Source organism: Rattus norvegicus, chromosome 20 (genome assembly GCF_021556685.1).
Source record: "Rattus norvegicus strain SHRSP/BbbUtx chromosome 20, alternate assembly SHRSP_T2T, whole genome shotgun sequence".
NCBI lineage: Eukaryota > Metazoa > Chordata > Mammalia > Rodentia > Muridae > Rattus > Rattus norvegicus.
Genome location: NC_141553.1, coordinates 26,299,280 through 26,357,059, shown reverse-complemented (window position 1 = coordinate 26,357,059; position 57,780 = coordinate 26,299,280). Strand labels below are relative to the sequence as shown.

At 45.5% G+C, this 57,780-nt stretch overlaps 1 protein-coding gene and 1 pseudogene across 4 annotated transcripts; one reads left to right on the top strand and one right to left on the bottom strand.

Moving 5' to 3' along the window:
* Positions 1 to 1,330: 1,330 nt before the first annotated feature.
* Positions 1,331 to 49,230, top strand: Pbld1 (phenazine biosynthesis-like protein domain containing 1). 4 transcript variants are annotated; one of them, XM_087596804.1, is made up of 11 exons: positions 1,331 to 1,511; positions 13,501 to 13,600; positions 13,918 to 14,016; positions 24,576 to 24,683; positions 24,802 to 24,833; positions 26,248 to 26,300; positions 26,504 to 26,539; positions 26,939 to 27,051; positions 27,178 to 27,243; positions 30,052 to 30,114; positions 31,029 to 31,875. In XM_087596804.1, the coding sequence occupies exons 1-11, from the start codon at positions 1,428 to 1,430 to the stop codon at positions 31,139 to 31,141; spliced, it is 867 nt and encodes a 288-aa protein (XP_087452930.1). In that variant the 5' UTR covers positions 1,331 to 1,427; the 3' UTR covers positions 31,142 to 31,875. The 4 variants fall into 4 exon arrangements, with proteins under 4 accessions (XP_087452930.1, NP_612539.2, XP_087452929.1 ...); XM_087596803.1 differs by lacking the exons at positions 1,331 to 1,511; positions 13,501 to 13,600; positions 13,918 to 14,016; ... (6 more) ...; positions 30,052 to 30,114; positions 31,029 to 31,875 and adding exons at positions 33,817 to 33,933; positions 34,039 to 34,092; positions 34,828 to 34,936; ... (6 more) ...; positions 46,923 to 46,985; positions 48,000 to 48,474; XM_087596802.1 differs by lacking the exons at positions 1,331 to 1,511; positions 13,501 to 13,600; positions 13,918 to 14,016; ... (6 more) ...; positions 30,052 to 30,114; positions 31,029 to 31,875 and adding exons at positions 33,817 to 33,933; positions 34,039 to 34,092; positions 34,828 to 34,968; ... (6 more) ...; positions 46,923 to 46,985; positions 48,000 to 48,474.
* Taf9-ps (TAF9 RNA polymerase II, TATA box binding protein (TBP)-associated factor pseudogene) lies at positions 23,083 to 23,997 on the bottom strand (annotated as a pseudogene).
* Positions 49,231 to 57,780: the final 8,550 nt, after the last annotated feature.

Genomic DNA, 57,780 nt, shown 5'->3' with positions numbered 1-57,780 from the left:
AAATACGTTCAGCTCAGCAAAAAAGGATGGGCATCCTATTCTCTTAGCTCTGTTCCTGTTAACCAGAAAGCAAAACTTTCTCCAGGATCTTTCTAGCCTTCCTTCCCTAGTTGAGACTTGTCACCATGTAGCTGTAGGAAATCTTGAAAACTGACCATCTGACAAAGGGAATGAAACTGTCCTGACAGACAGGGACCCTGGGCATCCCTGAGCCAAAACAGAATCCAAGTCCTTTAAAGAAGAGAAGCTGACACTGGGTCTGCTGTGGGTGGAGGGCCTGCGACATCTTATTGAATAGTGAAAGACAGCTTGTTAGATAGACCCTCTGAGACATTCAAAGCCAGAGCTGGATACTGTAGTATACTGTTAGGCAGTATACTTGAGCCCTCGGGTCTCAGGCCAGAGTGTGCAGCCTGGCGAGGAAACCTGGCCCCCACAACTCCTAGATAGAAATCGGGAACTTCGGAGCTATAAATTTGGGGCTGGAGAGATGGCTCAGTGGTTAAGAGCACTGACTGCTCTTCCAGAGGTCCTGAGTTCAATTCCCAGCAACCACATGGTGGCTCACAACCAGACTATAATCTATAGTCTGGTGCCCTCTTCTGGCCTGTAGTTGTATACATGCAGGCAGAAAGCTGTATGATGTATACATAATAAATAAATAAATTAAAAAAAAAAGGAGTTGTAAATTTTTGTTTAGCTTGATAGAGTCCCTGGTTTCTGGGGGAGGTTTGTTATTGTTGTTGTTGTGTTTTTGTTCTATTTTTGGGGGAGATGGGGAAGGGGTTCAATACAGGGTTTCTCCGTGTAATCCTGGCTGTCTTGGAAGTCACTTTGTAGACCAGCCTGGGCCTCAAACTCACTGCCTCTGCCTCCCCAGTGCTGGGATTAAAGGTGTGCACCACACATCTGACTGAGTCCCTAGTTTTAATCCTCAACACACACACACACACACACACACACACACAAACACGCACGCACGCACGCACACACACACACACACACACACACACACACACACACACACACACACGCACACCATGTTTGGCCTTGAGAGACTGGAAGACATGCACCTCTCAGATGTCTCATGAATTTCGCTAAAGTTACTGCCTCAGCTAGTTTCAGCTACTCTAGGAAAGAAGGCGATTATGTTGGGGAGTTCTGTTGGGGTTGAGAGGTGAATAGACTAAGGTTAAAAATGTTTCATTCAGCTAGTATTTTAAAACAAATTAAATGCAAAGGCTTTGAAAAGTAGGGGTGCACACATCTTTAGGTGCAAAGTATGTTGGAGTAATTGTTTGACTTTTTATCTGGGAACTATTAACGATGTCTCTACATGGAGTAAAACATTAACTTTTTTTCAACAACAGGAAGTGAAGCGGGCTCCCAGCAAGGCAGGCAGCTCCCAGACAGAGCCAGTGAGGAAGATGAAGCTCCCGATTTTCATAGCAGATGCGTTCACAGTGACAGCTTTCCACGGTAATCCTGCCGCAGTCTGCCTGCTGGAGAGCGTGAGTACACAGTTCTCAGGGGCCATGCCTGGAATTCCAGATGTGTGGAGAGCCCATGCCATCTGTAAAAAAGGGGACCCTGTCCTGGTGTTTGCCACTTCAACTTGTGTTCTGTGTCATGTTGCTGATGGCCATGTCTTCAGGTTATGAAGGGAACGACTGGACCTAAACAGAGTCAGACCCACAGAGACTCCCAGGCGGGGGACCTGGTAGCAGCTGGGAGTGGGGGCTCGTGCCTGTAACTCTGGTGTTCCAAAGGAACACTCAGAGGATATGAGTCTGAGGCCAGCCTGGGCTGTGTAGCAGGTTCTAGGCCAACCTGGGCTATATAGAGAACAATCTCAGAAAAAATGGAAAGTAATACATAATCAAATATTTTATCAAAGAATGACTGGTGCTCCCTTTCAGAATTAGGCTTTTCCTTAATTAGCATCAAAAACTGAACACAAACTGCAGAAGTTCTGTGGGTCCGCATCACTTGGCATGACCTGGGCTTTTCATCAGGAGAAGGTGAGACAGTCTCCATTGTGTTACTCTGACTGGCTATGACTCCCCATGGAGACAAGGCTCCCCTCAGATTCCTCCTGTCTCATCATTCTGAGTCTGGGATTGCAGGGTTCATCATCATGCCTGGCTTCAGCCTTATCCATACCTCGGAAATGTAGATATTCTCTTCAGTGTCCAGCAGGCAAGAGTGCTTACTGATAAGCCCAAGGACCTGAGTTCAGCCCCCAAGTCTTACTTGGTGCATGGAAGAAGCTGACTTTTGCAAACTGTCCTTCAGCTCCCCAAGTGCACCAGGGGGCCAGTGAGATGGCTCAGTGAGTAAAGGGGTCTGCTGCCAAGCTTGATGACCTGATTAGATCTCCAGGTTCCACCTGATGGAAGAAAAGAACAGAGTGCCTACAAGTATCCTCTGAGCAAGGGCACAACACACACGCACGCGCGCGTACACACACACACACAGAGAGAGAGAGAGAGAGAGAGAGAGAGAGAGAGAGAGAGAGAGAAAGTAACTGGCACCAAATAAAAAATAGGATGCAGCTACAGCAGCAGGATCATGAATCTGAGGCCAGCCTGGGCTACATAGCAGGTTCTAGGCCAACCTGGACTGTTAATGAGAAATGTCTCAAAAATAAAATCAATATTGCCCTTTTACACAGACAGTTAGCATAAAGTAGTTGATCCCTGGGGTTAAAGGGATCAACCCTGCAGCCAGCATCTGCCTTCCACTAGATGAGGAGGGTAAAGGAATTACTAGGCTTTATCTAGTCATACGAGAGCTTGGAAAGATTAGTGGAAAAATAATTAGCAACCAGATTCCAGTTCCAAATTTGGAATCTTCTTTACAAGATCTGGCAAGCATAACTTCCTGTTATGAATTGTGGAATTGACTGTAACTGTCTGTAACAAATCTTACTGTATCTGTCCCAGGTCGCCATGTCATTCACGGACACATGCACCCACACATATACATATGTTTGAGACAGTCTATATATACCTATGTAATCTTGGAGTTGTGATTTAAATATTCAGTATTCACCAGATAATAATTGTGTTGTTACATAACTTCGATTATCTCCAGAAAATCAATAAACAAAGGAGTTGAAGGATCTGTCCTATCTTGGTTTTTTTTGTTTGTTTTTGTTTTTAACGTTTTTTAAAAAACACTTATGTATTATGTATACATCATTCAGCTTTCTGCCTGCATGTATGCCTGCAGGCCAGAAGAGGGCACCAGGCCTCATTACAGATGGTTGTGAGCCACCATGTGGTTGCTGGGAATTGAAGTCAGGACCCCTGGAAGAGCAGTCAGTGCTCTTAACCACTGAGCCATCTCTCCAGCCCAATGTTTTTGGTTTTTGAGACAGAGTATATCCCTGACTGTTCTGATACTCTGTAGACCAGGCTGACCTCAAACCCACCTGCCTCTGCCTCCTGAGCACTGGAATTATTTGTTTTATGTCTATGGGTGTTTTATCTGCATGTACATCTGCACACCAGAAAAGGGGATCAGATTCCACAGGACTACAGTTATAGATGGTTGTGAGCCTCCGTGTGGTTGCTGGGAATTGAACTTGGGGCCTTTGGAAAAACAGTCAGTGCTCTTAACTCCTGAGCCATCTCTGCAACCTTCTCTATCTATCTTTATCTACTTGCCCATTAAAATATGTTTTATGTTATTTATAATTTTTCTTTTTTGTTGTCTTGCTTGTTTGCAACAGTCTCACTATGTAGATCAGGCTGGTCTTGAACTCACAGAGCTCCTCTTGCCTTTGTCTCTTCGAGCTAGGATAGTCTAAGATTCCTCTAAGTAGGAGTGGAAGGGGGCTATGAAGGTGGAACAACCACGACTAGCCAAGGATTCAGCATTCCAAAGTGCACAGTGCAGAGTACAGCCTCAGTACTGCACCCTGGGCTTTCCTCTAGCTATTCACATCGCAATCCGGCTATGGCTTGGCAAAGGAACTGTTGTTGTAAAAATATATAAATAATAAGTACTGTTGGTCTTTTACCCCGCTAGGTCTGTGCCGCGGTGCCCCAAGATACCTGCTAGATATCCTGGCGGAAACACATCCCGGCCGCACACTTTCCCACACTCAAACCCTCACATAGAGGAACACACAACACAATAATCTTAGATCCAATTGATAAGATATAATTGCCCACCTAAACATACAAAGCCCAGTACTATCCATCCCTTAGGAATATTGATAACAACCTGTAAATACACAGAGCAGAAGCTTAACATCACCTGCCATCTTGTCCTGCCACGGCTTCTCAGCCCCTCTCCCCCGCCCTGTCTCTTCCTCTCTCCCCTAGTCTCCTCCTCTTCCTTCAAACTTCTCTCCCGCCCATCCTTCCTTCTCCTCCAATGACAGGCCTCCTTCTACCCTGTACCTGCCCCTCACCTGTACTTTACAAATTCAATGGCGAGGTGGTTCTGGTGAAGTCACCTGAGTCCTGAGTATGACTAGGCAGCTGTCCTTGGGGCAGTGGAATTAGCATCAAAACACAGTAACTTCAGGGGAAACCACAACAAGGAACTTTGATCTTTCTTCATTGCTGACCACAGAGACTAAAAGACCTTCAGGCAGCAGGGACCTTGAGGACTAGAGAGTGGAGTGATGCTGGGTTTGGTTTGCTTGCTTTTGTTTTGTGCTGTGGCTTGAACCCACAAGAGTAGAGTAGGCAAGGACTCTACTACGGGAGTATATCCTTAGACAATATCGGATTCCATCAAAGGAAAAGGCCCTGAGATGTTAAGTGAATTTTGGTTGTGCATTTTTGTCTTTTTTTTTTTAACTTATTTAAAATTTGATCAAATCAAAACATTGTATGGTGCCCATAGATACGTATAATCTGTATGTTTTATTATAATATCAGTCAATAAACTTAATTGAAAATGATTTGACTGAGATGAGACTATCTGAAGAACTTGGTGTACAGGCTTAGGCTAGACTTTGTACCTTGAGCTTTTTAAATACTTGATAACTGGCTGTTGTAGGGTTTGAGACTGTGTCTCACTGGTGTGCTAGAAGCCCTGGATTTTGATCTCTAGCTCCACATGTTGGGTTTTGCCTCACAAACCACACGAACACTAATCTCAGTCAGACAGGGAGAGTTTTTGAGCATACACCCCAGGACTGGTGCACCAGGGCCATGGTCCAGATTTGGGAACTGAACCATGACCCGGAATTAAGATCCTAGAGGGTTTTAAAGCCCAAAATCCACAAACATCTGTGCCAAGTTAGTTCTCCAATCAGGAATTCAGAATAGGGATTTCCTCAGGAACATGTCTTTGTCACACATGTATGCTATTTCATTGGTTGATGTATTCAGCTGTGGCAGGGGACTTGACTTGTCTAGTATTCATGTCCTAACTCATCTACCAGGATGGAACCTCTCTAACATTCCTGTCTTAACTTGCCAACCAGGAGATCCATTTCCTACGTACATGTCTCTTTCTGCCAAGGAGGATGTCAGTTCCCAGGGAGGTCTTGGGATTTAAACTTTATTCGACCACTACTTAAAATGGAAGTCTTATTTCAAATAGTTTTTTATATTGGTGCAGATGTGTCTTTATGTTGGGGTTCATCTCAGAGCAGTTTATAAACGCCAATACTATAAAAGCTTATACACAGGTATAGGAAGTGCTGCTGGGTAACTGTTTTGGGCCCAAGCTTATTTGGGTAATTATACAAAACAATTCTACTGACTTATATCATGACTGGTTCCCAAGGGCACGGAACATAACAGAATATGTAATCAATCTCAGCATTAGACGGTTTCCTAAGAACAGCAGAAACATGTAAGAAATTTTCCTTATAATGGCAGGCTAGGCGGGTAACAGTTACCCAGACCGTAACATTTTACCTAGGCCTTAACATTCCACCTAGGTATTTACATTTTACCTAAACATTCCGTAAATCAGGAGTGGTAGGGCTGAGAACTGGAATTAAAGGATCTGTTCTCTCTCTCTGTCTCTCTCTCTTCTCTCTCTGTCTCTCTGTCTCTGTCTCTGTCTGTCTCTGTCTCTCTCTCTGTCTCTCTGTCTCTCTGTCTCTCTCTCTGTGTCTGTCTCTCTCTCTCTCTCTCTGCTCCCCCCAATCTCTCCCTCCCTCCCTGTAATCAGGAGTTAAAAGTCACTCCAGCTACGTAGCAAGTTTCAAGCCATCCTGGGATACATGGGACCATGTCTCAAAAACAAAACAAAATGAAAACAACAAAGTTGTGTAAAGAAAAGGAACAAGGGGTTGGGGATTTAGCTCAGTGGTAGAGCGCTTGCCTAGCAAGCACAAGGCCCTGGGTTCAATCCCCAGCTCCAAAAAAAAAGAAAAGGAACAATTCTGAACAATAAAGACCCAAGAGCTTTTATCATTTTCTTTTTTATTTTCCAGACCTCTGTCTCTTGAAAAATTTGACAAAATGTAATATTATATATGCGAGATAAAGGCAAAGACAGGTTGTGGGTTAAATAAAAGATGGAACAGATAGTGCAAAAAAAACTTTAAAATAGATATTCAGAGCTGGGCATGATGGCATGTCTTTAATCTCAGCTCTTGGGAGGCAGAGGCAGGTGGATCTCTGAGTTTGAGGCTAGCCTGGTCTACAATAAAGGAGTTCCAGGACAGCCAGAGCTATATAACAAGGTCTTGTCTCAAACATCTACAGCAACAAACTGATGATGACCTCAGATACCGCCTGGAAAACAGAAACAAAAAGGAATTACAAATACTAATGTAACAATGGCAAGAAACCAGTGAGACCCGGGACCAAGATCTGGTGACTCAGAGGATTCGCTGCCTGTCTCAAAAACAGAGAGAGAGAGAGAGAGAGAGAGAGAGAGAGAGAGAGAGAGAGAGAGAGAGAGAGAGAGAGAGAGAAGAAAAGGAGGAGACATTGGCATGGGATTCTGCTTCCCGTGTACCCCAGCTAACTTCTAGCACTGGGTCTTCAGCACAGAACACTGACTGTGGAGGACTAAGCCAGACAATGCTGCTCACGGATCACATTACTTTGAACAAACACCCCAGGAGTGGGGGCTTCGTTATTGTCCTTATCTTCCAGATCAAAGATTTGAAAGATCCACCTGCCTCTGCCTCCCAAGAGCTGAGATTAAAGACATGGGCCATCATGCCCAGCTCTGAATATCTATTCAGATCTAATGTGATTTCCTGGGGTCTCTCTCTCCTAAGCGGCTGATTCTCCCCACTCACAGCGGCACACCACATCTCCCAGAGGGCCAGATTCATCTTGGTTTTAATTCAGTCAGCAATGGCTCCAAGCTCCTAACCCACTTGACTTGTTCTAACATACGGTGCCCAGCATGTGGGAGGCACCAGGTAGGCTCATGAAGAACACTATGAAAAAGTTATAATCAACTGAACTGTGGCAAACCTTTCTCCTAAGAATTTTTGCTAGGAGCTGGAGAGATGGCTCAGCAGGTAAGACTGCTCTTGTAGAATACTCAGGTTCATTTGTCAGCAGCCTGTGGTGGCTCACAGTCATCTGTAGCTACAGATCTAGGGGATCCAGTGCCTTTCTGAACTCAGCAGGCACTAGGCAGGTGTGCATGTGATGTGTAGGCAAACGTGCAGGCAAAAAACTCAGATAGGTAAATAATAATAACTCTTAAAAATACATATAAAAAACTCCCAGAATTCTTGAGAGATGGCTCAGTGGTTAAGAGCACTTGCTGCTTTTCTAGAGGACCTGGGTTCAATTCCTAGCACCCTCATGGAAGCTCACAGGTAACTTCAGCTCCAGGGGTTCCAATACCTCTGGGCTCCTTGGGTACCTAAACTTATGTATACACACCCACATGTAGACACACGCAACTTTACATATCTAATAATAATAATAATGATAGTAATAATAAAGGAAGAATAATAGAATTCTTGTGTAGTAGTAAATAATAAGAAATGAATTCACCAACCCATGCTACTGCTGGTTCCTGCAGGCCATGGCATCTGCGGGGTATTTTCATCTCAATCAGCAAAACGTCTCCACTCGACTCGTTAAGTTCCCAATTTCCATCCCACGCTGCCGCCGGCTTCTCTCTGGGCCCTGCAGTGATCTTGACATCTATCCAGTCCCATACAGAGATCACCTGTCTCTTGGCTCTCTTGTTGCACACTCTGCTCACATTCCCAGCATCGCCCCCTGTGGTTATAGTCAAAACATCCAGTAGCCCATTAAAACCAAAACTCAATAAGCTTATAATTTATCAATCAGAATTATATCTTAAACTCTCACTCCACAAAACATGCACCAATAAACTCAGCCAATCGATATTGATATAAACTGCCCACCTAGATAAGACAAATTGTCCTATAAAAATCCATCCCTTATAAAATATTCATAACTACCTGTGGCTCTTTAAGGCCACACAGATCTGGGTCTTCCTTCTCTGCCTCCATCTTGGTTCTTCTTCCCCTTTCTCCTCTCTCTCTCTCTGTCTCTCTCTCCTCTCTCCAAAACTCTGTGCCTGCCTTACTTTTTCACTGCCCAATCACAGGCCTTGCCTTATCCCATGCCTGCCCTCACCTGCATATAGACAACAATCTACATTCTTGTTAACCAACAGTCACTAATTCTGTGGGTTTACCTTGGAGTGAATTGGACAGGACATAAAAAGTGAGTATGAAGACTGGGGCTGTGGCTTGGTAGGGTAGATCTTGCCCAGGATGTGTGAAGCCTAAAATAAAACAGTGAGCATAAACTTTGGGTTATATGGTAGCGTTTGTTTGTTTGTTTGTTTGTTTGTTTGTTTGTTTGTTTCTAATTGGAGGTTGGGCCTCACCCACGCTAGGCAAGTACTCTACCACTGAGCTACACCCCGGCCTCCATCAGAAGCGTTAGGACGGTGCCTCCTTTATGAGTTCCATCTCAGGGAAGGGTCCCAATGCCTTCCTGTTTTTAGCACTTCCTGTACCAGATGCTCTGGCTTCTCTGAAGGGTAATACAGTAGAAGGACAGTGACCCAGAAGACAAGTTGTCATATGTAGGCTGCCATGACTCTGTGTTGCCACAAGATGGGAGTATAAAATAAAACTTTATTCTGGTTTTCCGACTCAATAATCCTATGGGTTCTAAGAAGTCAGCTAGCGTCTTCTTGTCTCACACTGCCGGATGTTGGCACTCTGAGCAGCAAACATCACTCTGCTTTTGGTATTGGGAATTTGATCTCCTTGAGGATGCCAAGGAGGAATGGTTGTTGAAGCCAGAGGGCTGCCGGGCACTGGGGTGCATGTCTGTGATCCATCCCGGAACTTTGGAGGTGGTTGAAGAAGGACCAGAAGTTCAGGGTCGTTTTAGCTACCTAGCTCAGCCAGCCGAGGCTACCTGAGACCATGTCTCAAACAAAACAAAACAGACAGCTGGGTCTGGTTATTTGGAGGGTGGGTTGTACACACCAAACTTGTGTTCTGCTACTAAGTCACACCCTCTGATCAGGGTTGAACTTCTCTGCAAAAGAAGCTTGAAGTATAAGATGGAAAGATAAATACTCTAATGAAAAGTGAGTGTGAGTGTGTGTGGTGTGTGTGTGTGAGTGTGTGTGTGTGGTGTGTGAGTGTGTGAGTGTGTGGTGTGTGAGTGTGTGTGGTGTGTGTGTGAGTGTGGTGTGTGTGTGAGTGTGTGTGGTGTGTGAGTGTGTGTGTGGTGTGTGTGTGAGTGTGTGTGTGGTGTGTGTGTGAGTGTGTGTGTGGTGTGTATGTGGTGTGTGTGTGAGTGTGTGTGTGTGTGTGTGTGTGTGTGTGTGTCTTCTTTTCTTGAGAGTTCATGCTATAAGTCAACCTCGGGGACTCTACCCATATGTGCTATACTATATTCCCTGATTTTAGGAGAACCAAAGTGAGGCTGTGTCCTGCTTAAGACACTTACCAATGCAAGACTCTGTGTACACTCTCCTGTCTACTTCACCCAAACCTGACCTATGTCCAGACCCAGCATAAGACCTTATCGATAAAGTTATATGTCCAAAGATTTATTTTTCTTTCATGGGTATGAACGGTTGCCTGCACGTATGTGTGTATACCATGTACATTCCTGATGCCCGCAGGGGCTAGAAGAGGGCATTGGATCCCCTGCAACTGGACTTACAGACGGTTGTGAATTTGTTTTGTTTTTTTTGTTGTTGTTTGTTTTTTTGGTTTTTTTGTTTTGTTTTGTTTTGTTTAGCTTTTTCCAGACAGGATTTTTCTGTGTAACAGTGCCCTGGCTATCATCGACTCACTTTGTAGATTAGGCTAGTTTCAAATTCACAGAGATCTGCTTGCTTCTGCCTTCCAAGTGCTGGAGTCAAAGGCATACACTACCATGCCTGGCTGGTTGTGAGCATCTTTAAACCTATAGTACTTCTTGTTAAAAATCTTCATATCCCAGGGCTACAGATGAAGCTCAAGGCAGAAGACACACACACAGAACACGGGTAACACCTGAATTCAGCCTCCAGCATCCCCAACCCCCAAACAAAGCAACCCTGCCTGCCCCAATGGTTTGCTCAGTGACATGGCTTGCTATAGCTTCCTGTGGGTGTCTTGGCTGCCTTGCACACAGGGACATGGCTTATACTACAGGACTTCTCATACTTTAATGCACACACCAGGATTCCCCTGGCATCTTTCTGAGAGGACAATCTGAGCGGGTCAGGGGAAGGGCTTAAGACTATCAGACTCGGGAGCTGGAGAGATGACTCAGAGGTTTAGAGCACTGACTGCTCTTCCAATGGTCCTGAGTTCAATTCCCAGCAACCACATGGTGGTTCACAAGCCTCTATAATGGGATATGATGCCCTCTTCTGGTGTGTCTGAAGACACCAACATTGTACTCATACATTAAATAAATAAATAAATAAATAAATAAATAAATAAACAAATAAATAAATCTAAAAAAAAAAAAGACTATCAGACTCTTTCAGCAATGGTTCCCACTCAGCACTCCCTTAGAAGTCTTATGATGGCCCTTGTTTCTCTGCTTGCTGGCACCTTTCCTTTCTGCAAAGTGTTAATAGGATGATAAAGAGTTTGTGATGGCCAGGTAGTATAATGTTTGGTTAAAGCCTTGGTTTTGAGCCACTCAAAATAAAAAGCTAATAATCTGTCTATCCACCATCTATCATCTATCTATCTATCTATCTATCTATCTATCTATCTATCTATCTATCTATCATCTATCCATCTACCTATATACCTTAGCTATCTATCTATTTATCTATCTATCTATCCATCCATCCATCTATCTATCTATCTATCTATCTATCTATCTATCTATCATCTATTATCTGTCTATCTATCCATCATCTTTCTATCATCTATCTACTACCTATTTATCTACTATCAATCATTTATCCACCATCTATGAATCATTTATCAATCATCTATCTACTACTATCACTATCATCTATCTCGTCTATCTATTTGTCTATCTATCAACCAATCAATTGTTTTGTTTTGGAGACAAGGTCTCATGTAGCCCAGGCTAGCCTTAAATTTGCTATATGGTTGAGAATGACTGTGAACTCGGGATCCCCCTGCCTTCATCTTCCAAGAACTAGGATATAGGATGTATTGATGTGGCTGTGTTTTAAAAAATATATTTTTGTTAGAATGAAGGAAATTGGGCTGAGGATGTGTCTCAGCACAAAATCCTGAGTTGGATTTCAGTGCCATGTACACAGAGTGCACTCCCTTTACCTGCAGTCCCTGCATTCAAGGATCAGAGGCAAGATGAAGAATGAGTTTCAGAACAGTGCTTCTGAGGCCCTATCATCTCCAAGGATTTACAGGCAGTTAGTGGGAGGGAGAGACATTTTCTTAGTGGTATAGGTGTTGAATTGCTCATTGAATGCTGTAAGTAACCTTAATTCATGTTCCTGTAAGCAACTCTAGTGGAACTCATAGGATAATAAGAAACCACAGAAATCTAAAACACACACACACACACACACACACACACACACATACACACACACACACACACAGAGAGAGAGAGAGAGAGAGAGAGAGAGAGAGAGAGAGAGAGAGAGCTTAATTCTTTACCATGTAGCTTGAATTTCCTTTCAAGCCTCATCTTAGAGTTTCTATTGCTGTGAAGAGACACCATGACCATAACAACCTTTATAAGGACAACATTTAATTGGGGTTGGCTGACAGGTTCAGAAGATCGGTCCGTTAATCATCATGGCAGGACATGGTAGCATGACATGTTGTTGGAGAAGGAATTAAGAGTTCTGCATCTTGATCCAAAGGCAGCAGAGGAGACTGAGTGTCACACTAGTCATAGCTTGAGCGTAGGAGACCTCAAAGCCCGCCCCCACAGTGACACACTGTGGGATGATGTCACAGGTGAGGCAGGTACAAGATAGAATGAGGCCTGTCATTGGATGAGAAGGAAGGATGGGGAGAAAAGTTTGAAGGAAGAGGAGGAGACGGGAATGGAAGAGGGGGAGAGAGAGTAGCCAAGGGACAACATGGAGGCTGTTAAGATTCCACGCTGTGCCTTTACAGGTTGACAGGTTGTTATGAATGTTGTTAAGGGATGGATATGTACTGGGCTTTGTATGTTTAGGTGGGCAATTATGTCTTATCAATTGGATCAAAGGTTATTGTGTTATGTGGTCTTTCATGGGTAGATTTAAGTGTAACGGATTGTGGGGCGGCTGGTCTGGGCCACCACGGAGTTGGGATGTGTGTTTCTGGCAGGGAAACCTGCCTTGGGAACCGATAGGTAGAGAGATTGCTAACAGGCTCAGAGAGAGGTCTTCGGCAGTGTGATATGGGATGGAGCAAAGAGGGTGAGAGCCTTTGCTGACTGAGATGAAGATATCTAGCAGGTATCTTGGGGCTACGGAAGTGCCAGATCAAGTGGAGGATAAAAGACAGCATTTTTTTTTTTTTAATTTCTTTTTTTCGGAGCTGGGGACCAAACCCAGGGCCTTGCGCTTCCTAGGCGAGCGCTCTACCACTGAGCCAAATCCCCAACCCCAAGACAGCATTTTTTTATTTTTTATATTTTTATAACAACAACACACTTCCTCCAACAAGGCCACACCTCCTAATAGTGCCACTCCCCTATAGGCCTATGGGGACCAGTTACATTCAAATTACCACAAACATAACCTGTCCCCGTCTCTCTCTGTCCCTCCCTCCCTCTTCCCCTCTCTGTCTCTCTCTCTCTCTGTCTCTGTCTCTCTGTCTCTCTGTCTCTGTCTCTGTCTCTGTCTCTCTCTCTCTCTCTCTCTTTCTCTCTCTCTCTCAACACATGGTCTCACTGCATAGGCTTAGCTGTTCTGGAACTCACTCTGTAGACCAGGCTGCTGGTCTCCAACTCAGATCTGCCTGCCTCTGCCTCTCAAGTGCTGGATGAAAGATGTGCACCACTATACCAAGTCTAAGTATTTGACTTTTGATGTCAAATAAGCTGCTGTGTTAAGTCAGATCTGTGTTCCAGACACTCAATGGCATTTTTTTCTTTTTTATTTAAGACATTGGATGAAGATGCTCATCAGCATATTGCGAGGGAAATGAACCTCTCCGAAACAGCTTTCGTCCGAAAACTGCAACCAACTGACAACTTCACACAAAGTAAATACACATTTAAAGTTTTTATTACATTTATTTGTGTGTGTGTGTGTGTGTGTGTGTGTGTGTGTGTGTGTGTACCTATGCACATGCTGCAGCGTGTGTGTAAGGTTGAAGGACAGCTTCATGTGGATCCTGGGGATCAAACTCCTTGGGATCTTCCCAGGAGAGCAGAATGTTTCTTTACCTCAGGCTCACCCCTGTAGGGAAGGATTTTCCTGTTAGCGACACCAATGATTTAGAGAAGAGGATGCTCAAGTGTTTCTAACCTGACTCTGTGGGTTTGATCTTCCTTTTCTTTGACCTTTCCTCCTCCTAAGGTTCCCGATTCGGACTGAGGTGGTTTACCCCAGAGGCTGAGTTTCCCTTGTGTGGCCACGCCACCCTGGCTTCTGCAGCTGTGTTGTTTCACAAAAGAAGTAAGGTGGACTTTGCTTATTTATGTATTTATTGTTGTTTGTTTGGTGATAGGGTCTCAGATAGCTGAGGCTGGCATCGAGTTTCTTGTGTAGATGACAGTGAAATTCTGGTTCTTACTGTCTCCACCTTCCAAGTATTACAATTATAGCAGGTACCACCGTGGCTTAGTCCTGTGAGTTTCTTTAAAACCTTAATTAATTTGCATGTGGCAGAGGGATTTGCATGGTCACAATGGATTTGGTGTATAGTGTAATGTCTGAAAAATGGAGGTGTGATATTCTCCACATAGTCTTCTGCTGATCTTGTGGGGGTCCAGGAGTCACCCAACAAACCATACCAACTCTGATCTCAGCCAGCCAGGGGTAATTTATTGAGCATTCACCCCAGGACTGATTGACCAAGGCTGTAAAACTGACTTAGTGGATTGTGACCTCGAGCCAGGATCCTACAGAGCTTTTAAATATCTGTGCCAAGATATTTCACCAATCAGGATTTAGGGATTGGGGATTTCCATAGGAATGTGTCTTTATTGAACATTTATCCTGTCCTCGTTGGTTGGGGTATTCAGCTATGTCCCAACTTGTCAACCAGAATGTCAGTTGCCCATGTATATGTCCTTTCTGCCAACTAGGATGTCAATTCTCAGGGAGGTCTTTACTTGACTCCTACTCTGAATGGAAGTCATATTCCTAATGGCTTCTTATATTGTAGGTATCTCTCTTATGTTGGGGTCCAGCCCACGGCTGTTTATCACACACGGGTGCAGGAAGTGCTGGCAGGTGGTTGGTTCAGGTCCAAGTGTATTGTGACTAACTATACAAACTGACTTCAATTGCGATCAACTTCCAAGAACACCAAAACACAGAGCATAACAGACTATGGAATCAACTCAGGCATGACAAAGTTTTTTAGTAGTTACAGCACATTGTTGTGGTAAAAATAAAAAAAAAAATGGTTTCTTTTATCCTGTGCTCGTGCCAGCACTGTATGTAGGGCCACATGGCATCTGTGGGATATTTTCATTTCAGTCAGCAAAATGTCTCACTCACTAAGCTCCATCTCACACTGCCAACAGCTACTCTCTGAGCCTGGCAGCAATCTCTCTACCCATCTAGTTCCCAAGGCAGGTCACTGCCATGGCAGCTTCATAAAGAGGCCACCTATCCCACGGCTCTTTTTACTGTGGACACAATTAGGTCACCCATAAAAGAACACCACATAATATCCTTTGATCCAATTGATAAGATATAATTTGCTCATCTAGACAGCACAAAATCTTGTATATACCCATCCATTAAAAATAGTCATAACGGGGTGGGGATTTAGCTCAGTGGTAGAGCGCTTGCTTAGCAAGTGCAAGGCCCTGGGTTCGGTCCCCAGCTCCGAAAAAAAGAAAGAAAAAAAAAAATAGTCATAACAACCTGTATCTATGTGCAGAGAATAACATTAACATCTGTCACCATGTTCTCCCAGTTCCGGCTCCTTCTCGCCTTTCTCCTTCACTTCTAAAACCTCTGTCCTGCCTCTCTTATTTCTTGTCCAATGGCAGGTCTCTTTTGTCTTGTCTGCCTTCATCTGCATAATGACATCAACCTACAGCACATGAGAAAGTTTCCTTGTAACATTAGTAACAGCTTAAAATGTCTTGTTATACAGGCATCAGGTACATAGGCCTTAACAGAGTTTTTTCTTTTGAGATTGGGTCTCATGTTCCAGGCTGATTTGAACTCCTTTGTGCTCTTAGTGCCAAGCCCAAGTCTGGGTGTCACAGGCTTTCATTAACACAAACCTTTGCTGCAGAGCTGGGGAATCAAACTCCCAGCTCCATGCATGTTAGGCAAGCACTCTACCAACTGAGCCACACCCCCTGCCTTTTCTCTACCTAACTCTGGCCTGGGACTTGGTACTTGGGCCTGGCGGAACTTACACTTTTCAGTCTTCCGACCTCTGTCTCCTGGTGCTGCTGTTATAGCTTTGAGCCACCACACCCAGCTCCTTAAACAGCAACTAAAAACAATTACTTTTTGTTGTTATTGTCAAAGGCTGGACTGACCCCAGGCTTCCCCTGAGGCTCTGATACATGGAGCTTCTGATTAAAGGAACACAGCTCCTTCTCTGAATCCTGGAATATGGTTGGCAGAGCTGTGACTTTAGATCCCAATGACCCAACTCTTCCCACAGTATGAGCTGCAGTTGTCAAATCCCCAGGCTACTGTGTGCTCTGTCGGGGTTGTTCTGGAGATAACTATGTTCACCTTGTGCAACACTGCCTGTCTAGCTCCCTGATGACTTCATCCCATTGTATGATAGTTTCCGCTGGCTTTGAGCCATCCCTCCCCTTGAACTAGTATATAAAGTTATGTACTTCTTGATTAAGCTTGCTTGGCATAGAACATAGCTTATGCAAGACCTCCCGAGCCCATCTGTCTTATTGTCTTTATCTCTGATCCCCTGGACTTTCCTTCTTTCACCTGTAAATTTTCCATTTATTTTTATGTGTGTAAGTGGTTTTGCCTGCACGTTTATCTGTGTACCATGTATGGGACATGTCTATAGAGAACAGAAAAGGGTTTTAGAGTCCTCAAGCAATTTTTATTGTATTTTAATTAATTAATCACTTTTTGTGTATTCACAAACAAATGTCACAGTGTACATGCGGAGCTCAGAGCATAACTTTTAGGAATCTGTTCTTTTCTTCCATTTTGTGGACTGAGGTATTGAACCCCAGATTATTTGTCTTGGCAGTGGGTGTCCTTCCCACCCAGCCAGGTAGCTAAAACTCAAAGAGTAATTTTAAAAGTCAAACATTTCAGGGGCTGGAGAAATGGCTTAGTGGTTAAGAGCACCAGCTGCTCTTCCAGAGGACCTGAGTTCCCAGCAACCACAGTGGCTCACATACCCTCTGGAACTCCACTCCCAGGGAATCTATGGCCTCTGAGGGCATTGTGCACACGTGGCGCACAGACATACATGCAGGCAAAACAATCGCACAAATTAATTTTTTTTGTTTTCTTGAAAGATAAAATCAAACATTGCAATACAAATCCAAAGAGATTCTGATTTGATACTTATTTGCTGAAAATGGCCATTGAAAAACATGAAACACCTTTGCTCTCTATAAGTAAACCTATGTTTCTGTAAGAGGAACACATCGTATGTGCAGTAGAAATGGTGCAGTTTATAATATGCCACAGTCTCAGATCTAACCTACATATTTCATTGGTCTGAGAAGTAAAGGCATGGGGAATGCAAAGTGTGCTTGTCTCGAGTTTGCTGCGACGACATGCCACAACATGGGTGAGCACAGCCAGAAACACTTTCTATTCATTACACATAAGATTTTGAATTAATTTTTTGATTGCTGGGTGTTCAGAAGCCTTGTACAATTGACACATTGTTTGCAACATCTCCATTCGTAAGCGAAGGTGTCTGAAGGTACCTTTAAGAGAATGGGGGACAAGAGATGTGAAGAAGGACGCCAAGACAAGAGTCTGATCAAGGCGACAATTTTATTTTTCCCCAAGGCTAAATTTATACCATAACATGGGTAACAGGAAGGGGGGAAGTAAGAAACATTTACACAGGCCAACAACACAATATTCGTGTGGTCAGGGAATCGGCCCTGATGTTGACAAGATGTCAGAAAGGTCACGGGTTTGTCATATCTATTAGTCAGCAGGTTGACTGTATCATATTATTATTTTTCTTGACCACCAGATTTGTATTAGTCTTCTGCAGCTGGCTGGGGATTTTCCATGAACCCAGTCATACTTAATTCTAACCATAATAATAACATCAACAATGGAGGCCTTCAAGGGCATCGCTTCCAACATCTCCCCCTTCCTTATAGTCAAATGAAAAGGTGGCCAAATGGCCATGCTGTCCTGGAATGAGCCCCTCAGGAACTGTGTCTGTCTTAGGTTGGAGTGATATTTGTCACATGGCCAAGAGAATCTTGTGGCCAGGGTCCGTCATGGGATAAGGCAGCAGCTAATGGTGGCCCTCGTGTCTTAGGCCCTTTATTCGTGAATATATCACTCTCTTACCCGTCATTGACTGTCCAGCTCAGCACGCATGGTGACAATTCATTGATTTTTTTCAGCAAAGGCATCAGGACAGCAGGCAGAAAAGAATGTTGGCCTCATTTGGCTGAAGGACAAAAATGTCCTTGCCTGGGCTGGGAGGAGATATGTAGGTGAGCTTGGCCATCATCAAAGCATCCTCCATAGCTAGCCTATGATAATATACCTGAATAGGTTTTGTTGCTCTATTATCTGCCTGTTGTTTAACAAAGCTGGTTAAACAATTAAATGTCCAAAGGCCAAAAGATATAACCAAAAGAAAGCCTACTACGGGGCCCAACAGAGAAGGAAGCAGGGTGGAGAACCAATTTTGATAATCAGCTCTCAGCTTTTTCTCTTCCTCATTTTCTCTTTTCCAAGCCTTCTGTGATCTGTTTCAAGCTTTCTTTAACCATATTCTAAGACACAGGAAGTATCTAAACACTGCCTTTCTAATAAGCGAACCCCAACTCAGTACTGTACAGTATCAATAGCTGAAAATTAAATAATATGTTGCAACATAGAAGGAAAAATAACATGTTGATTGACATTGTTGAAATTCCCAAAATAATTCCAATAGACAATTCAATTTGGTTTCATGTAACAATCATAAGTGCGTTATCCAAAAAGCCAAACCCAACAGAAGTTATCACACTGTAGAAGAACACATATCTCAGTTGTCGTGGAGTGGGTGGCAGAGCTTCCAGTTCTTCATGTGAGACAGCAATGAACTCGAAGCGGTGCAGTTCTTGGAGCAAGCAGCTCCTCTCAGTGGAGTGCAGGCTGTAGATGAAGTTGCATGTGTGCCCTGTGCCGTGTTCAGTGCCTCCCTGGGCTCCTTCTTTGGATGAGTGCCCAGAAGCCAAGGAGTAGGAATGCACAGGGTCTTTTAACAATTTTATGTAAATATAATCCCTGTATCAGCTCCTGGTTGGAACATTCTAAGATCCTACTTGTCCAATCCTGGTTTCAAACCACGGAGGTAAATTTAATATTTAGGGGGATGCACCATCCCCTTGTTTTAGAATTAGAACCTTCACAACGGGAATCTGAGACATGTACATTAGTAGGACAGGAGGTATTATAAGTCAAACAACACAGTGTATTAGGTGATAAAATTCTTAAGAACAGGAGAAAGGGGCTGGGCAAGAAATCTAGGGGGTGGCCTGGTGAGAGCTGCTGGAACAACCAGATCAGGTGACAAGTAGCATTCAGTCACACAGCTAAATGAGGAAGCTTTCTTGGGATGAAAAGGCCATTGCAAAAAAAAGTGCAAGCTTTGTGCCTGTGAAACAGAAAGGCGAGCAGAGGGGCAGCTGGTCTGTTACTGGCTGACACTCTGGACTTAGATTCTCCTTAAGGAGTACCTCCCTTCAGTGTCAGCTCAGTGGCTCTGCCTCTCAAGAGACCCAGCCTCCAAACGTCACTAGGCTTCCAGTAAGAACTAATAACAAAAGGATGGAGAGATGGTTAGGACCTGGGTGCTAGATGCCAAGCAGCTGACAAAAGAATTATATGTCTCGTCCACTTAAGGGGGGAAGTTTCTTCCAGGCTGTCAGACATGCCTGGCGACCTTGAGCCAAAAGACCAGGAGAAAATAGCATCTGAATATCAAAGGAGGCTTGCCCAGGGGTGTGTGATCCGACTGAAGCCTCTGGTATCAGAGAGTAGGCTATAGTCAGAGATGATTGACTATAAGGACTCTTTCCGCTGCCATTCCTGAGGCAGGGGTCACAATTGGGTTGGGTTTCCTGCCTCTTACATCCATGAAGAGATTGCTAACACCGGAGTACTGACCTTTAATAGAACTACAGCCTTCCCAGGACTGCAGTAGCAGCCCTTCACCAACTTGTCTCACTCGGTTAGAGGCCATGGAGAAGAAAACATTGATCCTGACCTTGGTCACAGCCTCCAGTAGGTGTAAGCTGAAGAGCCCGTGCCAAGACTTCCTCCTCTTATCATCCTGGAGTAAAGCCTGTTCTGTCTGGCAAAACAAAGTTACTCACAGTCTGCTGCAGACTCTCTCTGAAACTACTTTAGGGGCTCCCCTGCCCCCCAACCTGGGACATTTTGACCACAGGGGCAGGAACTGACTGCTGCGGGGATAGATTCAGAGGCACTCTCTAGGTCAATGATGACTAACGGGGAAGGTGACTTAATGTTGGAGACGGACTCCTCTCTTGGAATATCTGGGCCAGCAGATAAGGCAGGCTCCCTTAAAGAACTTCTCTTAATGAACGCTCTCCTTCTGTGAGCAAGGGTCGAAGGTCTGGCCACTGGAGGCAGCAACTGGAATTGTTTTTCCCCCTCAGGGCAAGGGGATCAAAGGGAGGGGCACCTCTCCTTGGGGAGGAGGCTCCAAAGAGAAAGACAAAACTCCCAGGCAGAAAACAATTTCTCTCAACCAAATTATTTCCAAGTTAAGCACCAAGAGGACCAAGTAAAATTCCTTGACAAACAAAACGAACAGTTCCATGACTTCAAACACAGTCCTCAGTCCATGATTTCAAACACAGTCGTCAGTCCAAGTCCAAAAACGAAACAAAAGCCAAAAAGACACTCAACAATCCCACAGAAAACAAGCTAGACAAACAAGACCAAGACAAAGCATCCTATAACCAATTTCCACAGATGCCTGGTACCTTCAGTACCTGGCCCAAACTGCAGCTTAACCTTACTGCTTCCGGGATGAGGTGGACCATCTGATCCCACCTCCCAACGGGATTCCAGAGTATCCTCTAGATTCCTTTCTCTTCCTAGAGCATCCTTTAGGGCCTGTAGCCTGTGACAACTAGCATGTCTGCCTGTCACAGCCATAATAAGCCCCTCATAGGACCCACGGCAACCACCAAGGGGACTCTAATCCCTCTCCAGGGGGGACTCAAACCCTTCAGACAGCAGATGCAGACAACACAAGACAACATGAAACAAAGATGAGACAACATGACACAGAGTCAAAACAGAAAGTAACACAGAACACAAAACACAGATTTGCTCGAGCTTACCTCCAGATCTCTCTGACAATTGTGGTCTGGGGGGAGTGCAATTCCCAACTGATGCGCCAAAATGTTGCAAGACCCCATAGTGGCCTTACCTCAGGAGCACCACCCACAGAGCACAGATTGACAAAGTGGCCGCTGCAATAGCATGAGGGTATAAGGTTTTTAATTCACGTACGTGGGGTTGCGCATCCATGCAGGGAGAGGCAACCTCAAACCCCAAAAGCACACAACTTATATTCATTACAGAGGGCAGACTTCAGCAACAAGGTTAGCCAATCCATTAAACAATCAATTGTTCCCTCCTGGGGGAACTATGGACAAATATTTCCTACAAAATCTAAGATTTTTTTTTAATTTAAAAAAATTTTTTTAACCCTATTCTTCCCGTCCTGAGTGACTCTCTGAATTCTATCACAAAAGGTGACTGTAGAATGCTTGTCCCATCACTCACCACTGAGATCTGCATCGTCCGGGGAGAAACACACACCAAGCCTCTGAACCAAGATCGGGCAGTCCATGGTTGCCAGAAGCCGAGGAACAAAGGCTCTGAGGGGGAGCAAAGGCTTCGACAAACAAGGAAGACAGGCCTGCCTATTCACGGGGGATGACGTTCTCCTCCAGGAGACCTCCAAACAGCCTAACGCTGGGCGCCATTTGTAAGCGAAGGTGTCTGAGGGTACCTGGAAGAGAATGGGGGACAAGAGACACAAAGAAGGATGCCAAGACAAGAGTCTGATCAAGGCGACAATTTTATTTTTCCCCAAGGCTAAATTTATCCCATAACATGGGTAACAGGAGCGGGGGAGTAAGAAACATTTACGCAGGCCAACAACACAATATTCGTGTGGTCAGGGAATCGGTTGATGTTGACAAGATGTCAGAAAGGTCACAGGTTTGTCATATCTATTAGTCAGCAGGTTGACTGTATCATATTATTATTTTTCTTGACCATCAGATTTATATTAGTCTTCTGCAGCTGGCTGGGGATTTTCCATGAACCCAGTCATACTTAATTCTAACCATAATAATAACATCAACAATGGAGGGCTTCAAGGGCATTGATCCCAACAAGTTATGTTGCCCCATATGAAGTTGTGACTCATGGTTGAGGAAAGTGGATGCTAGACAGACGAGCTGAAGGATAAGATGACTAGTGCAAGGAGCTAGAGTGGGAAGAGGAGGGGCTAGAGCAGGAGGGGGCGGAGCTAGGGCGGGAGGAGACCCAGCAGTGTCTTCTACAGACTCAAGTGCCCTTAAGTTCTTGAGGGAGCCTGTGCCTAGCAGGAGACAAACTTGTGAGTTAGCCAAGCCCTTTCAACCATGTAATCTGGTGTACTCATTTCCTCCCTGTTGCTGCAAGAGAGTATCTGACAGAGGCAAGTTAAGAGAGCAGAGCCTTGTTTTGGCTCATGGCTCAGGGGATACGGTCCATCGTGGTGGCCATGGTGGCCTGGTCCGTGATTTTAAGAGTTTCTTTGCACTAGCAACACTGAACTTAGAGAGGAAGCACTAACCTTGGCCCAGATGTTGGCCAAGTTATAATCCTCAAAGGCCTGTGGCCCTTTGTGAGGGTAGGGTGTTAGAATGTAGCCACTACTCAGACCACAGTATGGTACAGAAGTGCTTTCACTCCCAAGATACTGACAGGCACCCTGTTAGACATTGAGCATCCCTAAGTAGCAGACTTCCAGTGTCAGGAACTCTCACCTGGGGGAGTGACTTTATACTAATTCAGGGTCCTGGTGGCCATACATCCTGCTCCATACCTCTTTGCCTGCCTCCTTCCTGGGAAGGCTTGTGCTATGAAACCACCCCAAAACTCAGAGAGGTAGAAAGGAGACCCCATCACATACACTTCTGCAACATGGACACTGATTTTCTCTCTTCAGAACCCCACCATGTCCTTGGTGCTGGAGCCTTAACTCTGCTCAAGCCGCCACCATGTTGTTTGCCTGTCTGCTTGTAGTGTTAACAACTCTTTTAGTCAACTTCTTTTTTTTTTTCTTTAATTTTCCATTTTTATTTTAAGCGATCACCTACATTTTAGTGATTAAATTTAAGATATATGTACCCATTAATCAGATTTATTATCAATTCAATTTGAAGGCAATTTTCAACCTTTAATAAGTTATATTCATATCTGAGATTGTTTAAGCTTTCTCATGGAGAAAAAGAAACCAGGCAGCAGCTAGAGCTGCAACCCAAGTTTTCTTCTGCTCATCCTTAGGCATTTGTACTGTGTGGACCGAGTGACTGGGGCCAGGTCTTCTTTCTATGAAACCGAGTCTTACTGTGCAGCCCTCGCTGGCCTAGAACTCACTATGTAGACCGGCTGCTGCCTCCTAAGATCTGAGACTGAAGGTGTGGACTTCGGTGGCCTGGCTGCCCAGCTGCCCGGCCTCTAAGTTAAGGGTTGTGGTCTTTCACCCACTGCTCGATCCACTTTGAGGTTTGGTTGATATTGTCCTCTAGCTGCTCTGGCTCGTTACTGGGCAGCTGATGCACAATTTCTTCTTTGTAAGATGCCATGGCTTCTTCATAGAGAACTTGAAAAATCTCACACTGAATATTATCTTGTAGTTTCTTCTCGTGATAACCCCTTGTTTCAAGTCTTTTGTACAATATACCATTGTCTGTCCTCAACACGAACAGTATATGGAACCAGCGTTCAGGAAAGAAATCACAACCGTGGTAATCAACGATCACGCCGCCCTCTGTCATCTGAGGCTCTAACTCATCCACAACCCTGTCCTCATCTAGGATGGGGCAGCCATACTCCTCGTCATAGCCATCGTACAAGTGCCCTTCCCGAGCTAGATCTCCCACATTAACGTACTTCAGGCCTGATCTTGATGCAAGTTCTTTGCCTAGTGTGGTTTTTCCAACCCCTGGTGTACCGGTGAGCAGGATGTTCGGAGTTTTAGTCAACTTCTAATTCCCTGACAATCTGTCTTAGTGCCCGTCTTAAACCCCTCTGTGTGAGACCCTTCACCTGTGACCCAGTTAACTATGCCTCTTCCCACAACAGTACAACTAGCTAAGGACCAAGTATAGGGGACAGTTTACTTTTAGGTCATAGAATTTGATCATGAACAATGAAATGGTTTTGTGTGTGTGGGCAGAGGAGAAGAATGAGGGCAAGTTTAGGTTGGTGAAATTGTCCTCAATTCCCAGTTGATCAGGAGGCTGAGAAGAGAGGATTAAAACTTCACAGACTTCCTGGGACACAGTGAGGATTCAAGGCCAGCCTACTGGTAAGAGAGATGCCAATCAAAGATAAAAGACCTAGGAGAATGGGGAAGTAGCTTAGTGGCAGGTACTTGAATGTGTGACCCTCTGGGTTCATTCTACAGGAACACACACACACACACACACACACACACACACACACACACACACTATATGACCACCACCACCAAGAAGACAAACAGCAATGAACCCCCAGAGAACACAATCACACTTATTTTCCTGACCTTTGACCCCTCCTCTGTCCAGAGAACGTGAACAGCACCCTGACCTTTGTCACTATGAGTGGGGAACTAAAGGCCAGAAGAGCAGAAGACGGGATTGTCCTGGACTTTCCTCTCTACCCAACCTTCCCCCAGATTAGCTCCTAATTACTGTATTCTCACAGAATGATACCAGGTGTAGTTACTGCTGCAAACTGTGTTTAGCCCACAGTTCCCCTGCTCGGCAATAACTTTATCTCTGTTCCCCTTCTAGGACTTCCATGAAGTTGAAGACTTGATAAAGGTTGGTGAAAAGAATTTGTGTTGAGCCTGGGTGATGCGATGCGGTTGTTTGTGTTCAGAAGCTCAGGCGTGACATGGTCCCATAAAATAGCCCCGTCCAGTGGATGTATTGCTCTGGAAGCCTAGGTCATTCCAGGTCAGAATGCTAGTGTTGTGTTTATTTAGTAAGGTTGATTGCTTCCAATGAACCTTTCTTTCCTCACTGCGTAGCCCAGGCTAGCCTCTTTTGCCTCTCAAATACTAGGGTTACAAGTTGTACAGTTACACCTGACTCATTTGATTTAACCATGACCAACATAATCGCCATTGTGGGGCAGAAGTAAGATAGTTTGGGGCAGACGGGGGTCGGGGAGGGGGACTGGAAGGAGGTGATGAGGAAGCTATCCGGACCTTTTGGACCATGAAGGGTTGAATTTCCAATCAATAAAGATAGTGGGCTTGCTGAGCAGAGCATGATAAGACAAGTTCCAATTATGGGGCTAGCCCTGGGTCCTGACATACGGATCAGACATGGGGTGTTCTAGTTGTGGGTGCACATACAGCTACTTCATTTACTTTTTCCAACTCAATGAGGTGGGCAAGGAGCTCCCACTGTGAAGGACAAATGACACAGGGATTCAGACTTGATTCTAGATTGACTCAAACTTGAGAGAGGCAGACAGGAATAGAAAGCAGGGGAAAGAGAGGTGAGGGACGGGTGGGGGTGGGGTTAAAAACTGGAGTCCTGTGGACCTGCCTGATGGAGCTGTGTGCTGGGACATGTGCTGAGCACTGATGAACAGTGCCTGCTTCGAGGATGGCAGAGGGGAAGCTACATGAGCCCCTGAAAGGTCCTTTGGTTGGTCAGGAAGTTAGCTGTCTTTATGCCATACCTTGAGTCCTGAAACTGAAGCAGCCTCATGGAACCTGGGGACAGTGGTGGACCTGGCTCACAGCACATACTTCAGAAGAGATTTTTCCTTCTATGTGGGGATGGAGGCATGTCTCTGGAGGTGTGTCGGATATCACTGTGTAGCCCTGGTTGGCCTTGACCTCACTATATGCACAATATAGGCCTCGAGTTCCCAAAGAGCCTCCTACCTCTGCCATGCATGAGCTGGAGTCAAAGTTGTGCCCTCTGCAGCTTTGTTCTGTTGTTTTCTTTGAGGCAGGATCTCAGGCATTCCAGCCTGGCTTCACGTTTGCTACTAGCCAAGGCTGACCCCAAACCCCTGACCTCTCTGCCTCTCTCTCTGCCTCTCTCTCTGTCTCTCTGTCTCTCTGTCTCTCTGTCTCTGTCTCTCTCTGTCTCTCTCTCTCTGGTATAAGCACACATCACTGCCCAGTTAATGTGGCCCAGGGCTTCTGGCGCGATAGACAAATATCCAACAACTGAGGAAGAACTGGCTTCTAAGAAGTTTTGGTCTGATTCACAGGCAGCCATAGGTGACACCGTAGTCCAGGACATCCGGTACTCCCCAGATACCAAAACCTCCTGGTCCGGCTCAGCGATTCTTTTTTTTTTTTTTAAATATTTTATTTATTATATATTTGAGTACACTGTAGCTGTCTTCAGACACACCAGAAGAGGGCATCAGATCTCATTACAGATGGTTGTGAGCCACCATGTGGTTGCTGGGATTTGAACTCAGGACCTCGGGAAGAGCAGTCGGTGCTCTTAACCACTGAGCCATCTCTCCAGCCCCGGCTCAGCGATTCTTATGACAGGTAAACACCACGTTGGACCATTTACATGCTAGCACCCAGATTTCTAACTCTGCTTTGGTCAGGCTGTGCTAGCTCCAAAGCGTGGCTTACCTTCCTTTTTCTTCTTTCCTTTGAGACAGGGTCTCCCCATGTAGCTCCTGCTGGCCTGGAACTCACTCTGTAGATCAGGCTGGCCTCAAACTCACAGAGATCCACCTGCCTCTGCCACCAGAGTGCTAGGATCAGAGACACCCACTACTATGCTTGCTTGGCCCAGCCACGCTCTTTCCCATGGGTAGAAGTCAAGGCAGGCTCTCCTTTCCCTCTGCTGAGCCATCTGGGTGCAGTCCAGCCTCTTCCCCCTTGTATGTAGGGTAGTGTGGAGATGCTTATTCCTAACCCATCCTGTCTGTGCCCAAGGTCCTTTCTAGAGAGCCTGAAGGTGAACACAGAGCCTCTGCCTGGAATTGAGAAGACAGGAAAGGTGAAAGGCCTCATCCTCACTGTCAAAGGAGAGTCTGGGGGGCAGACGACCCCGTATGACTTCTTTTTTTTTTTTTTTTTTTTTTGTGGTTCTTTTTTTTCGGAGCTGGGGACCGAACCCAGGGCCTTGTGCTTCCTAGGTAAGCGCTCTACCACTGAGCTAAATCCCCAGCCTCCCCCGTATGACTTCTACTCCAGATACTTTGCGCCTTGGTTTGGTGTACCTGAAGACCCGGTAACAGGTACTCCTCCCTTGACGTTTCTTGTGGTCAGAGTCTGGGCTGGGTATAACCAGGTGCTTGTAGTCTTACTCAAAGAATTGAAATAAAAGCCCAGAGAGATTACAAAGTAGTGAGGGAGGTTTCTTTAAAGCAGTAGTAAAGAACAGGAAAGGACGAACTGTCAAGATAGTGAGCTATATAAGCAAACACCACGGAGGGTTCCAACTATGGCTTGGAATGTATATGTATGTTTGTATGTGTCTGTCTGTGCTCTTGTATGTGTAGTATCCCCAGAAGCCAGTAGATAGCGCTGTAACACGTGGAGATGGAGTGTCCCGTAGTTGTAAACTGTTCAGTATGGGTGCTATAGTGCCTACTCCTGGTTGTCAACCTGACTGTATCTGGAATGAACTACAATCCAGAATGGAAGGCTCACCTGTGATCCTGATCTTGAGGCTGGGAGATACAAGTTTCTGATGTGGAGCTTGGTATGGAGGCCTTGAGGCAAAGTGGCTATGAATCCCAGGAGCTTAAGGCAAGGAGATTTCTGAGTTCAAGGTCACCTGGGACAAAGCAAGTCCCAGACCTAGGTGTGTTGTTGGTACACACTTTTTTTTTTTTTTTTTTTTAATTTATTTATAAGTACACTGTAGCTGTCTTCAGATGCACCAGAAGAGGGCATCGGATCTCTTTACAGATGGTTGTGAGCCACCATGTGGTTGCTGGGAATTGAACTCAGGACCTCTGGAAGAGCAGTTGGGTGCTCTTAACCGCTGAGCCATCTCTCCAGTCTGGTACACACCTTTAATCTGGGGCACACCTTCTGCTGGAGATTTACATAAGAACATTGGAAAAAGGAAGAGTCTCTTTTTGCCTGCCTCTTGGGACTGAGCCACTGCTAGATTCTTGGACTTCCATTCACAGCTGCTGCTGATCATTGTTGGAGAGTTGGACTACAGACTGTTAAGTCATCAACCAATTCTCTTACTATATAGAGACTACCCATAAGTTGTGACTCCAGAGAACCCTAACTAAGACAGGTGCTAGGAACTGAACTCAGTCTTCCATAAGAACACTAAATGCTCTTAATGCTGAGCCATCTCTCCAGTCCCTGACATCTTCTTTTATGGGGTTCAAGAAAAGAGTTTGGTTACTAAGGAGATAATTTGGGGAGATTTTCTGTTTTGATTGGCAAGTTTATGGGTTATGTAAGCCCTTTCTCCCTGAGCATATTGCTTGTAATAGTGCATCTGTTTTCAATCATACACACACCCAATTATGCATAGGCATAAGATGATAAATAGGGGATTCTCCCTAAAAGTTCACTTTTCGGACAGTTTGCCTTATTGTACATGTGCCCAAAACTAGTCTAAGTTGGACTGGCCTGTTGACCATGGTGTGGTTCTCAGATCGTGTTCCAGGGTTTATTCGGATAGAAATAGGATGCTATCAAGGGGGTATTAAGGGGAGTAGATGCAGCTCCAGCTCTGAGGGGGTGGGACAGAGAGAGGTGTGTGCATAGCTCAGGCCAAGCGGAGTCCTAGGCTGCTAAGTTATCCCCTATGTTTTCTGCTCACTGAAACAAGGGGAGAGGCTACAAAGTACCCTTCAAGTGACCTTTACTAACAATGTACCTAGATACCTGAGCCAACATTTGCAGACCTTGTACAATCTGAAGAAGAGGGAAGATATCAAATGGGAGGAAATGCAGTGCCTTCTATTTTCATTCTCCTTGAGGACAGGGTCTAGGTAGCCAAGGTGCTTGATGGAGGGGCCTGCTAGGGGAAGCAGGTACAGGGTTGAAAGGAGACAGGCAGGGACTCCAGGTGCCAAGAGCCAGGATGGCTCACTGAGTCCTTGGTGGGGAACAAACCATAGGAATCCAAGGCTCAGCATACAAGCACAGCTAAAGACTCAGGAGAACATCCACAGTGTCCATGCGGAATGGTGAGCTTCTCCCCATGGCAGAGGATTCTGGGCAGTGTGTGTGTGTGTGTGTGTGTGTGTGTGTGTGTGTGTGTGTGTGTGTGTGTGCGCGCGCGCGCGCGCGCTTGAGTGACGTATTGGGTCCAGTACTTCCGAAATGAAAACACAAATAAAAAAACCCTGCAATTAAAAAGAATGGGCGGGGCTGGAAAAATGGCTTAGCAGTTAAGAGCACTATTCTTCCAGAGGTCCTGAGTTCAATTCCTAGCAACCACATGGTGTCTTACAACCATCTGTAATGGGGATCTGATGCCCTCTTCTGGTGTGTCTGAAGATAACAACAGTGTACTCACATACATAAAATGAAATCTTTAAAAAAAAAAAATAAGAGAATGTGCTTAGAGTCCCCAAAGCCCTGAAAGGTTGCCTGTTATCTTTTTCCTCTTTTCCTGCCATTTACATTTACACAACAGGAGGATGGAGTTATGCTCCCTGAAAGATATAGACACTTTCACGTGAAGGCCTTGGTGTGACCATGGGCTCGAAGACAAGCATTGAAACTCACTGTCCTGTCTGGCATGGTGGTACATATGTAAAGGAGCATTTGGGAGGTTACGACACAAGGAAATGAAGTTCAAGATTAGCCTTGGCTAGTTGCAGGATAGCCTGTGCTACATAAGACCATCTCAAAAGAGAAAACACAAAGAAACAAATAAAAAATAGCCCTGTCAAAGGTTCAGAGAGAGCGAGACAGATTTGACAGGTCCTTAGGAAAAGCTTATTCATAAACTTCTCTCTCCCCTTACCTCACTCCACACTGTTCTGTGGGCTACCTTGACGTAGGATCTAAGGTTATTTGCTGATACATTTGGGCCTGCTCTCATAGCTCCCCACTTCTTTCAGGGTCCACCCACACTCTTCTTGGCCCCTACTGGTCTGAGGAGCTGGGGAAGAAAGAAATGCGAGGTAAGAAAGCTTCTCTGCCCTTTCTCGCCTTCTCTCTGAGTGTTTGACCTTCCAATGCTTGGCAAATGGGATGCCACAGAGTCATGGCCCCCGCTCTTGGCTTCTTGAGACACAGCACTGCTGTGGAGTTCAGGACTGTGGAGTTCAGGATGGCTAGCGTGGACCTCGGTCTCCTGAAGGTCCAGTCCCCAGGAGAGACGTAAGACTCAGGTGCACAGGAAGGAGCTCCAGCGGGACCCAATCCAAACCAACCAAACAACAAATGCTCACCATCAAAGTAGAGCTCTGAGCCCTAGGGATACGATCTCACTGAAGGGAGGAGGACTAAGTCTCTGTGGCCTTGACTCGGAGAACAGGTGTTTGTTCTCTGTCCTCGGTGAGTCTGATGACCAGCTGAGTATGGAGCTCCCGGAAGGCTGAGGCTGTGCCTCTCTTGTGCACCTGGCCTTGTGGTTGCCTTAGCTTACTACGAAAAAACAAACTCCCTGTGACATTTCTGAGCCGAGAAGAGGCATGGGTGGTAGAGGTGAGGGTGGGGGTGTAAGAGGTGAGTGGGGGAAGGTGGGGGTGTGAGCCTCCTCGATACACCTTCTTAGACTTCTCTACCTCCATCTCTTCCCACATCCCTGAGTCTTCCTGGAGGAAGCTTTAGGTGGGTGGGAGGCGGCTGGCACACTGTAGCGAGTAGCTGAGGCCCAGGAAGGACAGGGCCAGGCAGTGTGTGCACAACTGTATGTGGACCTCTGCGGCTGCAGGAGAACGGGATGGAGGTGGGAGGGGCCATGAACACAGGGAGGGATTCATTCTGGAAACTGGCCTGGGAGGAGTCCTGGGTTGGTAACAATAAATCCTGCACTGGGTGGTAAATCCCAGGGGGAATGCTCTTGGTTGTCACCAGGTCGTGCTCTCTTTAGCCTTTCAGTGTTCCTGCCGAGGAGGGGAGCTGGACATTTCCCTGCGACCTGATGGGCGGGTTGACATGAAGGGCGGAGCCGCTGTTGTCTTGGAGGGCATGCTGACAGCCTAGAGATGCTTATGCTGGGCTTGCAGCTCAACTCTTCTCTACAGCCAAGAACCCAACCCAACCCAACCAAACAGCACCAAGTGGTGCCCTCAGTCCTCTCGTGAAGACCAGAGAAGGGAAGACATTTGATGGAGGTGCTGAATCCTCTCCTGATTCTCCAGAATCCTCTCCTGGTGGTGGTGGTGGGCTCCGGGCTCTGCCTGTGTATGCATCTTCAGTCCCTATAGCAGACACGGATGCTGTCCCTTCTTTTGATTATGACTGCCAAAGCAAGAGATGCATTGATAAGGAGCCAGATGAAATTTAGATTTAGGTGTGGGTGTCTTATAGAAGTTTTTTTTTTTTTTTTCCTGAGACAGTTTCTCTGTGTAGCCCTGGAACTCTGTAGACCAGGCTGCCCTCTGGAACTCTGTAGACCAGGCTGCCCTCTAACTCACAGAGATCTGCCTGCCTCTGACTCTAGAGTGTTGGATTAAAGGCATGTATCACCACCAAAAGGTTTCTGATAGATTTTACACACGCACGTATGTATGTATGTATGTATGTATGTATATATGTATGTATGTATGTATATGTGAATTGAATGACAGAGTCTTATGGTATAGCCCTGGCTGGGAAGAAACTCTATGTAGATCAGGCTCACCTCCAACTTGACATCTGCCTGCCCTGCCTTAAGTGCTAGGTTAATGGTGTGCCCCATCATGCCCAAACTCACAATCTTTTTAATAGACCCAGTAACTCTGTGGAAATAATACTAAAGAGAGTGGACGGTAAACTGCTGCAGAGGCTTCACTATGGCTGTGTTGAATATGGAGTCACGTGACTGTAAAGACAGCAAGAGGAGACAGCTCATGTGGAAAGATTCAAAGGAACATCAATGTTTAAGAAACAAATCCTTTTAGAAGTAACAATCAGGACAATCCCAGGAAATTAAAACAGTATGTATTTGATTTGGTTGTGTCATGATAAATATACATACTAAGAGTGTATGAGCCAAAATCCTTCCCTCCTGTGTGGCTTAGAATGGCAATGTCTTCTGTTGTTTAATAAAGCATGATTTAACAGAGCTTCGAATTTGGTGAAATCTGTGCTTCTGATTCCCTGTGGGTGCCTTTGGAGTAGGATTTCCTCCTCCAGTTAGCAAGATAGTCCTAAACCGGATGTGACAGCATGTGCCTGGAATCTCAGCATTTGGGAAGGAGGGGCAGGAGTTTAAGGCTAGCTTTAACCCAGCAAATTATCAGCTAGTCTGAGCTACTTGAGACCCTGTCTCAACAAACAAAGTCAACCTCTCCTAAGAACACTACGGGTTCAGGGGCTAGGGAGGGGATATGCCTGTGTTAGAAGACATGGCCCAGCATGCCTGAGTCCCTGAGCTTAAACCTACACACACACACACACACACACACACACACACACACACACACACACACTATACATACATGCAATTTCAGGAGACTATTTAACTGACATTTTAGAAACTTGTAGCTGTAACTCCTGACTATTGGGGTTCATGCATTTTTCTTTGCAGGGACCATTTAACATAAGCTGATGAATGGAACCAATCGGTCAAGCCCCAAACATAGTTTTCTTTGAGATGGGGGTATCCCTGTTACAGAATATTTGAACCTGTTTCCAGTTAGACTGTAGCTCGATCTTAGCAGACACTTTTAATCTGGCTGGCTGGAATACAGACACACCCTTGGTATTCACCTTTAATCCCAAACAATGAAGGTGATGTTAGTTTGTAGAAGGAAGCTCCCATGTTTGAAAATGATGTCTAATTGAGGGGCAGACAAAGTGACAAATCAGAAAGATTTGACAGAATAGGACATGCCCAACTCTCAAGAGGAGAAGAAAGATGCTACTTAAGGAAAAGACAGACAGTATAAGAAGAGAGAGTGTACACTACAGGAATACAATGAGTTCATGGAGAGCAGCCAAGAGAGAGAGAAAGAGGCAGTTTTACTGGGAGAGTTTTCAGAGAGAACAAGCTGGACTCAGGTGAAGACAGAATGAGCCAGAGAATGAGAAGGAGCCAGAAGATTAGAACTTATTGCCAAAGTTAGCATGAGGCCAGGCAGAGCAAAGAGGAGAAAGAAGCCAGACTGAGTCAGGTGGGAGAGGAGTTTGAGCCGGAATAGCTGAGTTGGACCAGTGAGCTAGAATTCAGGAAGAACTAGAAAGGGTGAGCTTATTCAGCATCAAGTCTCATGCTGAAAGCATTCTAGGTCTCGATTAGATTGTACGGAGGCTAGAAGCTTCTAGGCCTAGGCCTAGGTTAGCAGAAGGAGGCAGTAAACCTCGGAGATGACAAGTACAACAGAATAAAAGTGACTTTTCTATTTCCCAAGGATGGCCTTGAACTCAAGGCTGCCCTCCTGTTGCAGTCTCCAGACCCCTGGTACCACAGGCCGGGGTCACTGAGCCCCACTGCCAGGTGTGGAGACAGAAGCCTGTAATCCCAGCTATTCAGGAGGCTGGGGCGGGAGGACTGCAGGTTGAAGGACTGTGTAGGTTCCACAGATTGGTCAAGGCCAACAAGAGATGTCATTGGCAACATCCCAGTCCCACATAACAGGTAAACAAGATTAGCTAGAACATTTACCAGTCGCGTGTGAGGTCTGGGCTCCATTCCAGCAGTGCAAAAGGAAACCCCATGTCAGAATAGAAGCTTTGTTCTTTTCTGTGCTGACTCATGCTATCACAATGGCGATTTACAATGAAACCTCCAAACAGCCGCATAAACAACTGAAACTCAGTGAGAAACCAGCTCTGCTGCTGCTGGAGTCCTGGTAGATGACACTCAACAACAAATCCTCCTAGCCCTCCTGTTTGTTCTTGGTCCAAGCTCTAGTTTGACGTGTGCCCAGTAATTACTTCTTAAATCATTTCAATAGGTATTGTGTGCCAAGGGCTCCTCTAGCGGCCATGTGAGCTCAAAAGGAGAAAAGGTAAGTTGGCTGTGGTGGCATGGGACTTGAATCCCAGGACTCGGGAAGCAGAGTCAGGCAGATACCTGAGTTCAAGGCCAGCCTTAAGAACCAGTCTAATGGGGTTGGGGTAGAGCACTTGCCTAGCAAGCGCAAGACCCTGGGTTTGGTCCTCAACTCTGGGAGGGGGCAGGAGAGAAAGATCCAGTCTAAGGAAGGCTGCACACTAAGACCCAGTTTTTTTTTTTTTTTTTTTTTGTTTTTTGTTTTTTGGTTTTTTTTTTTTTTAATTAAGAAGAGGGCAATGTGATGTTTCCTACTGATGAAAATCCAATTGTTACTTTTTACCTGTTAGATTAATAAGGACAGTAAACATTCATATACTCTGTAAGCTGGTTAACTCTTACTGCTTTGAGACAGGGTCTCGTGTATTCCAGGTTGGCTTGGGATTCCCTGTGTAGCCAAGGATGGCTGTGAGCCTTTCTGTCTCTCCTGCCTCCACTTCCTTGGGCTAGGATCACAGATGTGTGCCATCATGCCCTGTTTAAGGGCCACTGGGGAATAGATCCTGGGTTTTGCTTGTGCCAAGCAACTGCTTATGTGCCCAGCACTGAGATACTCTGCAAAGGTTATGCAGTACAAATGCTAAAAAAGAGGCAATCACATTGGCATAATTGTTTGGCTTTCAGTCTGGGAACCATTAACTTAACTGCGTGTGTACCAGTAAAACATTAACTTTTTTTCCCCCAACAACAGGAAGTGAAGCGGGCTCCCAGCAAGGCAGGCAGCTCCCAGACAGAGCCAGTGAGGAAGATGAAGCTCCCGATTTTCATAGCAGATGCGTTCACAGTGACGGCTTTCCGAGGTAATCCTGCCGCAGTCTGCCTGCTGGAGAGCGTGAGTACACAATTCTCAAGGGCCATGCCTGGAATTCCAGATGTGTGGAGAGCCCATGCCATCTGTAAAATAGGGGACACTGTCCTGGTATTTACCACTTCAACTTTTGTTCTGTGTCATGTTGCTGATGGCCATGTCTTCAGGTTATGAGGGGAACGACTGCACCTAGACAGAGTCAGGCCCACAGAGACTTCCAGGCAGGGGGACCTGGCAGCAGCTGGGAGTGGGGGCTCATGCCTGTTAATCTGGTGTTCCAAAGTAACACTCAGAGGATATGAGTCTGAGGCCAGCCTGGGCTATGTGAAGAGACCCATCTTACAAAATAAAAAATAAATAAGGAAATAAACTAAAAAGTATAGAGGGAGGGGGTCTTTCTGGCCATCAGTTTAGTTTTAAGACTAGATATGACTGAAGCTACCTTTGAATCTTATTTTAGGGGCTCTCTCATAGGGGTTAGAAGAAAATCTGAGGCAAGGTTGAGATTTGCAACCCTGGCTGGCCTTAAGCTTCCCGTGTAGCTGATGCTCCACTCAAACTCCATCTGTCTTAGCCTCCTTGGTGCCTGGGTTACAGCTGGGTACCATCGTGCCTGCCTTTAACCTTCCCTAGTCCCCACTTAGAAGTTCTTTTTAAGGGCTGAAGGCTCATTGTTTAAGAGTGGCTACTGCTCTTGCAGAGGACTTAAGTCCCATTCCTAACACCCATATGGGACATGTACAGCTGCCTGTAGCTCCAGCTCCTGGAGATCTGACTTCTGAGGACTCCGCATTCATGTGTATAAACACACACACACACACACACACACACACACACGAACACGTGCACACACATGCACACACACACACATGCACACGCACACACGCACACACACACAGAGGCATGTCTGCACTGTCTCTCTCTCCTAATCTCCAAAGGCTCTACCCTCAAGTAACAGACACACACAGACAATCGATCTCTCCATTAAAATAATCACAAAAATATATTGAGAATCTCTTTAGGATCAAGAAAATAAGGCACCTACAAATAATTAAGTTAGAAGCAAGGAACTGGTCTCTAGTCTGTGGAAAAATTAGTTTGCCAAACATCCTCCTTTTATAAATAGCTCTCTTGCAGCTCCCATGCTGGCTTAGCAGGTAAAGGTCCTTGGCCTTTACCAAACCTGAAGAACACAGAGTTCAAATTCCTGGGAGCCACATAGTGGAAGCAGACAGCCTCCTCCTGCCAAGACATCCCCTGACCTCTCGAGTATGCCATGGCCCCCAAATAAATGAGTTAGTTGAATTTAAATTTAAAATCCCATATAGTTCTTAGATTACAATGATTGCTAATAATTGTTAATGGGACTAAAAATTCCTTGGCCCTCTGAGTGAATGTTGTATTATTTCCTGGATAGTAGGAAGCAGGGAACCTTTCTATGACGCTTTATATCCATGGTCAACTTGGCAGGCACTAGAGTGGCCTTGGTGACACATCCCTTGATGCTTCTGTGAGGAAGGCCTCAGATGAGGTTACTTGTATTGGAAAGACCCACCCTAACTCTGGACAGTACTGTGGGCAATAGATGAAGTCCTACCTGAGCTTGAATCCTGTGATATGAGCAGAGTTGGTCAGGGACCACTGTGCTCGGAGAAAGAGGTCTTTGGGTGAGACTCAGGGGAGTGACAAAGCCCCTAGTCTGTGTATAGATGCTGACAGAGTGTCGGGGCTGCAGCTTCCCTCTCTGGTTTGGTCACATATCAGACTGTTCCCTAGAGAGCCATGACCCTGACACTAGCTGGCCCCTCCTCCCCTGCTGTACACAGTGATGGCTTGGAACTTCCTTGTTGAGTAGAAGGTACTCTCCATCAGAGTGAGCACAGCCCACCATCCCAGCTTTTCTGTATGTGCGCCTGTCATTTCTTCATTCCCTCACCTCCCCAATCAGGTTCCCAGGGCCAAGCTGTGTGGACAAAGGACAGCAGAGTTTCATGGATGAGAATCTTTGACTGCATGAAAGAAGAAAAGTGGGGTGGGTGTGGGGGAGCCATGTATACTCAGTTCACCAGGGTCCAATTCCCAACGTCTACATCAAAGGCACCTGTAATCCCAGCATCCTCACAGTTGTAGGGGAGCAGGAGAATCTGGAAGCTTTGAGGCCAGTCAACCTGGACCACATGGTGGGGTGGCAGAAACAAGAGAGGCCCTGCCTTCTGTTTTGACGTTCACTAGAAAATTGTCCTCTGACCTCTGTACCTATGCCTACTCTCTTTCCCCCTTCTCTCTCATTAAATACATATTTAATTTAAAATTAATAAATAATTGATGATTTAATTAATAAATAATTAAATGAAGCCCATGCTTCCTGACTGTGGAGGAAGTGGGACTGGCTACTCCACACTCCTGCTCCAATGAGTATTATCTCCTGTCTCCAAGTCAGAAATATGTATATGGCAGCTGTGTGGGTGGGGCGGGGTGGGCGACAACAACCAGTTCTCTCTATGTATCGATGTAGTAGTCTTGAGATTTGAAGAATTTTAGCTTTCAGTTTTCCCCTGGAAATAAAAGTCTGCATGGTTCTCTAAACTCTTTTCACCTCCAGGCAATAATATCAGAAAACACTGGACTCACAGGACTCCTCTCCCTCCCTCTAAAAAACCCAATTAAAATATACTCCATTGCTTATATAAAATTCTAAAACTATATTTTTTGTATGTATTTGTACGTGTGGGTTATGCCACTTGTGTACCCATGGAGTCCAGAGGAGAGGGTCAGAGCCTTTGGAGCTAAAGTTATGGGTGATTTTGAGGCACTTCTACAGGTGCTGGGAAACCTTTTGGGTCCTCGGGACGAACAGCAACACTATTAACCATGGAGCCATCTCTTCAGCTCTGGAAGTAAAATTTTAACCTAACCTTTCTGTCTCATCGCCCTAGCAGTGGGACCATAGGCAAGCAACCACCCTTTTCTTTTTTTCTTTTTTTCTTTTTTTTTTATAAAACCAAAAGCAGTGGTCATTTATTCCTCAATTTTTGTGCAAGAGTGTAGAGATGCATTTCAAAGAACCTGATGACTAGAGAGCACAACCACCCTTTTCAACTTGCTTGTTTGCTTGCTTGCTTGAAGGGTCAGCAACATGGCTCAGCCAATGAGGTGTTTGCTATGCAAGCATGACAACCCGAGTTCAGTTCCTGAAGCCCTACAGGTGGCAATGGAGAGCCCAAAGGTTGTCCTCTGACCTCCATGGACATATGAAGCACGAGTGTCCCAGAATGTTAAATTAACCAGTTGGCATAGAAGTGTCATCATGTGTGGGCACTAGAGAAGCACTCTGTGAGGACTTGTGTCTTTTAACTTTATAAAGAACAGCAGGGCTGGTAAGATGGATCCCTTGGATCCACTTGCTGCTAAGTCTGATGGTCTCCCTTCTGAGCTCCACACAGGCATGGTGGTATTCAAGCACACATACCCAGCCTTCCTCCCACAAAGGCAATATCTTTTTAAAATGTAGAATTAGGGGCTGGAGAGATGGCTCAATAGTTAAGAGAACTGGTTGCTCTTCCAAAGGACCTGAGTTCAATTCTCAGCACCCACCTGGCAGCTTATAACTGTCTGTAACTCCAGTTCTAGGGGATCCAACGTCCTCACTCAGATATACAGGCAAAACACGAGTGTACAAAAAAAAAATTAAAAATAATAAAAAATGTAAATTTTGAGAAAACCATTAGGTGGGGATGATAGCACACATCTAAAATCTCAGCACTTAGGAGACTAAGGAAGAGGATTATGAATTAGTGAATATGGAGATAGCCTGAGCTACATAGTAAGAAAAAAAGATTATGAATTAGTGAATATGGGGATAGTCTGGGCTACATAGTGAGTTCCAGAACAGTTTGGACCTTACAGTGAGATCCCATCTGAAAAAACCATAAAGCAAGCCTAGAGGTGCAGCTCCCCTCCCCCAATCCCAGCCACTGAAGAGGTAGAAGAATCCTAAGCTGAAGGGGCTGGAGAAGATGGCTCAGCAGTTAGGAGCACAGTCCACTCTTCCAGAGGACCAGTGTTCTATTCCCAGCACACACATGGCAGCTCTCAACTGTCTGTTCCAGGGGATCTGCCACAGACACACATGCAATCAAAACACCAATGCACACAAAAGAAAAATAGAGAGAGAGAGAGAGAGAGAGAGAGAGAGAGAGAGAGAGAGAGAGAGAGAATATGCCTCCATAAGATCCAGCTGTCAGGCATAAAAACATTATAAGCTGAAGACCCACCCAAGCGTCTTCTAACTTGTCTACAAAGGAAAACAAGTGAGTGAATAAATAAATAAATGCCTGGGCCCAGAGCCCAGTGATAGAACTTGACTAGCATTCATGAAGCCAAAGGCTTGATTCCCTGTGCTTGGAAAAGAGAATTAAAAAAAGAAGAAAAACATGAGATCTTTTACTTGGCAATACACTGACATAAACAGGAAGCTGGCCTGCTGCTGTGGGCTTTCACGTGTATAGAATCTGAAAAGTTGTCTTTATAAACTTGCCTCAAAGTCCTTGAACTTCAGAAGTTGAGAGCACACAGCTATGTTAACGAACAGAGGTCGCCACACCAGGGAGTCTGGTCTGTGTTTCCAAAGTCTCAGTGAGTGTTTGTTCCTAATCAGATACTCCAGGAAGACGCCCATCAGCAAATTGCGAGGGAAATGAACCTCTCAGAAACGGCTTTCATCCGGAAACTGCAGCCGACGGACAGCTTCTCACAAAGTAAACGCACGCGTGTTTGTTTGTTTGTTTTGATTTGTTTTGTTTTTCATTTATTCCTGGGTGGTGGTGGTAAGGGAGGTTTAAGAGAGGTGTTTATGTGCTAATCTGCATGATGACAGCATAAGTGGGTCTTGTCCTCTAGGAGGTCTATTGAAGTTAAATCTAAATTTAAAGTTTAAGATGTTCCCTACCATCTAAGTGCAGCTGTTGGAAAATGGGTCCCCAGGGCGGTACATGTCCTAATAGGAGAGGTCTTCTTTGCCTTCTTTGAAGGTGGGTCTCGGGAGCAAGATAGCTCTCACATGGGTGTTGGGCGCCCTCTCATGCCTGTGCCTTGTGCCCTGGGCTGAGGTAGTGAGAAGGCTCTTAGTGGGTGCCAGCTCCTGACCTCCAAGCCTCTTGAAGAGTACTCAAACCGTGGGGTTCCTCTATAGAAACCCAAATGGACTAAGAAGGTGTTGGTGAACCTACAGTTTCTGCTCCAGACCTAAGTGCAGGGTGCCTGTGGATGTCTGCACTGGTCGTTAGACAAGTTCGCTGTTAGCCTCACCAGCGAGAGATTTAGGGAGATCTGAAGGCCGAAAGCCTGCCTGGGTCTAACTTGCTTCCCTCTGGCTTTTCCTCCTCTGAAGGTTCTTGCTTTGGACTAAGGTGGTTTACGCCAGTGAGTGAAGTCCCCTTGTGTGGCCACGCCACGATGGCCTCTGCGGCTGTGCTGTTTCACAAAATAAGTAAATGAATTTTTTGTGTGCTTGTATCTATGCATGTGTGTATATATATGCTTTGTTGGGTTTTTTCCTGAGCTACGTAGCCCTGGCTGTCTTGGAACTCAATCTGTAGACCAGGCTAGCCTCTAGCAGAGATCTTCTGCCTCTACCTCCAGAGCTGGGATTAAAGGTGTGAGCCACCACACTTGACTCCTGTATGTAAGCTTCTGCCTCGATCTTCCTAGTACTGGATTCCATGTGTACACCACCAGCAAGCACTCCAGAGGTAGAAGCAGGTGGATCTTTGTGAGTTCAAAACCAGCCTGACCTACATAGAGAGTTGTGGGTTAGTGGGGACTTCAGAGTTAAGATATTGTCTTGAAAAAGAAATTAAAATTTAAAAAAATATAAAGTTGGCTGGGTTTATAGCTTCAGGGTTAGGTCACTTGACAAATCTGTGTACTGTAAGGGTAGGGAGTCCCCTATACCAAGCTTATTTTCCTGACCTTTGACCCCTCCTCTGTCCAGAGAACGTGAACAGCACCCTGACCTTTGTCACTCTGAGCGGGGAACTAAAGGCCAGAAGAGCAGAAGACGGGATTGTCCTGGACTTTCCTCTCTACCCAACCTTCCCCCAGGTTAGCTCCTAATTACTGTATTCTCACAGAATGATACCAGGTGTAGTTACTGCTGCAAACTGTGTTTAGCCCACAGTTCCCCTGCTCGGCAATGACTTTATCTCTGTTCCCCTTCTAGGACTTCCATGAAGTTAAAGACTTGATAAAGGTTGGTGAAAAAAATCCAGTTAGGGCCTGTGCGGTTTGCTCATTTGTTCATGTTTTAACAGAAAGCTCTGGTATGATATTGTTTACTGCTCAAATTGGCAGTGTGAACCTGGGAGAACGTGTGTGTGTGTGTGTGTGTGTGTGTGTGTGTGTGTGTGTGTGTGTGCGCGCGCGCGCGCGCGCTACAAGTGGGTGGAGGAGTGGGAGTGGGGGGATTAAAAAATGAGGTATACTGGTCTCATGCAACAGCCAACTTTATTCAGAGCATCAGACAATTTATACTCTGAGGGTTAAGAATCACCTGGGGGGTGTGCATACCTTTAATCTCAGCATTTAGGAGGCAGAGACAGGTGGATCTCTGTGAGTTTAAGGCCAGCCTGGTCTACAGAGTGAGTTATAGGATAGCTAGAACTGTTACACAGAGAAACCATGTTCTGAAAAACAAAAGGGGGGTTGGAAATCACATGACTAAAGTTTACAATCACAAGAACAACATGGCCAAACCATGTTTTTCTACAGAGGCATGTAAACAAATAACAATAGCCAGTTGTAATGGATAATTTGAAGTAAACTCACTCCTACCACTACACCTGGGAGGGGCCCGGAAGCACATTCCGAGAACGTGTTATTTGAAGAAACTGAGGTGTTTTCTCACAGGCACCAAGAATTCTCCCTCACACTATTCCATTCTTGGGTTGTTTTCTGACGTTAAGTGATCCTATAAAATGGGCCTCCTGGCAATGTAGGCATTGCAGTGCAAACCTGGGTGATTCCAGATCAGAATGTTAGTGTTGTGTTCACTTAGTAAGACTGAGTGCTTTCACTGAGTTGTGGTCTTCCTTTTCTCACTGGGTAGCCCAGGCTAGCCTTGAACTTGCTATTCTCTTCCTATCAAGTGTTGGGATTACAGGTTCGTGCAATCACCCTCAACTCATTTGACTTAACTTTGAGCAACATGGGACCTCCATAGTAGGACCTCCACAGTGGAACCTCCATAATGGGAAAGATCCTGATGTTTAGGGCTGACAGAAAAAGGAAGAACAGCCCCAGGTGATGAATTTAGCAGGCATCCTCAGCCCCCACGAGTGGTGAAAGGATGGATTTCTGTTCATTCCTGCTGGAAGGAGCATCAGCATGGGGTGGGGTGGTGTGACCAGGCAAGTGCAAGGAGGAAGGCTGGGAATTTCCTTTGTCTTTGCAAAATCCTTCATTAAACAGAGTTGATTGCATGAGCACTGGGTGGTGGTTGGCATCATTTACTGGAATCTGGACAATTTATCAGTGGCCACATCACTGACAAACGGCGCCCTCTCTCCCATTGCCATTAACTGCCAATGGTCTGTCAGGGAAGCCGAGGGCCTCATGAGCCCCATTTTGCAGTTTGCCATAGCTGATGTGATGTGATGAGTAGGAGCCATGTCTTGTGCCTCTGTGCACCCTTCCCATCCTGTGGATTTTACGTGCTTCTCGCCTCCTCCTTTATTACGTTCTCTGACTTTTTGGAAGGTAGCATGACTGTGACACATACTCATTTCCCAAAGCCACAAAAGTAGTCCCTCCTAGGATCATAGCCTTCCCAGCGATGGGCACCTAATCAGGTGCACACACAGTGAGAGGCATGAGTCCCACTGTGTGAAGCAGGCCTCCAGTCTAATGAGAAAGTGGTTGGTTACATCTCTAACAGTCTCGCCACTATTGCACCTGCATTGGGGTGTTCTTAGAAAAGACCATTCCATGAAATGTGTAGAAAGAAGGTGGAGAGAAAGGATGGAAAATGCTGGCAGCTGTCATGGTCACCAGCTTGAGTGGGGGACAATGAGAGGGAAGAGGAGGACAGAGAAAGTGCGGGTGCCTCCCAGTGAGGACAAGAAATACAGCTTGGTCTCATCATGCCTTTACAGGGTGTGAGGCATCACAGCCACTATCATTGTCATAAAGAAGCTGTCTGAAGTACTGTTGTCGCACGGAGGTTCTAGAACCCCAGATGCATAGGGGAAGAAGGACAGGACTCATGTCAGTGCAAGGGAGCTCATGAGAAAAACATGGTTGGGATTCTGCTGAGAAGCCTCCCAACCTCCATTCACTCTACAATGTGTGTGACTGTCCCTTTCTCTCCCACTGTTGTGGGACTGACTTCAAGTAGGGCGATGTGAACCATGTTTGTTCACCTTAGAAGGAGGGTACACAAAGCAGACCAGAGAAATGATTCCATGGAGTCTACCTTGGTGAGCCAATGACTTTCATATGGTCCCTTCCAGCAGTGTGGGTGACTGAAGAGAAGCTGAGTCACTGGCAGGCCCTTTTAGCACAGGAGACAGCTCACTAGGGCTGCATCATGGTGGCTTCCTGTACTGCCTGTGGGTAGTTCCACCAGAGAGTCTGCAGTAAGAACAAATTAAGCTTATCCCCAAATAGCTTAAAATAAACTGAAAGGGCAACATAAGTCCCATTTGTCTTCATTTAAGGACCCCATTTAAGGACTCCATTTTAAGAACAGGGCCTGACCAAAAAAAAAAAAAAAAAAAAAAAAAAAAAAAAAAAAAAAGGCACCAGCTTCAGGAATAGATTTGTGAGTCCCAGAAACTAGGACATAAGACACCAGCTCTAGGAACAGACCATAAAATCCAGAACAAGGTCATAAAACCCCCTTCCCAAGAACAGCCTGGGGATAACCACAAAAATGGGGAAAAATCTCATCCCAGAATGGACCATCTGCACTGGGCAGCCCTATCCCATCACATGGTTGAACTCTTGACATAGGAGTGCAGACCACTGACCACCCCTAGCAGCTGCCAATAAAATTTCACATTACGTAATCCTTCTAGAGAGTTCCCTGGTTCTGTGGAAGAGTGCCTTTATCTAGTGTCACCATTTTAGAGAATGGCTGGCCCCTGCACGATGACTGTTTCTGCAGAATAAACACTGTCTGAGTCTGGGGTCTTCCTTCAGCAGTTTTTTGACCCTTACAAAATGAGACTCAGACTATGATTGTTTCATTTGGCTTTGACAATTACTGAGGTTCACCCCAATCCAGCTTTCTAACTGCAGGCCTGGCTACCTCCCCAGCAGTGTACCCAGATACTTGCTGTTATTCCTGGCCATGTGCTCATGGTCATCTCCCCTCATGGTAGCTTCCTCCTCCTTCCTCTTTCCTCCCTGTCTCTCCTTTTCCAACAAGGTCACTCCTAACCCACCTACCTCTAATCCCTCCAGCAATTGGCTGTAGCCAAAATTATTTTTTTTTAAGATTATTTACTTACATGAGTACACCTCAGACAGACCAGAAGAGGGCATCAGATCCCATTACAGATGGTTGTGAGCCACCATATGGTTGTCGGGAATTGAACTTAGGACCTCTGGAAGAGCAGTCAGTGCTCTTAACCTCTGAGCCATCACTCCAGTCCCTGCCAAAATTACTTAACCAATAGTTTTAAATCAAGGAACAAGGTTTGCACAGTAAGAGCTTGTAGACCTTTGGGTGAGAGTTTAGTATTACAATACACTGCAACAGGCCTAACCTCAACAAGAGTTTCCTTTCCAGATCAACTTGTGAGCCTTGTAACTTTATGAGTTTCCTGGACTTTTTAGGTTTCCCTTAGTTTCTTGTGTCTGAGGAGACTTCTTCCTCTCTCCAGGAGGGAATATTTTAATTGGGAGGAAACAGCTGCACAACAGCACATTGCATCTATGGCCTCAGCCATGGGAACTGGAAGTCCTTAGAGGTGAAGTCATGCAGTAGGGACCATATCACTCTCCTGCCCAAAGTCTGGGCCTGGTACCAAAAGGAGAGAACTAATTCTTACTTGTCTCCTGACCTCCACACTTGAGCCCACACACATATACACACATAAACACATACACACACACTCATACACATATATACAACTATACACAACACAAATACATACACATACATACAACATACAAACAAATAAATATATAAATGAATTGATAAAGGAGATACAGCCCCAGAAAGTCTCCTGTGTCACCCCCATTACCAGGGTTTACAGGTATGTGCATGTGCCACACCTGGCTTTTTATGTGTGTTGCTGGGGATTCAAACTCAGCAAGCATCTTACTCATCTCTCCAGCCCCGACCTTTTTAAGCAGGGTCTTTCAATGTTCTGGAGCTCACTGATTAGGACAGATTAGCTAGTCAGCAAGCCCCAGGGAGCCTCCAGTCTCTGTCTCCCCTCAACGGTGAGATGACAACTGTTGGTCATCATGCCTGGCTTTAAAAATATGGATTGTGGGAATCGAACTCAGATCCTCATGCTTGCAGAGCAGGCACTTCACCAATGGAGCCATCTCTCCAGCTCATCTATGAACTATGCATCCTTTTGCCAGGCCTATGTGGTGCTATGACTCCATGCATGCTAGGCAAGCCATAGTGTAGGGTTGGATGTCACAGGGCATCTTACATTTGGATTTGGGTGACTGAGTTCAGGTTATGAAGGTTGGCAGCAAGTACCTACACTTACTAAATCATCTTGTCCCTCTGAGGAGTTCTGATCTGCTTCACTTCACAGGCAGCCATAGGTGACACTACAGTCCAGGACATCCAGTATTCTCCAGATACCCGAAAACTCCTGGTCCGGCTCAGCGATTCTTATGACAGGTAAACACCACGTTGGACCATTTACATGCTAGCACCCAGATTTCTAACTCTGCTTTGGTCAGGCTGTGCTCTCTCGAAAACGTGGCTGACCTTCCTTTTTCTTCTTTCCTTTGAGACAGGTTCTCCCCATGTAGCTCCTGCTGGCCTGGAACTCACTCTGTAGATCAGGCTGGCCTCAAACTCACAGAGATCCACCTGCCTCTGCCACCAGAGTGCTAGGATCAGAGACACCCACTACTATGCTTGCTTGGCCCAGCCACGCTCTTTCCCATGGGTAGAAGTCAAGGCAGGCTCTCCTTTCCCTCTGCTGAGCCATCTGGGTGCAGTCCAGCCTCTTCCCCCTTGTATGTAGGGTAGTGTGGAGATGCTTATTCCTAACCCATCCTGTCTGTGCCCAAGGTCCTTTCTAGAGAGCCTGAAGGTGAACACAGAGCCTCTGCCTGGAATTGAGAAGACAGGAAAGGTGAAAGGCCTCATCCTCACTGTCAAAGGAGAGTCTGGGGGGCAGACGACCCCATATGACTTCTACTCCAGATACTTTGCGCCTTGGGTTGGTGTACCTGAAGACCCGGTAACAGGTACTCTTTACTGAAGATCAGGGGTGGGGGGATTTAATCAGGGAATAGGAGGAATACAAACAGCTGTCTACACATTCTTGGTGTGGTTCTGGGCCTCTGAGTATGACTCTGAGGGGTTCTCTTGATTACATTAATTAAAGTGGGAAGGCAGACAATAACAGCTTTCTTCTCCTCCTTCTCCTTCTCCCTCTCCCTGTCCCTCTTCCTCCTCTTCTTTTCATTTCTTTTCTTTTCTTTTTTCAAGACAGATCTTTGTGTAGCCTAATCTGGCCTCAAACTCCTTTTGTAGCTCACAAATTCTTAAAATAGGCCTCAAAAACCTCTGTGAAGGATTCCCGGGATTTTGAGAGGATCCCCCCCCCCCCATGTTCAATTCCTTACTTCACACTCTGCTGTGGCCTAGTTGACAAAGGATTAGATCATCTAAGGTTCAGTCAAACTGGATAAGGGACTTATCATTCTTATCATTTACACAACTAGGGACACACCACTTTTGTTTTGTTTGCTTGTTCTCAGAGCTTCTGTCTTTTCAGGATCTGCACACACCGTTCTCAGCAGTTACTGGTCCCAGCAGCTCGGGAAGAAAGAGATGCGAGGTAGGATGAGTCCTCTTCCTCCTCCAACCTCCTCTCTAGTTGGATGCTTTGGTGTTAAACTCAAGGCTTTGCGAATGTTCGACCACAGAGTAGTAGCCTCATCCCTTAACTTTTTGGAACAAGATCTTGCTATGTAGACTAGGTTGACCTCAAATTTGCATACCTCCTGAGGACTGGAATTGTGCAATACTATACCCAGCTCAAATACCTCCTGAAGGCTGGGATTGCACAATATTATACCCAGCTCAAATTTCTTATTTGCCTCATTTTAGGCTTGTATCTATTCTGATATTCACTAGCTCCTTAAAAATGTAATAGGAGGTGGGTGATGGTGGCTCACATCTTTAATCCCAGCACTCAGAGGCAGAGGTCAGTGGATCTCTCAGTTCTCGGTCAGCTTGATCTATAGAGTGTGGTCCAGAACAACAAGAGCTACACAGTGAAACCCTATCTTGATAAAAAGCAAACCAAAACAAAAAAAGTAGTAAGACATTATTATTCATGTGAAATTTCCCTATAACATCTCCCCTTCAATGACCCCCCCACTCCCAACCCTCTTCACCCCTGCCTCCCCAAACACAGATATAAAAATGCTTGATGACTACAGTCAGCTTACTATGTAATTTTTGAGAGAGACAATCCCTTCTCTCTCCCCTGTGTGAGTATAATGACTTTCTGAACCCCTGGAAGAGTAGACTGTGTTTCTTTTGTGGCCTGGCACATATGACTGCTTTAATATGCTATGAAGAAACAAACTCCCTCTATTCTAATCAGAACTGGGGCCTCCTCAGAGGACCAAGAAGGAAAGGGCCAGACAGTGTGTGCACAACTGTATGTGGACCTCTGCGGCTGCAGGAGAACGGGATGGAGGTGGGAGGGGCCATGAACACAGGGAGGGATTCATTCTGGAAACTGGCCTGGGAGGAGTCCTGGGTTGGTAACAATAAATCCTGCACTGGGTGGTAAATCCCAGGGGGAATGCTCTTGGTTGTCACCAGGTCGTGCTCTCTTTAGCCTTTCAGTGTTCCTGCCGAGGAGGGGAGCTGGACATTTCCCTGCGACCTGATGGGCGGGTTGACATGAAGGGCGGAGCCGCTGTTGTCTTGGAGGGCATGCTGACAGCCTAGAGATGCTTATGCTGGGCTTGCAGCTCAACTCTTCTCTACAGCCAAGAACCCAACCCAACCCAACCAAACAGCACCAAGTGGTGCCCTCAGTCCTCTCGTGAAGACCAGAGAAGGGAAGACATTTGATGGAGGTGCTGAATCCTCTCCTGATTCTCCAGAATCCTCTCCTGGTGGTGGGCTCCGGGCTCTGCCTGTGTATGCATCTTCAGTCCCTATAGCAGACACGGATGCTGTCCCTTCTTTTGATTATGACTGCCAAAGCAAGAGATGCATTGATAAGGAGCCAGATGAAGCCATTTCAATCCCAGTTGGGTACCTTAGGGTATTTCACAGCCTTGTAGAAGAATAAATAGCTGTGTAGACCTGTTGTGTTGCCAAGAACATTTCCTCCCCACCCCCTGAGGTTCCAAAGACCAACCAAGGTACTATCACCACCCAAGTTCCCCTAGGGCACAAATGAGTTATCGGGCTTCCTTACAGAGCATAGTTGAAGGGTTACCTCCATCAGTGTGGGTGTGCTCCCCTGAAATGTGGCATGCAACAGCAATGCTGACTTTCCTATAGTGGCACAGATGGAGCCCTGCTCCCCAAATCTCTGCTGGCCCATGTCCTCAGCCTCTTGTGAGGCCATGTGCAGTTAGGGCAGAGTTGCATGCCGCAGGTGGTAGGGAGTGGATTCTCAGAGGAGGCCGTATGCTCTCCCCATTCCTCTATGAGGAGATGTAAATAGTCACCAGCCCCCGCTGCGATGATCTTTGGCAAGATGTAGGAAACCATCTCCCGATGTAATCATACTAAGAAAGAAAGGCAAATAGATCGAAAACTGTCAGAGGCTCTGCTCCAATGCTGGGGAATATGGGTTTGTATGGGCTCTAAGGACAGCAAAATGAAACAGTTCATCTTGGAGGACAATGGAATTTATAGCTTAAAAAAATGAGTTGGGAGCTTGCTGAGTGGCTGAAACATTTGATGTCAAGGATAACAACCTGAGTTTGAATCCTGGGACCCACACCACTCCTACATGTTGTCCTGTAACCTATGTGCTATAGCATGCACACACCCATACATATACATGCATACCCCCAAACAAATATATGTAATAAAAATCATATTCTTCATTTTCTGCACCTTTTTATGCACTAAAACTTAGGAGAAACTCAGAAAATGAATAGAAGAAAGGATGTATTGGGTGGACTGTGGGATGGTCCAAGGGTAAAGCCCTTCTGGGTTTGTACCTTTCTAATCCATGTAAAAGCTGGATGTAGTGACAAGTGGCTGGAACCCCACTATTGATTTGTCAAGATGAAAGAAACCAACCCCTATTCCTCCACCCTCATTCCCACCCCTCCCCACCTGCCTCAAAACTGACTTGGTATGTAAGGCACAGTGGCAAACATCTAGAGAGGCTCAGCCTCAAACAAGGTGAAAAGTGAGAGTGAGGACTGTGGAAATTCACCGCCATTCTGTCTGGCACAGTGGCACACACCCATAATCCCAGCACTAGTGAGGCGGAAGGATCAGAATTTTAAGGCTAGTTGCAGCTGTTCAACCAACGAATAGTTGGCATGAGCTTCCTGAGACCCCATTTCAAATGCCAAAAGGTACACCAAAGCTGTTAGAATCTCTAGCAAGGACTTGGGATCCCTGAGATTGTAAGTCTTCCCTAGCACAAGAGAAGGGTTGGGGGGCTTCCCTGAGAGCAATCCCCCTACCCCACCCCCGGCGGCATCAGCACCATGCGGGAACTTGCTAGAAAAGCAAAATCACGGACCCTATTCAGATCACCTGTGTCAGGAGCTCGGCGGTCTGGGCCCAGTACTTTGAGTTTTAACAAGCTCTCTAGGCAACAAGTTAGTCTGAGACCGGCCACTTCCATCCCTCCCTTGACAGTCACCTCTGCGGCTCAATGGCATCTAAACTCAGAAGCTCCCTGACTGCACCGATATACCGATATACCTGCTGCTTAAGAGCACACTCTCCGGGAGCTGGTTTACTGTCAGCTTCCAGCACTCTCTGGCTTGGAAAAGTTAGCTGTGCTCAGGTGGGAGCTGTTGGGTAACAGGTTAGTAACAAAACAAATTAGTTAATCAGCCATGATTTATTCATGATGAATTAATTATACCTGGTTGTCCACTTTTGCTAGCTAAGTGGAGCTTTAAAGAAGTTATTAATCGTCATGGTGTTAATTGCAGACACGGAAGGATTGCTAATTAAACATGCAAACAGTATGCAGGACATTTTGGGCCACTGAGGCCACCAAAAAAAGAAAACCTCAAAAAACAAAAAAAACCCTATTTTTTAAAAAGGGGAACCAAAGCAAACTTTATTTTATGCAATATTAAGGAGTTCCCTTGGCAATGTTTGTTAATCACAGTGATGCCCTCCAGCAGGAGTAGACTCCATACATCAATACATGTACAGTGTTCTGGCTAGGCTCTCTTAGGGGGGAACTTGTTTGATCCTGCACTACAATTTGTTTACACAGTCTCCCATTTGTGATGTTTCCCCTGGCTTCCGATTTTGGGCTGGGTATACGTTTGGTATGAATAGGGGGCTGGTAGGATGGCTCAGTGGTTAAGAGTGGCTCCTGCACAGTCATGAGGAATGGAATTTGAGTCCCAGCACCCATGGAACAAGCTGGGGATCCCACAAACACCAGTAAGCCCAGCTCTGAAGGATCTGACCTCTTTCCGGCTCTGTCTGCCTAGGTCTGTGCAGCCAGTGAGTGCATACACTCACATCGACACATGACTAAATGATGTTTTTATTCTTGAAGAGTCTGGTGGAACCACACTTGTATCTGTCTTTTTAGGCCTCCACACTTTTTACTGCGGGTCCTGCACCTTAGAGTTTAGTCACAAGCAACGGCTTCAGCATATTTAATACAGACACTGTCAAATGGTTTTCTTTTGTAGACAAAAGGGCGGGATATGTAGCTCAGTTGGTAGAGTACCTACTTGGCAGGCCTGATACCCTGTGTTAGATCTTTAGCACCCCATAAAATATGGCAGTGTGCACCTGCTATCCCAGCCCTCTGAGGCAGGAGGATCAGGCATGTAAACTCACCCTTGGCTATGCAGTGAGTTGGAGGTCAGTATGGGTGTATAAGACTCTGCCTTAAAAAATACTCATAACGGGGTTGGGGATTTAGCTCAGCGGTAGAGCGCTTGCCTAGCGAGCGCAAGGCCCTGGGTTCGGTCCCCAGCTCCGAAAAAAAAAAAATACTCATAACAGTAAAACACAAAGAGGGTGGAGGAAGGAGTTCAGTGCATTGCACTTACGTAGCCGTTCGAAGCCCTGGGTTCAATCCCTAGTAGAGAAGAAATAGGAGGAAGACACTCTATAGTCATCTCTGGCCTCTATATGCGCTCGCACGTATATACACGCACCTGCACACACCACACCATAAATGCATGAACAGAGATACATATAATATGGAGAATTTCTGGTTTCCTTTTACATACTTGATTTAAAAATGAAACTGGTCTAACTCAAAGGAATGTTTATGTGTGCTGTGACAAGAGGGGAATTTTCACTGCTAGGCATTTTTTTCTTTAAATATAAATAACCAGTTCCTCTGGCTGCACATACTCTAAAGAACTGCTTGCCCACTAACTGGCTTCAGCACTGTCCTCTTTAGTCATTGGTTATCCTGGTGAGTCTCTTGTGGACTGCCTACTCGTTCCACCAGACCATTTCCTCTCTTTATAGCAGCACATCATATAGTCACTGTGATTCTACAGTGTACTACTGTGAGATATCATTAAAATAAGTAAATAATTAAATAAATTTAAGATGAATAGATGTAAGAGCTGGCGAGATGACTCGGCAGATATAAAAGTCCCATCCTGTGAGATAGCACGATATAGTTATGGTCAGCTTGCACTTGTGGGCAAAAGCCCTTTAGAGTCCATTGGCAATTTGATTTAGACTACATGGAACTTGGAGATGAGCTCAGAGGATGCTCAGATCTTTGCAGTATTTCGTCTCTGAGTTAATGACCATGCCTTAGTCTCCCCACTTGTTTGTCTCTTTCCATTTATGTCAACAACATTTTACATTCTCAGTGTAAGAGTTGTACACAACTTTCATTAGAGTCACTCCCAGGTTTATGACTTTTTTTTCAGGTTTATGGTTTATTTATTTATTTATTCATTCATTCATTCATTCATTCATTCATTTGAGGCTATGTAGCTCTGGCTGTCTCTGTAGGCTGTGCTGGCCTCAAACTCAACAGAGATTTGCCTGCCTCTGCCTCCTGAGTGCTGGGATTAAACGTGCGAATCAAGACAGGTTTATGGTTTTTAAATGTTATAATAAAGATTATTTTTAGCTAGGGGTGTAGTCCATTGCTAAAATGCTCAGCATGTACAGGGCTCTGAGTACAATCTCTACCCACCAAGAAACCAGACATGGTAGTAGTACAATCCAGTATCCTAGTGTTTGAGGGACAGAAGCCGGAAGAACAGAGACTCAATGTCACTTTTGATTATATGATAAGTCTGAGGCCAGCTTTCACTACATGAGACCTCATCTCAAAAATTAAAATAAATGTAAAATAAGTAAATAAATGCAAGATCAGATGTAGGCACTTGCCACCAAACCTAACCACCTGAGTTTGATCGCCAAGACCCACCTGGTGAAGGACAGAGCTGACAGCCATTTGTCCTCTGAATTCTGCATGTGCACTTTGGTACCAGAGCATGCAAATATAGAATAAATACGTAATAAAAATTATGTGTGCTAAGTTACTTCTCTGCTGGTGAAATGAGTCAATTCAAGTCAGATTACACTATATTAAAGGCAGGTTTATTGGGAAGCTGCTCTCGGGTGGACAAGTGCACTGGCCCCAAGGAAAGAGGCCCTGGAAGCTGTCATAGGAAGGGAGATACAGGAGAGGAGGAAGAGAGAGAAAGAGTGTCATGCAGAGAGAGGTGGAGAAGGAGAGATCAAAATGTCTGAAGTATATAAGAAGGGCAGCCCAGCCCCTGAGCTGGAAAGTTTAGGGTTGGGGTCAGGGTCTACAAGGTAGGGACTGAGGGATGCTGGAAGAACCAGGAGGCCAGATCTTCACTGATATGTAAAATATGCACCTCAGTCCCTCATCCTCCTGGTTGGAAACCAAACCTCCAAACGTGTATTTGTGAAAGTCTGTGTAGGGATATGTGCACATGAGGGTTCAGGTGCTTTCGAAGGCCAGAATCGTCGATCCCGAAGAACCTGGAATTACAAGCGGTTTTGTGAGCTGCCCAATATGGGTGCTAAGAACTGAACTCAGGAAAGTGCTCTGCAAGAGCGGCAGTCACTTTTCTTTTGACAGTTGTGCCACTTCTCCAGTTTGTCAATTAAAAAAACAAACAAATAAAAACCCCACAATGCTACAAAACGACTAAATTCTTTAGAAGTGGTAGCAGCAAAGCCGCAATTGTTTCTCTACGTTGCTTATGGCAGTGGGAATGTAAAATGATACAGACAGGCCTCAACTCGTGATGCATCCCAGCATATTCACCCTGATGAAAAACGTATACACTGATAATAGGTGTGACTTAAGTAAGATGACTTAAATGGGAAGAGTTAAATGAAAGATGTCTCCATACTCTCAGGCATTTGAACACTTTGTCCCCCGCTGATGGCGCTGTCTGGAGAGATTACAAGTGCCAGCCTTGCTGGAGAAAGTATAGCACTGGACTGCGACTCTGAGCGATCAAGGCCTCGGCCCAGTCTCTGTTTGCTCTCTGCTTCCAGCTTCCAGTTAAAGATGTCTCTCAGCTTCCGGTTCCTGCTGATATGCTTGATGATGGCAGCCATGCCTCTCTACCATGATGGACGCTCTCAGGCCATAAGTGCCCCCAAAACCCCCTTTCTTCTGTGAGTCATCTGTGGTCACAGTGCTTTCTCACAGCAACATTAAAGTAACTAACCTAGCGCCTACCCTACCAGACATCACATTTAGAAACACAGCAACATTAAAGTAACTAACCTAGCGCCTACCCTACCAGACATCACATTTAGAAACACAGCGACATTAAAGTAACTAACCTAGCGCCTACCCTACCAGACATCACATTTAGAAACACAGCAACATTAAAGTAACTAACCTAGCGCCTACCCTACCAGACATCACATTTAGAAACACAGCAACATTAAAGTAACTAACCTAGCGCCTACCCTACCAGACATCACATTTAGAAACACAGCGACATTAAAGTAACTAACCTAGCGCCTACCCTACCAGACATCACATTTAGAAACACAGCGACATTAAAGTAACTAACCTAGCGCCTACCCTACCAGACATCACATTTAGAAACACAGCGACATTAAAGTAACTAACCTAGCGCCTACCCTACCAGACATCACATTTAGAAACACAGCGACATTAAAGTAACTAACCTAGCGCCTACCCTACCAGACATCACATTTAGAAACACAGCGACATTAAAGTAACTAACCTAGCGCCTACCCTACCAGACATCACATTTAGAAACACAGCGACATTAAAGTAACTAACCTAGCGCCTACCCTACCAGACATCACATTTAGAAACACAGTAACATTAAAGTAACTAACCTAGCGCCTACCCTACCAGACATCACATTTAGAAACACAGCAACATTAAAGTAACTAACCTAGCGCCTACCCTACCAGACATCACATTTAGAAACACAGTAACATTAAAGTAACTAACCTAGCGCCTACCCTACCAGACATCACATTTAGAAACACAGCAACATTAAAGTAACTAGCCTAGCGCCTACCCTACCAGACATCACATTTAGAAACACAGCGCCGCATAGTGTGTCCGTTGTCTAGTGAGATCCTGTGACTGACAGAGCACTTCCATCTGCTAAGGCTGCCAACTTCACGTGAGTGCAGAACTACACTTCTTATCTGGGAGGAAAGATCCAAATTCAAAACATGAAGTACAATTTCTGCCAGATGTGTATTATTTGCACACCATCATAAAGTCAAGCAAGTATTAAGTGGCCACATCAGGGCACGATTGTATAAACAGTCTGAAAAACTGCCTCGAAGATAACCAAAGCGAGACTGAAACACGGCTGAGCAAACATTAAATCCTGTGGCCCCATGTCCAGCATCTGGCCCATGAGTATATAGTGGCATGATTTGAGCTTGAAAAGAGCCACCTCCATGGCTTTGCTGTGTGCAGCCCATGTGACCACTCTCCTGGGCTGGTCCACTCACTGATTTGCAGCATTGTTCATCTCGAATAATGGACAGATTCTACTTCCTGCGGTTTCTAGCACCATTCCTTGCGACCCTCCTAAGGAGCTGTCTTCAGGGAGGGTCACACAAGAAGGTTTGCCAGGCTCTCTTTAGAAATCTTGGCGGAGGGGTTGGGAATTTAGCTCAGTGGTAGAGCACTTGCCTAGCAAGCGCAAGGCCCTGGGTTTGGTCCCCAGCTCCGAAAAAAAGAAAAAAGAAAAAGAGAGAAAAAAAAAAAAGAAAGAAAGAAATCTTGGCGGAAGCTTTCATAACACCAGAACTCTATGCCTGCATAATTAGCATCATGTAGATAGGCCTGGCCGCCTTACACAAGGGCTGTGGCAGCCTCAGTGCCAAGTACTGAGCACAGGCAAGCAAATCCCAGGAAAGCAACTTCCTGGGTGGCCCTGTGTGAGCAGGATACAGGCGCCCTCTCCTCTTAAGCTAAACTCTTTCTTTAACTTGTTCATTTTCTTGGTGAATGTGCTTGCCAATGCCAGTCTCTGTGTGTAAGGTGTGTGGTGGTTAGAATGGGAATGGCTCCCCCACAGAATTGTGTATATAAATGCTTGGTCCCTAGTTTGGTGGAATTGTTCTGGAAAAGATTAAAAGTACAGTTTTTGGAGGTGTGCCACTGGGTGTGTAGGCTTTGGGCCCCCCCTATGGCTCTTGTTTTGTTTTGTTTTGTTTTGTTTTGTTTTGATTGTTGTTTGTTTGAGATAGGGTTTCTTTGTTTAGCCCAACTGGCTGTATAGACAGGCTGGCCTAGAACTCACAAAAATACACTGGCCTCTGCCTCTGCTGGGATTAAAGCAGTGTACACCACCACCCGGCCCTTGTTTTGTTTATAATGGAGCAAAGACGTCTTTGGACCATTGTCACTAAATACATAGCTTACCATCACAGAGAACTCAAAATACACAGCCCACTGAGCCAGGAGAGACACAAGGAACCAGGAATGTGTAAATGTCCACCTCCAAGGACTTCGTGAGCTCTCATCCATATTACACAGAGGAGACAGGCCACATGCTCTGGTCTGCAGTCATGCACCATTTAAAGGGCAGCAATGCTCCTTAGCTTTTAGTCTTCTGGGACAGGGCCTAGGACTCACTGTCCTGCTGCTGTTTAACACTCTCAGGAGGTGAGAGAGGACGTGGGTAGGGATCAGTGGTCTGTGACTTTGGGCAGTAGCCAGTCGAGGTTATTGTAATACCGTTGGGCCAGGTTATTTTAAGGTACAATGGGCAGTTTGTGAATTTCATCAGCCAACTGGAGGCTCTTCCCAGCTAAAGTCATGATTTCAGCAGAAAAGAAAAGAAAGGCTAAGTTAAAAGCCAGCACCTGTTCTTCTAAAACTGCTTTTCTGCAGGTACCAGCCCCAGAGAGCCAGCAGATGGTTTTGTGTTCCAGAGCCTGACCTCAGCAGCCCTTCATCAATCTTGAGCTGGTTGACTCTCTCAGGCGTCCCAGGGTACCCAAGATATCTTTGATGTAGTTACTACCTGAAGACCAATTAATTAGCACACACCAATTCTGTTCCAGTTTCCTAACAAAGCTAGGAAGCACTGGGCTCAGCCTGCCTGGGGCAGCTTTATACAAGCTCATTAATTGCTGTCAGGCCAGACATGGGCACTTCTAGGTGAAGGAGGAAGCCTCCTTCAGCACCATGGACGACAGGTGATCTCCAAGGCCTACAAGTAGCTCTCCTATGTTGCCTGGTATAGCCAGAGGGCTCCCTATGTTTAAAAATTTCCCAACCAAAATTTTCATAGAAAGCACTGGACTTACCACCCATGGCCCCCAGCCCATCCCTACACATGGTTGCCAGGTTCTCAGGAGGGGAATGGCCCATACCTACCAAGTACTCTCTGTATTATTATTATTGTTATTATTATTATTTCTTTTAGATCTCTTTTATATGTATGAATGTATACCATGTGAGTGCCTGGAAGTTACAGATGATTGAGAGCCATCATGTGGGTGCTCGGAATTGAACCTAAGTTCTCTGTATGCAAGAACAACACGTACTTAACCACTGAGTCATTGCTCCAACCTCAACCCTTTGTTTTTGGAAGAAGGAAAAAATATTATGTATGTATATGTATATATATAATATATATGCATAAATATATATTTAAAAAAGGATTGTACTGATTTAAAAAAATGTGTGTGTATGTGTGTGTGTGTGTGTTTCTTTCTTCCTGGTTTTTCGGAGACAGTTTTTTTTCATGTAGCCTTGGTTATCCTGGAAATCGCTCTGTAGACCAGGCTGCCCTTCAGCTCAGCGATCTGCCTGCCTCTATCTCCACCACCAACGTTAACCAGGTTGGAATTTAAGGTAACCTGAACCTGTTTTCCTAGGCCATAATATCCCTTATTGTCTTTGAGGTGAGAGCTGTGCTTTTTTGCATGTTGATGTCTTTAAAAGCGACAATTTCGTT

Coding starts and splice junctions, on each gene's coding strand:
- Pbld1 (NM_138530.3), top strand. CDS start 1,428: ATGAAGCTCCCGATTTTCATAGCAGATGCGTTCACAGTGACAGCTTTC. Junction 1,512..39,601: donor CAGTCTGCCTGCTGGAGAGC/GTGAGTACACAG, acceptor GTTCCTAATCAG/ATACTCCAGGAAGACGCCCA. Junction 45,812..46,210: donor CTCAGCGATTCTTATGACAG/GTAAACACCACG, acceptor TCTGTGCCCAAG/GTCCTTTCTAGAGAGCCTGA.